General features: G+C 35.3%; 1 protein-coding gene across 1 annotated transcript; it reads right to left on the minus strand.

Annotated features, from left to right (window-relative positions):
* Window positions 1-1,976: 1,976 nt before the first annotated feature.
* Window positions 1,977-50,107, minus strand: LOC128991719 (uncharacterized). Its single transcript, XM_054414886.1, has 5 exons — window positions 49,877-50,107; window positions 24,013-24,049; window positions 16,001-16,087; window positions 2,939-3,097; window positions 1,977-2,096 (listed from the first exon to the last, which is right to left on the minus strand). The coding sequence occupies exons 1-5, from the start codon at window positions 49,882-49,884 to the stop codon at window positions 1,995-1,997; spliced, it is 393 nt and encodes a 130-aa protein (XP_054270861.1). The 5' UTR covers window positions 49,885-50,107; the 3' UTR covers window positions 1,977-1,994.
* Window positions 50,108-61,734: the final 11,627 nt, after the last annotated feature.

Here is a 61,734-nt window from a genome sequence, read left to right on the forward strand (position 1 = left end):
GTAACACTGGGAGGGTTAACTTCTTAATTTTCAAGATTACAGTATCTCGTTTGCATGGCTCAATCACGTCCTGGTTGAAGTTTGTTCGCTACGCTCACTCACCTTTAGGTTGGAGCTCGTTCGCTACGCTCACTCACCTTTAGGTTGGAGCTTGTTCGCTACGCTCATTCACCTTTAGGTTGGAGCTCGTTCGCTGCGCTCACTTGCCTTCAGGTTAGCTCGTTCGCTACGCTAACTCGCCTCCAGGTTGAAGTTCGTTCGCTACGCTCACTCACCTTTTGGTTGCAAATTAGCTGTTGTCATAAATGTAAAATAAATAATAGTGCTGCACCCTGTTGGTAATTTTTGTAACTTTAATGCTATTGAACATCACAGAACAGAACCAACTTGTTTAATTGAAACAGCTGTTAAGATTCAATAATTTCATTTCTCATAAGGTTAACATGGGAAAAATATAGTGCTGCACCCTGTTGGTAAATCTTATAACTTTTTAATGCTTTTCCATATCATAGAACCAACTTTTTTAGTTGAAATAGCTGACTAAATTCTTTAATTCCCTTTAAATATGAATACTCATAAGGTTAACATGGGGAATTACAGAGCCACTGGGGTGGAGCCCGAAAGGATTTTTGAAATAAGAATATGCCTATATGTTAATCGGGAATGTGAGCTATCATCATGCCAAATTTCAGCCCAATCCGACCAGTATTTTTCGCGTTCACTTGTCACAAACATACATCCATACATCCAAACTTTCTCATTTATAATATTATACTGTAGTAGGATAAAAACCATTTAAAACAGAAGAAATCTAAAGTCATCAAAACCTATGAAATCATATGATTTTATTATTATTTAGATAAAATGCTTTCGGGCTCCGCCCCAGTGGCTCTGGAGTTTCCCATGTTAACCTTATGAGTAGGCCTACTCATATTTAAATGGAATTAATGAATCTTAACAGCTGTTTCAATTAAACAAGTTGGTTCTGTTCTATGATGTTCAATAGCATTAAAGTTACAAGGACTACCAAACTATTATTTTTTAAAATTTATGACAGCTAATTTGCAACCAAAAGGTGAGTGAGCGTAGCGAACAAACTTGAACCTGGAGGCGAGTTAGCGTAGCGAACGAGCTAACCTGAAGGCAAGTGAGCGCAGCGAATGAGCTCCAACCTTAAGGTGAGTGAGCGTAGTGAATGAACTTCAACCAGGAGGAGGGGGAATTTGTGGCTAGTGAAGGATGGCTTTTCCATTGGAAAAAGAGACATGGTGTTCATTTTCTTGAAGTGTGCGGCAAAAAGCTATCGGCAGACCCTGCTGGTGCAGCTGAATTTTCAAAAAAATTGAGCAAGTTATTGCTAGCCTAAGCCCAGAACAGGTTTACAATATCGATGAAACGAGACTGTACTATAAACTCTTGCCAAGGAAAACATTTGCTGCAGCAACAGAAATTTCCGCCCTGGGTTTAAGGTCAGTAAATGATCACAGTGGCACTTTGCTCCAATGCCACCCAATGCTCCAATGGTACCCATAAATTGCCGCTTTTTGTAATTGGGAAATCAGCAAAACCGAGAGCATTAAAAATCTTGGACATGTCAAAACTACCAGTGTACTACCGGGCTCAGAAGTCAGCTTGGATGGACTCGTATTTGTTTAAAGAGTGGTTTGTTAGTGGGTTTGTGCCTAAAGTAAAAAGTGGTTTGTTGAGTTTAAAACTCCCTGTAAACGCACTTCTTGTTCTTGACAATGCGCCTACCCATCCGGATGAGTTTAGAATGTGATGGTGAGTCTGGAATAAAACTGTACTATCTGCCCCCCAACTTAACAAGCCTCCAACAGCCAATCAACCAAGGGGTAATAGAGTGCTTTAACAGAAAGTATAGTCAAAAGCTTCTTTCAGAAGTTTTGTACAAACTGGAGAGCGATGGAAACACTGATCTTATCCAATCAGTTTGTTAAATGAAGGATATAACAAAGTTCTGGATGTTGGTATAATTATTTATTCCTATTATTTTCAGACAAAAGATAAATCTGTATGAGGTTTAGTAATTCCTGCATTTGCTCTTCTGTTAATCTATCGTCAACATCTCTGACAATCTGAAAAAAAACACATTTCATTATTCCAATATACCAATATTATACCAATATTACAATAACACAGGGTTGGGCAAAAGTATGGAGACCCCCTATTAACTTTTTAATGGATTACACCAGGAAAACCAAACTCTGCATACCTATGTGGTATATAAGTACAGACTTATGACTTTCAGATCAACACAACAATCTCTACAAAAGTGTGTATGTTTTTCAGAGCAAGCAAATTTTGAGAGTATCTACAACAGAGCTGGTAGATAGTGCATAATGTGAACGTGCTTCTATTTTGTGTAAATATAAATTATGTGTGATAATGAGATAATGATGGTTCTATATTTTTGCTTATGGTCAAATACTAATGCATCCTGTCTTTGACTTGTTAGTTTTATTTTTCTAATCCAATCCCTAAAATTAGTTGTTTGGTTGTTTTTACTATACGGATAATTTCGTTGACCATTCATCAGTAAGGTCATTTTGTGTACTTTAGTGTGAATAAAAGTTTATCATTGCACTTTGTTTCGAACTACGTTGTAGCCTAACTGTAGGAAATGTTGCATCATGTATTTTGTAGTGTTTTGGTATCTTGAAAATAATGATGAAAATTTCTTATTTTAGTAAATAATAAAGTCAAGAAAGGTAAAAAAATTTAATATCTGTATAAAAACTTGTCCAGCCTGTACCACATCAACTCTCGGCTCTTAAATGGACACTACTACAAAACCAGTCGCATTTATCAATCCATGCATCTCACACCGGTGCAGAAAAAGAGTTGATGCAGTCATGAATTTTACACTAGTTGAACTAATGAATAATATTTTATGTTACATGAGATAAGAGTAGCTAACCAGAGAGAGTTGGAGGTTTGTGGTTGGTGGATAGTTCACAATCATGAGTTTCTCCTCCTTTGTCAATGCTACTGGGAACTGTTTCAGAGCCAGCAGAGCATTGGTTATCATTGTACCGTTCTGTTCTGCGTAGCCACTGTCTTGAAGGAAGTGACTCGTCTGGAAAATCAGAGAGAGAATGCAATAACAGAATTATTATTTTTAATTCCATGCCAATTATTTAAACAAAATTTAACATTGAGTGGCAAGATAACAAATCAAACATTCAATTTCAAAGAGTAATACATTTTACTAGCTGGATGTATCCGTCCTAATATATTGAAAAATATAAATCATATACATTACTATATAAAGTATTATATTGCCTAATTAATAGATGGTTTAACTTTTGCAGTTGCAATAGTGGTTTTTGTGAATTTGATGTCTTGCTAACTGAATTTTGGCATATACAGTACGATAAATCCTGATTAATTTTTACAACTAGGATAGACAATTTTGGAGCTAAAAAATCGATCGAAAATCATTGTCACCAAAAAGACCGCTGTGAAATTAAGACATTTCGAAACTAACATGATTTTGTTTATTTTATATTTTTCATCTGCTGTCTGTCATTGGTGAGCTGAGCATGAAAAAGGGTTTCTTTCACTGGAGTTGAGAAAAATGCTGTGCGAGAAGTACTTTGACATTTAAGTAAGATCATCTATGTTTATCACAATTTCAATTTATTACATATTTTTACATTATAGAGTTATTAATTACTAGGTGAAACCCGTCGAAATCAACGTTTGCTTTAAAGGCTTACGACTATTCTTCTAACTGCAACAAAAAGAGTGAAATTAGAAAAAATGTGAACATTTAGCATTGTTTTAATGAGTAATAAATAGGTGAAGAAACAATAATGACTGTTGTGTTAGTTACAAAATATGGTTGATCATTCAATTAATAACAAATTTTTCTTATACCGTCCGTCATATAAGTTATTGTATAAGCTATGTTAACTGGTTTATCTTCTTTTTGATAAATATAATGCGGCTTCATTGGCAACAAATAATGCAAATGACAAAGCAATGCTGCATTTCCAAAAAGCAAATACTGTAAATTGTTAGTGTACTGTAAATAGTGACGTTTAAATGCTTTGTTGTTAATCAACCTATCTCAGAAAGAATGAATATATCTAGTTCAAAAGGAATACGAACTTTCTGTCATGACAGTAACTGCTTAAATGGTAATTATTCTTCTTGAAATTTGTTTTACAGTCGAAGTGTGGTGTTATTTTCACAAATCTCACTTAAGGCCAACCAAGTGGGCCATGGTCCGTATTAGGGCTAGATAAATATAAGCCGAATTTATAAATGTCACAATCCAAGCGCATTAAAATGGCTCTGGCCTGAATATTTTTTTAGTATAGAGTTTGGGCATTTTGTTTTTGTTACTATCTGGGTAAGTTAGCGGTGCACTTTTAGCCCAGTTAAATTAGACTAATCGGGTGAAATAATTCCCGGAGAGTTGGAAGTTTTTTTAAACGTTCCTTTTGATCATTAGATTGAAGAAAATAAAAAGTCCTGATGGGTGGGGGTCGAGCTTGACTAATGGAAGGGCTCTGAATGTGACATTTTTAGTTTTTCACTTATATATCGGAATCTCATATTGAAGTCATCTCATCGGAAGTCATATTGAAAAGTGTTAAATACAAAAGCTATAGCTGACAAAATTCCCTACAAAAATGACCAGATGCATTTTTTCGTAGGACTTAACCGTTTAAAGCTAAAGGGTAAAGAAAATAACAGTATATAAAAATGGTGTTTTATTTGCATGGAAGATGAAACAGGCTCCAAAAGACAAAGTTTTATCATTGGCCTCAATGAGCAGCACTATCAAAATTAATAACGTAGTGCATGTGGTGGGATCCACTACTCGAATTTCAACGACTTGCAATTTCAATGAAAAACAACGATGATCTAGAGGTCCTTCTGTGCTACAAGCTGCGCCTTACCCCTTATAGCTCTGTTTGTCAAGAGAGATGAGAAAGACACAAGTCTTTTTTATATGATTTTTTCCATGTTCACTAGTTAACTCCAGACCTTAAGCTCTAAATTAATGTTATTGATGGTGGATTTTTGCTACGTCGGGTTAAGTGGAGCGTAGGCTCAACTTGTGACCAACCAATATGTGACGTACATAAAGAAACACTATGGTGAATTCTGCACTGTTGTGTTTAATGGTTACTCAGATACTGTCAACGGCACAAAATATGCTGGACAAGAGCCACCACCAAGACCGTATCAGTAGGCATTGATTTCACTGAAGAAATGACAGTGAGAGTACAGGAAGAAAACATTCTTTGTAATAACAAAAAAAAAAAAAAAAAAAAAACAGGTTCATCAATATGCTTTCACAGAAAGTGGTCTCCGAGGCTATAGAGGTCAGACGTTGCAGATACAACAATTGTGCGTTGTGCAGTGAAAAAAGCAGCATTCAGTGGTCATGTTGCTATCGTTGGAGAGGATACAAATTTGCTGGTCCTGCTGATTGCATTAGCTCCACTCGAGCAAGAAGAAACTATCTTTGCCAAACCAGGAAAAATGTAGCCTAAAGTAGAAAGTAGAAGTTATTCCTCTGTTGAATTACAGAAATGTGAGTTTGCCAGAAGTTTATTGTTAATTCACGGGTTTAGTGGGTGTGTTACCACCTCATCATTTATCAGAAAAGGCAAGTCATTAATTGTCAAATTGTCTCGATACCATCACCAACGTATTTTACGGCCCGACTTTGGCGCAAAAGGATGTCTCGATAGACGGTGAGTGGATGATCCTAGTGATGTACAAATCCCGAGCAAAAGATCTGGGCAGACACCGATACATCGCATTCATCAAATCCACCACTAGGCTGAAGGCACCTCCACGCACCACCCATCTCTGCCACCAACAAAAGGCTCTGCCCAGCAGCATTCGTATAGAGTATATTTGCAAGTGCAAGAATGGGTGGGAAATAAACTACCACTAACTGATTGGGGTTAGACAACGGGCACCGAAGGACAATTACAACCCCTTACTACCCTAGATCTTGCTACTCCGGCCGCTATCCTCACAACAATCTTTTGCAATTGTACAAAAGGTTGTGGAACACGTTGTGGGTGCCACTACTGAACAATGTGCAGAACTGCAAGGGAGCGTGCACCAATGGCCCTCCGGTAGACGACGATTCCGTTATCGGAAGTGGTTGATACAGAAGAATCCCTGGATCACCTAGTTTAACCCTTTGTGGTCGGTTTAATTTTAATAGCAATCTTACTCAGATCGTAATTAAATCTGGACAGATTAGCAAACTATGATAAAACAACATTATTTAATATTTTAAACTTTTAATCTGTTAACTTTTTTTTTTTTTTGTTATTTATGTGTATAGTAATGTATTATAAATTAAAAATATATATTTTAGGCATATATGTTTTATGTGTATATATATATATATAAATAATATATCAATATACAAAAATAAAATATAAAAAGCTAAAAAATTCATAAAAACAACAATAAAAAAATTTTAAATTGAAAAATATATATTTTTTAATTGTTTGACATGTATAGATATAAGAAAAAGTCAACCACACCATAATAAAATTGGTTTTACTTACATTTTATTTGTACTTTTTGAGAGTGTGGTACTACCACGACATATAGGTCTACCGCGACATATAGGCCTACCACTTCCCCTAGACTGCTACATGCCCTAATTTCTTCAAAAATTTAGCTTCAAAAATAATACTTTTATTTGCAGTTTGTTGTATATTCAAATCATAACTATTGAAATCAATATTATCATCGAAATCATAAACAAAATCAGAGTCTACACCAACACCAATTGTGTCACCAGCTCCACGTTCGATTTCAACACCATCAATCACTTCTTCATTTTCATCACTTTCACTTGCGTTACTATCATTTTCAATTATAGTTTCATAATTTCCGACACTATAACCACTAACTACACTCAAATTATCATCTTCTAATAGATTTTCAATATCATCATCACCTAGACACTCGCCCGCACGATACATGTTTGTTTACAACCGTCAGCTGTCCAGAGAGCAACAATAAGTCACGGTCATCGTTCGCTAAATTCCTACTCCAAAGGCTTATAAATAATACCAAATATAGAAAAAGCTATATGTAATAAAATGAAAACCCTAAAAACGCCACAGAACAGTATCATTAATTAAATAACAGTATTTACAATTAAAAAACAACCTATTAAAGTGCTGCCGGGTATTTCCCGGGTTACGACCGTTCGGGGCAGACTATAAACCCGGGTCATACCCGGCATACGACCGCAAAGGGTTAAACTAAATGACCCATGTTTGTAATCATTAAAATTATTTTTAGTAATATTACCTTTAAAAACAGAAATGCAAGTAAAAAAAGATTTCAATATAATGTTATTTTTCTTTAACCTTTAGCTTTAAACGGTTAAGTCCTACAAAAAAATGCATAGAGTAATTTTTTTAGAGAATTTTGTCAGCTATAACTTTTGTATTTAAAACTTTTCAATATGACATACAGATTCCGATATATAAGCGAAACACTAAAAAAGTCACATTCAGAGCCTTCCCTTAGTCAAGCTCGACAGAGGGTCTGGGGGGTATGGAATACCCCCCAGCCAAGAGGGGGGTCCGGTTTCAAAATTTCAGTTAAAATGGTGTGATTTAAGCCTATTTGCGCATGCTATTTGTAACATTTTTTTGTTGCCAAAATACCATATAAAAGTTTGAATTTATCAGAAAATAGCCTATTTTTTAGGTTTGGAAAAAAATCACAAATTATAAATTGTGTCATAAAATTTAATTTCACTTAGAAATTATACATAAAGATTACTCACATATGAGTATTCAAACTAAGTGAGAGAAATGACATTTTTTATTCTGGGCCACTTCTTTAAAGTTTGGAATGAGTCCTGTGCAGCTGATTCTCATTAGGTTGTTGAGGTAGCTGTCACTGCTGAGGCGAGATCTGTATTTATTTTCGATAAAGTTCATCCTTAAAAATGCAGACTCACAAGTGTACGTTGATCCAAACATTGTACAAAGTTTGATGGCCAAGTTTTTCAGTTCAGGATATTTTTCACTGCTCACATACTTGATCCAAAATAGCTCACACGAAAGTTCTTTCGGGACTTGTCTAAATTTGTCCTTCAGAGCAATGTCTTCCTGGAAATCTATTATTTCCATTTGCAGGGCTGCTTTATTACAATTCAAAACTACTGCTGTTTCATTGGTCCACTCTCCATTAGGCTTTAGAGAAAAACAGTTATTTAGGACTTGAACCACATTCCCTATTTTGTCAAAGTCACTAAATCGAGCTTCGAACTCAGATTTGAGGTCGTTTAAAAAGTTTACAAACTGTTTCATGTCAATAACGTCGTCGGTTTCACAAACTGAGTTCAGGCTGGGAAAGTGCACACGTTCGTTACTGATATCTTCACACCAAAGAACAACCTTTCTCGTAAAGCTTCTAATTTCTGAGAGAAGTTCACACACAAGAAGTCCTTTCCCTTGAATTTTTAAGTTTAAAAAATTGAAATGTCTGAAGACATCTGTCAGGAAAGCTATTTTTGGAATAGTGTCTTCTGTATCAAGCAGAAAGCCCAAGTGTTCATTTGCAACTTCTTCACTACACTCTGAAAGAAATACTTTTATGTCCTCCATAACAGCAAAAACCGTTGAAGTACAAATCCTTTGCTCAGCCACCTTACGTTGTTGTGAAGTAATAAATCGTCAAACTGTGCTTCAGTTTCCTCAAGAAGTGATTTGAATTGACGGTGCCTAAGTGAAGACTTTGATCGTATGAAGTTAATGATCTTAACTACAGTTTGCATTGTACTTTCAAGAGCAGGATTCAGTTTGCAACACAACACACTTTGATGGATAATAGCATACAGTGGTAGGCTAGCTAACTTTCATTAAATTCAGGGTCTGTTTTCATTCGACTTACCAAGCCTTTGTTTTTTCCTGTCATCGCACGAGCACCATCTGTCGTTACTGATAAATATTTTTTTTTAAATCCAAGTCAGCTTTCTCAAAATAGTCCATTAAAACGTTGTACAAGTCCTCTCCGCGTGTTTGCCCTGCCATTGGCAATATAGTTAACAATTCTTCCACAAACTGTTCTTTTTTACTGTCCAAAAACCTCACAAAAACAATCAATTGAGCTGTATCGGTAATGTCACATGATTCGTCTAATGCTAAAGCGTATCTGTCTGTAGCTGCTAGAATCTGTTTCAAGCTTTTAGAATTTTCTTCTGCTAAAACTTCAGTGTTTCGTGTGCTGGTAGATGCAGAAAGCGGCATGCGTCGAATAGTGTCAACAACGTCTAATACACAATCAAAATCTTTTCCAATAACTGAAAACCTGTATGAACATAACCTCATGAACCTATGATGATCTGTCTTGAATAATATGACAAAATATCGGCAAAAGTGGTCAAAAAGGCAGACACCAACCCGTACAATAGATATAAAATAATTCGATAAGGAATCATTTTTTTTAGATTTTCCAATGATTTCTTAACTGAACGTTATATTCCAAAACACGAGATGATGCAGAACAAAATAAATTTTAAAATCAGAAAATTACATTGCAAATACTTCTTTTTGACAAACTCAGTAACTCCCTATAATATGTGTTGTTTAAAATACAATTTAAATATTAACAGCAGTTTCATTAAAAAGTAGTGAAAAATTATCCATATGACGAAAAGGGAATTTACTTTGTTTTTCTTTTGATGGCTCATCAACAGACCGAGACCTTTCTTTGGACACCTCTACCAAGTTTCTACGCCCAGCCGTTCTCTCAAATTAGTACATAACAGGAAACACATTATCTTAAATGAAACTCTTGCTATGCACAACATCCAGAGACTACAGCTTCCTCCTACAAGAATAACAAATTTAACACAAACCTCCATTGACTGGATATGTACAAATATGGATACAAACAAACTCACTCCAGAAGTCATCAGTGCAGGACTCTCGGATCATACTGCTTAACTCTGTACTGTAAACTTCAACTCACACATCAACTCAAGTTATCCAGCCCAAATTGGACGCTGCCTAAAAAATAAAAACCTGCAAGACCTCAAGTATCTTCTCAGTCAAGAAAACTGGCTTAGTGTTACCTCAACAAACAATGCCGAAGAAGCTTTTAAAACTTTTAGTAACATAGTGAGAGTAGCTATGGATGCAGCCTGCCCCCAAAAGAAGATAAAAACACAAAGAAAACATAAACTCAAATTCTCTATGGACCCAGAAGCACTGAGACTCAAAGCAGAATTTCTTAAAGCTCTAAGAAAGTTTGAGGTGACGGGACATCCAGATGACAGAAGGGTTTCAATTGAAAATACCCCCGCCGCAGCAAACCTGCCGACTAAGCGAATTTCCATTTGTTTGAATTGATTTTCAATTAAATCTATTTAAATAACATATGGTTTAATGAGGACCTACGTTTGCTGCTAAGAGAAAACTAATAAAATGTATTTTTTAGTACCTAAAATATTAATAGCTTAGTATGAAATAAAAAAATTTGCCAAGTTTGATCATAATATATCCATAAACAAGCAAACAACAACATTTTACATTTTCTCCATTAGAATAACATGGGAATTTTTAATTTACAATTTTTTGAATTTTCTCCGTTACCAATAACCGTACAAAAACACTTTGATATACTAAACTATTGGTTTTCTTTTAGTTCTTTAAAAAGGTCTAGAGAGAAATTGGGAGATTTTGTGTTTTAAGGTCAAAAATGAGAAAAACCATTTTTAACCCTATAAAACCCCGTAAACACCCGTTCCCATAGTCTGATCATGCTGGTTCGCGAACTCATTCAAGTTTATCACGCATTACACCTTTAAACAAAATTTCATCAAAATCGGACAAAAATTACTCAAGTTATCGCGTTCACAGACGTATATATATATATATATATAAATATATATGAATCTATATATATATATAAATCTATATATATATATATATACAAATTTTAACGAATGGTGGTTTTGGCCTCTGGGGACATCAAAATGAAAAAGTAAATCCGTCCCGGGCCTAGGTCTTACCGTGCCACCTACGGTAATAGCTACTTCCCTATAGGGAAATTCGCTAGAGTGAAAATTTAAAAACGCACGTTTGCAGGAAAAACACTTTGCAAATTGTTTCCCCCTTTTTTCAAAACTGTTATTATTATTTTTATTTCATTAACATTTGAAGTTTCATAAAATGTCCATGGTAACGCAATATCTTTGGTAGTTTTTTTTTTTAAAGAGCATCTTTAGTGGAAAAACACAAAATCCTGTCACGACCATAACAGACGTTTAAATGAATATTAAAAATAGTTAATATTATTTTTATAACTATGTTTTGCTATAAACTAATTTACTTTTATGACCATTATACAATAAAAAGGTCACTGAGCTTTTGGCATATTTGGTCTTTCTAAAAGAAAAGAAAAAAACAAAAAAAAATTGAAAAAACCAATAAAATCTTTTAAGTTTGTATAACTCCGAAAAAAACTTACCTGAGACCCGAAAAATCGTTATGTTTGTATAGAGGTGTGCTTCATTTGTGTATAAAACATTGAAATATCACGATATTTTAATTTTTGAAATATTTATGATGGAAATCATAAACGAGATGGTCAGGGAGAAGCGGTACGGTCGTGAATTTTCTGAAATAATCTAAATATTTCTAAACAACCCTTCAATTATACTGTTAGTTATAATAAAAATATGTGTTTAAATTGAACTAAGCTGTTCAAATTACAATTATATTAAAGTTATTGTCACGACCAAACACACTATAATCCATACGGCTGGATTGGTCGTGAAAAAACCCACGATGGTCGTGAAACTTTGGTCGTGAAATTACGTGTTATTTGGCTCTGTTCTGGCGGTAGCCCTGCACCTCATGTTCGAGGATACAAAGTGGAGTTCTAGGTTAATCTAGCAATTGAAATATCTTATAAACAAAAATTAACACCATGTCTACTTCATCGAATGACTACGTACGGTCATGGACACACCAAAATTACAAAAAACACAATCTTTCCTTTATTAATCTTGTAATTCCTCCTTTCAACTCGAAACGACCGGCACTACAATCCTGACGTACACCCCGAACTAGTCTCTAAAACCAACTGACTCCATCGACGCCAGGCTTGCCACTGTCGTGCTCCAAAGTTGAAAATTTTTCCCAAATGGTCGTGACGCCAAATCGAGGGACAGACTTATTTTGTCATGGTAGTCAGTTTGCAATGACAATAAAATTATAATATGCACCTTTTTTGTAAGTTTAATAACCATTGATGACATAAAAATATGGCTTTATATATTTCGGCATGAATAATTAGTCTAAAAACAGCGTGAAAGTTGGAAAATGTACCCTAGGGACACGTCATGGTCGTGAATTTCGAGACTTTAAAAATACGAAAAAAATACCTAGAACCTATTTAAAACCAAATAAATGTGTGTAACATGTTGCCCCCGTCCCAAAAAATATTAAAACACATAATAATAAACTACAAATCCAGTATCTACGAAGTAAAAGGTCAGGGACATGAAAACGTACGTTTTTAAATTTTCACTCGCTAATAAAAAGAACTATGACCTGTACAGTTGGATTTTTTGAGCTAGAAGCAGTTAAGGTGTGGTGGAATATCTTTGAGGATAACCCTATTTTGCTGTAGCGCGATCATGTGTTCTTACGTGTCAAATTTTGAGGTTAAATCAAAACAAACAAACTGGCATGTTATCAATTAGGCATAGGGGCCGTGTTGTATTACTTTTGAAAGAAATGCCCAATTAATATAAAATGAATTAATTTAGGATATTTCATTGTCTAATTTATTAGAAATCTTTCAGTATTTAGACTACTGCATATTATAAACCAAACTCGAATATTGCTTCCTTGGCCTATCGTATAGTGTTATCCTGTTTAAGTAGCCTACGTGGTGAACTTTTCTGATTGCATTAATGCATTATCATCAATACTGCAATTAGCTGTTATTTATAATTTAAATGTGTCAAAACGTTAGTCTTTAAAGGTTTATCTCGTCATCTCAAGAGTATTTCATTCTTGTCACGAACTTGAAACCCAAAAGGCGGGAAGTTTTAAAAATCAAAACGAAACGTAAATCATCATTACTCTACGTCCAAACAGTTATTTTAGGTGTACCTCAGTCACAGCAACCACATTATTCTATCAATATAATGATCAAAATTAATTATGCAAGACGATTCAATATTTGCTCATATAATTAACTATTTTCAAAGCAACCATCGCTTGTAATTTGGAGACAATAATTAAATAACAACTTATTCATTAGTTGATTTGGAATTAGGAATCACGTCTCTATTTCACAGTAAATATTCTCTAAATTGCCAAATACTTTTATAAAAGTAGGCTAGAGTAAGTTTAAAGTATATTTAAGTATTGTCAATTCCAATATAGGCTATGCTAGTTTGTTTTGATTTAACCTCAACATTTGACATATATGAACACATCATCGCACTACAGCAAAGTAGGTTCATCTTCAAAAATATTCCACCACACCTTAACTGCTTCTAGCTAAAAAAATCCAACTGTACTTGAAAACGATGCGGAAAAAGGTTAACTCTGACCAGTTGATGAAAGCTGAAAATAAATCTAAAGCTATCTGGGAAACAATACACACAGTGTGGTCTAAAAAGGAAACACCCCTAAATGAAATAACCCTTCAAGTAGATGGCAAACTTATAAGTAATGTGACCCATGTTGCAGAGCATTTGAATACATTTTTTACACAGGTAGCAGAAAAAACAGTAGAGAAACATAAACACCTAAAGAACACAGCTCAAACCCCACAAGTAACTCAAACAGGTCCACCGTTTTCCTCCTTTCAAAGCACGGACGAGAGGGAAGTTAAAATGATTATAAACAAACTTAAAGCAAAAAACTTGTCTGGAATCAATGAAGTCTCATAAAAAATACTTAAGCATTAAGCAAATAAGTCCCTAAAACAAGGCATCTTTCCTTCACTACTTAAAATAACCAAGTAACATAACAAGTATATCCGAAATTTTAAAAAGGCAGCCCATTAGAAGCAAGCAACTACAGACCAATTTCCCTCGTTTCCACCTTCTCCAAATTATACGAAAAAGTTGTTTTAAAAAGACTTTTAGACCACTACACAAATCACAACCTGTTGAACAACCTCCAACATGGATTTACAAAAGGGAAATCCACAACAACAGCAATAATTTAGATGGTTGAGTCCCTGATTGACAGCCTAGATGAAGGAAATCTAACAACAGGAATCTTTCTTGATTTCAGTAAGGCATTTGACTGCCTTGACCATCAGCTAATCATTAAAAAGCTGTATTTCCTAGGGGGAACAGGGATAGTAAGAGAATAGTTTCAAAACTACCTTACAGGCAGGAGTCAGTTTGTAGAACTAAGGCACAGAGATAACAGCCAAATAAGAAAAGCAAGATCAAGTTTTCAACCAATAAATCGAGGAGTTCCCCAAGGGTCTGTTATGGGTCCGATACTATTTATTCTTTTTACCAACGATTTGCCGCAACAAATAGGAGACGCCTGCCTTACTCTTATGTATGCTGATGACACAACCTTAGTGTTTAATGAACCACTAACTGAAAATCTAGAAGTAAAATCCTATGTGTCACTCAGTATGGCCTACCAATACTGCTACAACAATGATCTAGCAGTAAACATGTCTAAAACAACTCAAATAGCTTTTAACCGTAAATCTCATGAAGTGCCACGACTTCCAGATGTAGAAGTGGAAGATGAAGCTAAGTTTTTGGGCATCACACTCGACAAGAATTTAACCTGGACCCCTCATGTGGACAATATATGTAAAAAATTAAGTTCAAGCATCTATGCTCTTAAACATTTACAAAATGCAACAGATGACATCATAACAAAAGTAGCATACTTTGCACTTTTCGAGTCGCACATGAGATATGGACTTGTAGCATGGGGGTAGAACCTCTGCCACTAACATGCAAAGAGTTCTCACAAAACAAAAAAAGGCAGTAAGAATAACTGCAGGACTCCACAGACTCGACAGCTGCAGGGAAGCATTCAGGTCACTCAAAGTACTTACCCTTATAGCACTCTACATCCAGGAAGTTGTGTTATTTGCAGTAAGAAATAACCTTACAAGGCGTGGCAAAATGCACCAACACAACCTGAGAAACACCATGCAGTACAACCTTCCACAACCTCGCACGGCACAGTTTGAAAAGAAATCTTCATACGCAGGAATTAAAATCTACAACAGGCTACCTCCAGATATAAGAAGCAAGACAGAAGATGACCTCAAACCAGCTTTGCATCAATGGCTCATTAATCAACCTTTTTACTCTTTAAAAGAATACTATCAACAGATCTTTGACTAAAAAACACCTCAACCACATATTTAGAAAAAATTGTAAATTGACGCTACTACTATTCTTAATAAATGTGTAAATAAAGATTAATTGTGTATTGCCTAATGTCTATTGTGGAGACATATTTAGATTTAGTTAGAAAATATTTAGATTCCCCCATGATAATCTTATGGGAGAAAACCCAACTTTAATGGAAGATCCTGCCCAAACTAATAAAGATTTCAAAAAATTAAAAACACTTTGCAAAACTACAGATCAGGGCCATTTTTTTGATACTTTAATCATCCAAATCGGTCCAAAAATGAGGGAGGAGTTCTGTTTACAAAAATGGGCTTAGCGTATTATATATATAGAAGATTTCAGCAATTAAATGTTTATGGTTTGTAATATATTTTTTTTATAAATTATAAAAAGGTTCTGTTTATGATATTTTTTAAACTATTAATCCTGCAATTAATCACACCGCTAGGCTTGGTACAAACTATTGAAGTACTTTAAACTGTGCCATAAACTGTGTAGTCCCTATCCAAGCAGGTGAAAGAGAATTTATTTAACTGCTATCAAATTAGGCTAAGTAAAATTTATTTCGTCTTGATTAATGAGGGCTTCTTGAAAATTTACCTCATAAAATATAGTGGCCAGATGACTGTTTGTTGGAGCATTCTGTTCCTGTGGTTCTTCTTTAAGAACATTCAGTAAATGAAGAACCTGTGAAACATACAGAGTAAATATGACAGGAAATCATAAAAGGTTTCAGAAGAATATCTATTTGAAAATTATTGGTATTAATGAATACCTTAAGGGCTCTGCCCCACAGGACGATTCCCAGGCTCTCTCTTACATGCTTTGTAAGTTTAATTCAATTAATTACCGTAAATGAAACAGCTGGTTGATGCAATAAACGGTTGTTTGTTTAATGTAAGACTAAATTACTTACGTAATCCCGTCACAGCTCAATAAAATATGTCAATTCAGGACGTGTTTTGGTGTTAAAACGCCATCGTCAGCTTCAGGTACATATGTTAATTGTGGATATTTATAGAGATGCTCTGTGGATGCGATACTCCCTGGTATGGATTAACGTCTGCACTAGTGAGTGAGTACTACGACTATCCGCAGTACTATCCTGATAATTAAACCAATTCGTTAATACCAAGGCAAGAATGTGGTTCGGATGATTCCACTATAAACTGTAGGTACCATTAGCTGTTTGGGCAATTAATTAACAGCTGTGTCTAAGGAATATGTCGACCTTAGTCACTAACAAGACTACAAGATCGCGCCACTCATCCTACACTCATCCTTCACTCATATTTGGGTTAAAATACGCACCTAGTGGCGTCCCCATCTTAAATAATTGATATAATTGATCAGTAGTTAACATCGTCAGAAGATAAACACAGTACAAAAACGAATAAATACATAAAACAATTAAACATTTAAGAAACAGGCCTGTTCTAACAAAAGATGACCGGCCTAACAGGTAGCAAGGGACAGACTAGCTGTAAGATATTTTATTGAGCTGTGACAGGATAACGTAAGTAATTTAGTTTAACATTATGACCAACAGCTCAGGGGCTACACACTTAGATTTTAGTTATTTGTTTATTTACTTGAAAAGGTTTTTAGCAAATTTCCAATATAGAAAACAAGCTATTATCGCAGGTCTCATGGTAAGACTTAAGATAGATTTACTTATTCGTTTTGATGGAACAAGAGGCCATAGACAACCTTTCAAATCCATATGTATGTGTCCGTCAGCTCGATAACTCAAGCAAAGTTTATCCGATTTTGATGACATTTGGTACAAACTTGTAAAACTATATTTATTTGAACGAGTTTGCGAGCCAGCTGTGCAACTTACGTTACAACGACGTTTTAATGCGAGTGCTGGGGCTTGTATTTCCTTTGTATGTATTTCATGAATTTTAGAATGACTTATCAACATTTGTACACTGTAAATAAAAAAGACGGCTGATGAAAATTCTGTGTGGTAGGCCTTTATGTTTCACTTAAAAAGACAGCTAAATTGTTCATTAACACTGTTTAGTGTAAGGCCAGTTTAAAACAACAGAGGAAAAAAAACACCATGCTAATTTAAAATGGCTAAAAACTTTAAATGATAAAACATTATAATTCCGGGCATAGGCAAATCTCAAAATCCCAGGATTGATTTAAATCTCCAAGATTGAGACCTTTAGTACCACTGGTGCTGAAAATGAGCAGTTGTTCTGGGAGATTTTTTTGTACATTTTTGACAACTAACTGTCAACACACTGTATCAATGACAAATAAACAGTCTTGATTCTTCATTCTTTTGGTAGCCAAGTCTTAATTTTGAATCCTCTAGACAGGGCTGAACTTACCTATGGGCGGGCGGGGGCCCCCCTCGCACAATGGTTTTTCTTAATTAGTTCAAAAACTAATTAGGCACTTATCAAATGTCCTCTCTTGTTTTTCGTAGTTGAAAATTACGATCGTGGGAAACTATTACGAATACCAAAAATTGCTGCGATCGCAAGAAATCATGACAGCCGTTGCCGGGATCACGGGAAATCATCACAAAGTTTTCTGCCTTGAAATATGATTGCAGATAATAACCGCGATCGCAAAAAATTTCACGAGTATTGAGATAATGATAATGGTGGATTTTGCCGTAATTGTTTAAGACACTTACGACGTTACTGCAATTCTGTGAGCACGGGGAATCGTCACGAATTACACCGATATCCCAGAAAATAGTCACAGAATTTGAAAAAAAAAAACGCTGGAGACGATCGTGGGTTTTGCTGTGAACAGGGAAAGTGTGATTGTTTTGATTTTATCTCATAAAGTAACAAAAGTTGGATTTTAGGTAAAAGTTCGGTTTTGATTAAAATTAATGTGTTATGGTCTTTGATCTAAACAAAATAGTGCAATTTGCTGTAACAATTACGGCTCAAAAGTTATTGCATTTTTTGTGATTTTCATTTATAAAACATCATAGTACTCCATGATTAAGGTTGTTGACAAGCTTATGGGAGAAATAATTCGTCAGATTTGCTGATACCATATTATACATGTGTTTTAGTTCAAGCCCTAAATAAAGTACGGTATGTGTTGTCACAGATTTAAGAAGTTCTTTAAACTACGGTATTACCGTGAAAAATAAATTTTAAATCATCCATTTAAACCTGCTTTGTGCTATTATATTTTTATTTTGACATGATTTTTTTAATTATTTGAGGATCGAGACCTTTAATTTGAGCACTCTCCCGTCGTTCTACGACTTCCCAGTCACCCACAATTTTGACGCAAGGCTTACATAATTAATATATAGATACAGTAGAACCTCTTTAATCCGAACTAATTGGGACCAGGGGTAGTTCGGACTATTGAATAGTTCGGATTACAGAACATATTGTTGTTTTTACATAACAATAGCTAAAACATGGCTAAAATTGATCAACATTAATTTGGGAAAAGTGAAAAAATGTTTTATAAAGTAAAATACAGTGTTTATTTAATACAGTAGTAAACATAGTGAATAAACAGTACTGTAAATTAAATCAAGTATACAATAAAGAACTGCTGTACTGTGTATAGAGTACAGCAATGAGGAGTTCGGATTAGTGGACGTTCGGATTACAGGGGTTCGGATTAAAGAGGTTCTACTGTATTAACTTTAAATTGAAGGCATAACCTAACAAATTCTATGAGTTTTGTAATGAAGGAAATAATTATTCTTTGTAGTGTAGTGAAAAGCAAAGTTCAAAACACAATTGAAAGTGGGTCTTTATATATTCTTGACCATTTAAAGTGCCCGATAAATCTCGCACTTCAAACATGGTCTCAAATATGTAATGACTCACTTTCTACTCTTGTTATGAAATATACTATTACCTAGAACAGTGGTGCTAGCATGGATATTGTTTTAAACCTGAAACTAAGATATTCCTAAAAATTTTGAGGAAATCATAGGAGCCGTTATTTAAATCATTGTGCACAAACGTTGCTTGTATTATAGTACAGTATAGATAAATATACATAAATATGAATTTGAACGGATGGTATTTTTGGCCTCTAGGGACTTCAAAACGAAAAAGCAATTGGGTCCCCGGGTCCTGGTCTTACCATGAGTACTACCATGAGTAGCATCCAAACAAATCTCAAATTTTCTCGAGAATAACAATATTTTGGCTAATGAACAATTTGGTTTTAGAAAGCGCTTAAGCACAATGAAAGCTTTATCAGATTTTATTAGTGAGGTTTCATGGGCTTTGGATGGGTCACAGAGCACAATGGGAGTGTTTTGTGACCTATCCAAGGCATTTGACTGTGTCAACCATGATATACTTTTAAAAAAGCTAAAAATTTATAACTTTTCAAAAGAGTCTGTTTTATGGTTGACTTCATACTTGACAAATCGATTTCAAAGAACAGTAATTTTTAAAAATAATGAAAAATCAATATCAGAATGGGAAAAAATTACAGTTGGTGTTCCCCAAGGGTCAATTCTCGGACTTTTACTCTTTATTTTATATATAAATGACTTGCCTAAAAATGTTTCCAACAACCTTGTTTTATATGCTGACGATACAACTGCAGGGGCCTGTTTCATAAAACTACTAGTCTAGTATTTACTAGTCCATGGACTAGTAATACTAGTGTATTTTACAAGTCTACGTTTCAAAAACCTACTAGTGTAAAATACTAGTTACTAGTGTAGGGACTAGTATTACTAGTGGTTTTTACTAGTGTAGACAGCAATGTGTTTCATAAAGTTTTACTCTTGTAAATTACACTGGTAAATACCTGCCATTTTCTAACAACCTCTCTACACCCGTATTATTTTAAGTAGACTAGTATTTTTGGAAAGAGAGTTATTTCATTACTCACATCATTAAAAAAAATGAATTATTAAGTTCTTTTTGCAAGTGCAAATTGGCTCATGTTAGCAAATTTAAGATAAAAATAGATCTGTGAGTGCTAAAATGATAATTATTTGATATAAATTACAATCAATAAATGTGGCGTAGTACAAAATGAGAGAAATAGAATTTTATAATGTATGTACAATCGCCCTATTAGAATTAATTATAATTATACGATTATACGTTATCAATTTCTGTGAAATTTTAGTCTAATTTTACTTGAGTTAAATTTCATGGTTATATCAACTATTAGCTATCACAGAGAAACGATTTTTAAGCTTTGGGAGAAACCAAATTAAAACCGCATACCGTATTGCATACAAAGATGTACAAAAATGTATCCAACATTGCATCATTAATTAGATTATTTTACACCCAAGGCTCTCGGTTTTATTTAATAGGACATTTTAATAGGAAATAATTGTAAGACAATTATAAAGAGGAGTTGCATTGTATTTTTTTGAGGTGCTTATTATTTTTTCCCCTAAATAGCTAAAACCCTGTGATGTACTAACAATTTTGTAGGCCTATATTTGATTTCTGGGCGTTGAACTGAACTGCTTATCATAAAAACATTTTTTTCCATTTTGGTATTCTGAATTTGCTATTCAAAGTAATAAAAAAATTAGATGTTGATTAGAGCTGTTATTTAAATGTAAAACATGTAAAAGTTTGGAACTAAAGTATAGTGAGTGGTGCGGATTTGAACCAGGGACCCACCACATGAGAAGCGAAAACTCTACCTCTGAGCTACGCCCTGCAATAGCGCATATGCCATGTTTTACTATACTTGAAAACCTACTTCTCCATTGCTTAACACGGCGTTGCAATTATTTGTTACATCAATAAACGTTTAGGCTTATTATTCATGGTTTGTAGACTCAAAATTAGAATATCACAGAATGGTTTTTAACCCAAATATTCTTATGCATTCGAATACTTGAAAACATAGGTAAGGGTACTTGAAACCGTTCCAATAAACAAAATGTCCTTAGACGATTTAATTACATTCAAAATTTGAGCCTTCTTTTCTTTACTTATAGCAAGCTTAATTTTATATGTCAGAATAAAACAAAAACTATACAAATCACAGCGAATGCGGCAGCAACAGATCAACTTCCACCCAATTGTTTCGCCTACAACCGGCTACTACAGTCACCGTGTTGATTGCAGTGACGCGACGCCGCGCCGCGCCGCGCGTCGGCAGGCTCATTGATGAACATAAATAATAGCGGTTTGATAAATAATGTGTGATTGTTTTACTTATGTGTCTATATAGTTATTAATTAAAAGAAAACACTGCGTTTCTACAACTATTTACTTTTTGTATAAAATGAAAACAAAATTAAAACCCTTTATAAAGGGTTTGAAAACCCGTGATTGAGGTTAGAAATTTGTTTTGAAAGTTTACCTTGTAAAGTTGGTCACGTGACTAGTAGTTTTGGTCACGTGACTAGTAAAATACACTAGTATTTACTAGCGGTATAAAAACGTTTATGAAACACAAATTAGTAGGACAGGTAAATACGGGACTAGTATTTACTAGACTAGTAATTACTAGACTAGTATCTTTATGAAACAGGGCCCAGTTGTCAAATCTAAAAATGATTCAGAACTATCTCTCAAAGTTAAACAAGCCCTATCGGAATTGGAACGGTGGTTCAATATTAACGGTTTAAAAATGAATCAAGATAAAACCCAATTGGTAAAGTTTTGTATTGCTCAGGCAAGAGAGTTTAGAGACCAAAATTTATGTGTTCAAGATGATGCAAAATTTCTCGGATTGTACGTAGACTCAAATTTAAATTGGAACAAAAGCATTGAAAATTTGATTAGTAGACTGAATTCGGCATGTTATCAAATGATATGTTTAAGAAACACAATTGACTTGAAAACTCGTTTGATGTTATATTATGCTATTCAATTCTTCAGTATGGAATTGAATTCTGGGGCTTTGCATCAAACATTGATTTAATTTTTAAGATACAGAAAAGGTTTTTAAGAATAATGATATTTGCTCCTTGGAGAACATCATGTAAACCTATTTTTAAAGAATTAGGGATAATGACTGTTCCGAGTTTAACCATTTTTAAAACACTTTTGATGGTGGAGGGAAATTTTATCTAGTGAAAATGTCAATCATAAGTACGATACTAGGTTTAAATATAATTTTCAATATCCGCGGCACCGTCTTTCATTAGTAGAAAAAACTCCGACATACATGGGCAAAAAGTTTTTTAATAAATTGTCTCAAGAGCTCAAAAACAGCATACAATCTAAGCATTTCAAGAGCAGCCTTACTAATTTTCTTTTAAGGAAAACATATTATAGTATACATGAGTTTTTATGTGATCAAGATGTGTAATTATTTGGTATTTTAAATGAAATGTTTAAGTTTATCTATTTTGTCTACAACAATTATTTCTATTTTCATAGCGTTAGTTTATTTTATTCTTTTATAACTCCTTAGTTTTAAGGTATTTGTATACTGTATTGACAATGTCACCTGTTTTATAGCATTGCTATATTTTGTAAACGTTATGTGACAATAAAGATTTATTTATTTATTTTATTTATATATTTATTTATTTATTTATTTACTACGGTAATAGCTTATATCCTATATGGGAAATTCGCTAAAAAGAGTCTAGAAAACAGAGTAATTTTCATTTATGTGTGGCAGCACAGAATTGTACAAAAATTGTATAACATATTATCGTATTTTATGGAGTTGTGTTTATTTTGGGAAGGGGGAAAGCGATTTTGGAAAGCGAATAGGGACTTCATGTCGGGAATTTTTGATTTTGAGTTATATATATATATATATATATATTTGAATTCCTTATTAAATTCCGAATCACTTGGTGCAATTCCCATGCATCTACGACCTTTTTTTGTTAAAGTTATAGGACTTTGAAATTTTGCTATGAAAAAGGTTTATTTTGAGAAAAACTAATTTGAAAATTTCAATGGGCATAAAAACAGTTTTTTCATATCTAAGAAACAATTTTGGTATCAAACGACAGCTTATATTGTACTCTTTGGAGGCAATACCAATTTTTTTCTTAAATCACAGTAGACTTCATTTAAATAATTGTTTTATAGAAGCATGTCGTAAAACTCACATTTCAGAAAAGGGACCTCTTGTCGGCCCTATGTTATTTCCCCATAAGATAAGAAAAGGTACCTCTAGTTGTGACCGCAAAATTTGTGAGATATTTTGTTCTCTGTAAACTGAACTTTGTTGTAGTTCTCTAAATTTCCTCTACAATGCATTAGAATTCATTTTTTGGACTAAAATCTGTTTATAAAGTAAATATTAAAAAATGGGACCTCTTGTCGTTATGGCGAAATAACATTGAGCGACAAGAGGTACCTTTTCTCAGACCCTGCAGAGGCTAGCAAAATGATTTATTTTGACCTTTTACATCTTCAATTCAATATTTTAACCAATACTGTCCTGTTCTATGTTTAATGAGGTTTAACAATTGATAAAAAACCGAATCCCCATATTTTTGACCCATATTACTTATATCGGCCATACTGAAAATTTTGCATCGCAGACAAGAGGTCCCTTTTCGCTTTCCACATCACATATGAAAAAGCTGAATTGTGTTCACACACATTTATGTCCAAAAATTAATTCCATACACATATTTATGGCATCCAAGCAATTAATGAATCTCTATAATAATTAACCTCAAAAAGTTTGTACCTTACCTCATGATTGCAAAGTGAAGCAGCTTTATTAATTTTCCTGAAAAAAGTAGGCATTATGTAAAAACCTTTGTTGGGAAAATTAACATATTACTACAATTTTTGTACAAAAAATATGAATTATAAGACATAGGAATTATAATGAGATTTCAATTTAACAAGCTAAGCGTTTCACGAGCTTCAAAATTCACCAACTCAAAAAGTATTGTCCCGGCCAGAAGTTGCCACATTCATATTGCAGTCACTGTACGTTCTTGCGTTGTAGCCACGCACCAAGAAACAACATTGTGGGTCCGTTAATGCATTGTAAGGAATATATATTGATAACTATATTGATAACATAATCAAATCTATCTAACAAATTTATTATTTTGACTCATTGGGAGAAACAAGTTTACAGCATGCTAAGGAATTGTATCAAAGACTCGCTAAGTGCACTGGTTCTCAGAAAACTCCAGATTTTAAAGTTGTCAAGAGCCCTCAGCAACCAAATGGTGATGATTGTGGGGTGTATGTATTATTAATGGTGGATTGCCTCATTACTGCTATTGAACAGGGTGAATTGGAGCCACTCATTGAGAAGAGCATAGTAAACCTAGAGTTCAACGAAATGGACAGCATAGTCAAACGCTCACTGTTGGCATATCTCTGCTACAACCAACAGCATAGGTACAAAAATCAAACGTGATGTTTTGAGGTCAATGCTTAAACGGTTTCCTGGGATTGACACAGAATCTCAGCATGGGAAGAATAATTATAGAGCATTAACTAAAAATGTAGGTGATAATCACAAATCATCAGCACAGATGAGCAATGGAACATCCACAGTTGGAAATTTGTCAAAAACTTCACCTAGCTTGACTTGTGATGAATGGTCATCGGTTCGGCGAAGGAAAAACAATAAACCAAACAGTGGCCAAAAAAGTGAAAAAAGAACTCACACATTACCAAACATCAACGTTACTTATGTTAACAAATATTCAGTTTTGGACAACTTGCCAGGAAGCAAAGATACATTTTCGCCACCTGGCTGTATAAATGAGAATAAATTAAATAATGCCCCTAAAAATGTTCACAAAAAAGAAAAAACCGCTGGTTTGAGATTCAACTCTAATAGACCAAACAAGAATGTTCTTTCAGACTTAAAGGTTACATTCTGCTCAGACAGTCAAGGAGCAAACTTACCAATCAAGCTAGAAACTTTAAGTAATCAGAAAGTTCAGGTTTTTGGATATATCAGAGCGAACACCACTCTGACTCAGGTTGTTGATTCAGCATCAATAACACATGATTCTAGTCCCGTTATAATCCTCGGAGGCAGCAACGATAGTCTAAATCGTAACTTCAAGGACATCTATCAGAACTTAGAAAAGAAACTTACCATTTTAAGTGCTACAAGACCCACATTTATGACCACTATACCTATCAGATATGACATAGCACTAAAAGATACAGTTAATCAAGAATTAAAACTTGCCAACAGTTATATAATCGAAACCGTACAAAGAATGAGTAATGTCAACTATGTATTTTGTATTTTATAATGTATTTTGACTCTTTTATTTTCTGCTTGTGCACGTATTGCGTCATGAAGGTTCATATAGCTCTGCTCGAAGTTTTGACTGTTCCCTAAACCGAGACGTTCACCTACAATTCTCGTAAAAATGTCAACTATATATTGAAGTGTAACCTTACCACAACAGCATAATACTGAAGTCTAACAGATAGCCGCGAACTACAAATGTGTATTGTGTAACAGTGTTCCAGTGTGTAGTTGCCCGATCAATCAGTGTGTGGGCTATTGGATCAAGACCTGAACAGTGTACAGCCAAATCTTCTAAGGTCCCATTTTTAGGATACACAACAAATACAAAAAAAAATATTTTTGTATAGAAACAAACTTGAAGTAGAGGATTTGTTTTGTTTTGATTTATAAATAAATTTTCTGGTAGATCAGCTGTTTCATGACAAATTAATGAATGTCAAAGATTTGTGATTTTAAATATTACAGTACAGTTTTGTAAATCATGGTAACTTATTCTCAATAAAATTTTACTATTCTTTACATTAAAATTAGGTAGCATGATCCATTATGAGTACACTTTAAGGTACCCAAAACATGATTAAACTTAATATACATTTACAGGCATGATACACACCAATTTCTTCTGTAGTGGACTTTGACTATTTTCAACTAAAAACATATGTTTTTATAAATCAAAATTATCTCCCATGTTATCCTTATGGAGAAAAAACTGACTTTAAGGGCCTCTGATGCCCTTACCAACAACTTTATAAAAAATCTAATACCGTTGGGCACAACTACACGTTTAAACCTTTATTTTGAGACCTCAAACGTCAAAATCGGGTGAATAATAACGGAGGAGTTTGATTAACAAAAAACGGCTTAGCCTATTATATATATATATACAGGGTGTCCGGTCATAAGTGTTAAATAAAATTTTGCATTAAACTACATGGTAATGGTGACAGAATGTCGCAAATTTGAGGTTCCCAACTTCAACAGTTAGAGAATAACAAATAAATTAAGATTTTTCAAAAATTATTGTAGTTGTTATGAAAAAGGTTATTTTACTCTGTTAAAAATGCACTTACTGTCAGTTTCAATGTCATTTTCAGAATCCTCACAAAATTTTAAATAAATATAACACATAATCGTTGGGGTACGTAAAAATATTCTATTTAAAATTCTTCGTTAAACAAATTATTTTTATATCGACGAAAATGTAAATAACATTCAGCAATGTATTTCTCGGTTGTTGAGTTCTGGCGAGGTTATCAAATATGACTAAAAACTTCCTTATTTAAAGGGCTTTACAATGATGTATAACAACATTTACCTACTGTCAAATCCATGGTGAATTTTACGCACTATTGTGAAAAATCACGGTCAAGCCAAAACAGGTATTGTAAAAAATAATAAAATTTTACTTACTATTTTATGAGCTGACCTCTGATGATGAGGGTATGTATAATTTATGATTGACCAGACTACACTTCCATCAAACTAAAGAGTTTTTTTTTTTAAGACTTTGGAAAATTTGTAATTAAAAAACACAACACATTAGTAAAAAACATAATACACACTACAATTTAAATATGAAATGATAGTTAACCCATTAAACAAATCAATGACACACTTTGTCTGAAGCACAAATCACAGTTTGGGTGTAAAGTGCCCACCGTTTTCCCGCAAGCAGGCCCTAGCTCTTTTGCGGATTGCGCCAACTGTGACCTCATACGTCAATTTTTCCCTTACTTTCCCAGCAGCCTCAAAGATTCTCTCCCGTAACTCAACTTCAGAGTTTACAACAGTTGAGTAAACTAGACTTTTCATGTAACCCCAAACAAAAAAAATCTAACGGGCTCAAGTCTGGAGATCGAGGAGGCCATGTCACACTTCCTCCACGTCCAATCCATGTCGGGTAGTTTTGGGATAGCCACAACCGAACGCTTTCAGTAAAATGTGGTGGAGCACCATCACCATCCTGCTGAAATATGATTTCAGCTCTTTGTTGAGGATCAATTTCATCCAACAACTGAGTGCTGAAGAAAATCTAGATATAAATCACCGTTCAGATTTCCTTCGAAGATATTAGGACCAATTAACCGATCTCCAATCACACCTGCCCACACGTTGATCCCAAACCTTTTTTGAAAAGAAGCTTCTCTGGAGGCTTTTGGATTTTCATTATTCCAAAGATGCATATTGTGGATATTTATCACACCTTCTCTGGTAAAACGGGATTCGTCAGTCCATAGTATTTTTTTAAGGAAGTGATATTCAACAATATCACGTTGAAGAAGCCAGCGGCAGAACTCCTTTCTGGATTCGAAGTCACGAGGCTCCAATCCTTGGACCTTTGTAAAATGATACGGATGGAAGTTATTGTCCTTCAACACTTTATGTACTTTCCACCGGGACATACTAGTTTCAAGGGCAAGCTGCCTAACACTAGTAGTAGGATTATCCATAACTCTCTGAATTACACCCTCTTCAGCTGCAACATCATGCACAGGTCCTACTTCTTTCTTCTTCTTCTCAACCGATCCTGTTTCCAGCAAACGTTGATGCACTCTAGTAAACACCTGAGTACTGGGGGTGGTGCGATCAGGATACCGATTCTGGTACTCTCTCTGAGCAGCCGACGCATTACCGTTACACAAACCATAAATAAAATGCATTTCAACATACTCCCGAATCGAAAAAGACATAGTTGACCGATCACTGTCCACATGTGACTGATAGATCGTTTTAAAATATGACTACTGGTTCGCTTTGTTTTCTTATCGCTTGGATAAAGTATTGTTATCAGTAAAATACCTGAATCTATTGACTAAATCCATTCAACAAAATAGAAATTCCGGGAGATAATTTAAATCTTATATGAAAATTATACGATAACCGTAACTTTATCACAAACACATTTTACTACTATGTTTCTTTTCTTAGCTGGGTAGTTATAAACAAAGCGTTGCATGCGAGAAAGAAATACAAATTATTTGTTGCCTGCACTTAAATGTATTATTCTTCACAATAGATTTTCTTTGCCCTACCATGTTTTTTTCACAATATTGATCGAATTACATTAGGAAATTTGAAATTCGGTAAAAACTATTATACACCATTGTAAAGCCCTTTAAATAAGGAAGTTTTTAGTCATATTTGATCAACTCAGCGGAACTCAACAACCGAGAAATAAATTGCTGAATGTTATTTACATTTTCGTCGATATAAAAATAATTTGTTTAACGAAGAATTTTAAATAGAATATTTTTACGTACCCCAACGATTATGTGTTATATTTATTTAAAATTTTGTGAGGATTCTGAAAATGTCATTGAAGTTGACGGTAAGTGCATTTTAAACAGAGTAAAATAACCTTTTTCATAACAACTACAATAATTTTTGAAAAATCTTAATTTATTTGTTATTCTCTAACTGTCGAGGTTGGGAACCTCAAATTTGCGACATTCTGTCACCATTACCATGTAGTTTAATGCAAAATTTTATTTAACACTTATGACCGGACACCCTGTATATAGATAATATTAGTAAGATATACTATAGGGTAGACTTTCATAACACCAAAAACAACCGAATGAATATATCGATCGATATATCGATTATTTAATACGATATATCAAGTCTTGTTAGTTAGGTTAACCCAACCTAACTAACCGAATGAAATAATCGATACGATATTTTCATTCGGTTGTTTTTGGCCCCACTTATGAAAGTCTACCCACTATATACTATACCGTAGAGGCAGTAGACATGATTCACACGGGATTGTTGCAATTCAAATGTTTGTTTGTTGACCTCATTGCCCGTGGGAGCCGTGGTCTGGAGCAACTACCTTTGCATGCAAAAATTCCCGTTACTCGATGGTGTTTGTAGGTGTGATCAGCTGATTGACATGACTGAGCAGCTGATTGGGATTTGGACCAATAAATCATTGAAGTCAGCCATCAAATATAATCCAACTACTTGAAGGTCACGAATTGTGGATATTTATAGGCAGTGTATGTGGATGCAATGCTCCCTGGTGTGGATTAGCGTCTGCACTAGTGAGTACTATGACTATCGGCAGTACTATCCTGATAATTACACCAATTCATTAAGAGGGGGCCAGACATGGCTCAGCGGCTCCCGGCTGTGAGCGTCAATTTAACATGGAGCGCAACTTAAAATTCCCTGTTTTCAGGACTATGAGGGTTTCTAAACAATTTTTAAGAAACACATAGCATAGAAAATATGAATGGGAATCAAGCTATTAACTAGGAAAGTTACAATTCTGCTGCATAACTTTAATATCAGAAAAAGTAACTATTTCATTTCCCATAAGGATTTGGTATTATTTTGTACTTTGTTATAAAATCACTGATAAGGTAAAAAATTATAAATCAAACGCCGTATTGAAGAGCATATTTTCCTTGATGATTGTACTTTGCCAAAAAACAGTACCGTATTTCTATCTTTAACATTTTATTTTATGTTTGTTTTTAAATGCTTGCAAATTAGTCTTGATTGCCAACCGAGTTCAGTTCGACGATGTCCCGACTGATGGCAGCAACGTCGTTCAGTATATCCCTTTCCGTTTTCTAGCAGACCCGCGTACGATTCAATTCAAACAGGCCATGTTTCTCCAACATGTGGTTATATCCTCGAACTATTGAAACGATTAGCAAGAATTATTTTGTTTGTGATATTTATCTAGGGCATCTATATCTAAAATGTTCCTGAGCAATGTATCTGTACATTAGAGTAAAGTAGATATTTTGATAAAACTATGTAAGTAAAACAAAGTTCAGTGCGACTAGAGTCTGCATATACAAAGGCCTCGCTCGGTTTAATGCGATTAAACCTTCCTGGAACCATGTCCACCCTCTCGACCAGGGCTGCAATGTTGCCGTGCAAGCTAGTGACTCACGCATTATCCTGGAACTTTGTTGTCCCGATAATTTCTTTCTAATCTGTATAGACCAAGTCCCAAATAGCCAGTTGCATTGTGATGTTTGCGCTTGTTTATCAACTGACTATTGGACCGGCTATTTTCTGTTAGTCTTTCCGTGTGACATGTGTGTTTGGAGTCTCTAATAGAGTACTTTGTACAGTAATAATTACGTATTTTACAAACCAAGTTAGCTCGGTGAAAAGGTGGATAAATGTGGCCTTTTCATAGACAAAGACCACTGCTACCTTGGAGGATGTTCTGACGGCTTGGTCAAAGATAATGCAATAGTTGAGATCAAATGTCCGTTATCAGCTCAAGAAATTACTCCAGATAAAGGCATAAAAAACAAGAAGTTTACTTTTTGGACAGTGTCTAAGGATGGTGAAGTCAGTGAACACTTCTTTAGAGGCTACCTAGGATAAAAATCAATGATAGATTTTAAGGTATAATCAAATAAAATGTTGAATGGTTTGTATTGTAAACAAAAAGCTATCCCAATATTTACAAACCTGTCAATAGTGTAATTTTCTACAACATTTTAGTGAAATTATAATCAGGCAAATGGAAATTCGCTTATTTAGCAGGTTAGCTGCGGCAGGGGTACTTTATTACGGATAACACAAACAAAATTCTCATAAGACTCAGGATAAGAACCTAGGCTGATATGGGGTATTTACTCAGGGGAGGTACAGAAGAGGCTACGATGACAGCTGTGGACTTCTTATTAGCTGAAGGAACGCCATTACCGAAACAATACGGTCAGTGGCCATCGGCCTCGGTGGTCTAGTGGTCAGCGTGCCGGTCTGATGTGCTGAAGGTCCCGGGTTCGAATCCCGCTGGTAGCACTAACTTTTTGTCCAAGATATTTTCATTATCAGCAAGTTTGGTTGGTTTGGTTCGGTTATGACAGTTTAATTTTATTATAAGTCATTATAAAATTTTAATTTAGCAATTTCTAGTTTTATTTAATAAACAGAATTATTTATTATATACTAAACATTTGTTATATTATTTAATTATCAGCAAGTTTGGTTAGTTCGGTTAGGTTATGATAGTTTAATTTTATATTTTAAAAATTATAAAATTGAATTTGAGGCATTTATAATTTTATTTTATGAACAGCACGATTTTTGCGATTAGTATTAGTAAACCTTCATTGCCAAAGTGCTCTCTACTACAGCGCTGTTCACGGAGGAATTTTGAACTAATGCCTCATTCGTACCTCCCCTAAGTCAGACCCCTGATATGGCAATGATTACAGAATCTTATAGTCCAGGAGCTGAGGGGGTTTGAGCATGCATGAAAGTACAGTAGAGTCCCGCAAACTCGGCGTAATGTGGACTGGAAGGGTGCCGAGTTTGTGAAATGTCGGGTTATCGGGAACTAGGTTTAAAAATCAGAACAATTTAGCTTTTTAACCACCTTTTTTATTTATATTTATATTACAAGTCAGTATTAAGTACGAGAAGTACAAGTCGAGAACTGTACGAGATGGGACATCGGTCAAAACGTTGTTTTAATCAAAACATTATGGCCAATAGAAAAGGTTATTAGGTACAAAGTTGAATCTTAAGTACAGTAGACTCCCTCTAGTTCGGCCACCTCGGGACCGGACCACTGGCCGAACTACAAAACGGCCGGACTAACCGGTTGTAGTGCATTTTACATAATCAAAATACAAATAATAGTATTGCGCAATTGTGATATGTTGTCAATAACCTTGGTTCAGTAATAAAAACTGTAACGTTAAAATCACGCTTACTCAAGCAAAACAAAAATTACACAACACTGAACGTACAGCAATAAATCACGTAAAGAACAGAAAAATAGAAAGTCTAGTACTGCAAGCTACTGCTACCGTAGTCAGCATAGGCTACTACTACATGTTGTTTCAGAACATAAGAAAGTCGATGAAAACATTAGACAACTAGTCTTAAAGATAATAACGACAGTCGTCAAATAAGATAAAGATAGCAATAGATGACGTAAAACACTGCTTATCCTTTCTTCTTTGTTCTTCTATTCTTTCTTTGGTTTCTCTTCATCCACACATTCAACAAGTTGCCATGGTTACAAATCACCCAATCACAAACTGTTTTGTGAGATAGCAAACAAGTGCACAGCAGACATCAGTTGTGTAAAGAACAGATGATTGTCAGTGCAAGCGGATAGCTTGACCTTTTGAAGCTAACGATGGCTATTTCTTTGTTTTGCTTTAATTTATTTTTGTCAAAAAACTGTGGTGTTTTAAAAATAATAATGGGGGAACCTACCGCATAAAAAAATGATCCGAAATATATAATTATACACTGCATTTCAACTTATTAGACCTAAGAAAAACTATTTATAAAATGTTCTCGGTATTTTTGAGGTTATGTAACATAGTTTTAGTTTTACATAGGTAATATGCAACAATTCACCCATAGAAGCACCCGTCAACTAAACTGACATGAATTGTTTACTTCTTTGGCCGGAAACTAAACATTCAAGTTAAATCCTGTCGAAGGCAATTCACCCGTGACGATGTGACTTGTCCCCCTGAGACCGGGCCGGACCATCCGGCGGCCGATCCAACCGAAGCCGAACTAGAGGGAGTCTACTGTAATAAAAAAGTTATAACAAAAATATGTTTCACAAAATCTACATTATACAGCATTTTTTTCAAAAATCATAGGAATTGTTGATAAATAATTTATAAATAAAAACCCTTTTTTTAAATAAAACTTTTTAAACGCACTAAAAAGTAGAAAATAATTTATAAATATGTGGAGGGTATAAATACTTGTAAGACTTAAAACGAAAAACCTGGGGTTCATGCAATAGATAATTTACAATTACCTTCACATAATTGAACAAATGTATTATTATCAATTGCATGAACCCCACGTTTTTCGTTTTAAATCTTACAAACAAGTATTTATACCCTCCACATATTTATAAATTATTTTCTACTTTTTAGTGCGTTTAAAAACGTTTTATTTTAAAAAAGGGTTTTTATTTATAAATTATTTTCTACTTTTTAGTTATAGTGTATAAAGAATCTCTTGTGAGCATAACCTGTACCTCTTAACCTCTGCTCTTCGAACTGTCAAATTTAAGCATTTGCAGCTGACTTAAATTAATTGAATATTTACATTCTTTCAAAATGTAAACATGGAAAATTTATGGGCCGTAGCCCAAAGGAAATATGAAAATTAAATTATATAATATTGCATTGTCATCTATTTGTGAGCTATGTTTCAAATTTCAAGTCTCTAGCTCATCGGAAACTTCGTTTAAAATTGATATCAAAATTTGTAGGAAAGCGAGCCAATAAAAACAAGCCCATGGGGCGTAGCCCAAGGGAAATATGAAAATTAAATGATATAATATTGCATTGTCATCCATTTGTGAGCTATGTTTCAAGTTTCAAGTCTCTAGCTCATCGGAAAGTATCAAAATTTGCAAGAAAGCGAGTTAATAAAAACAGGCCACTGGGGCGTAGCCCAAGGGAAATATGAAAATTAAATTATATAATATTGCATTGTCTTCCATTTGTGAGCTAAGTTACAAGTTTCAAGTCTCTAGCTCATCGGGAAGTTAGTATAAAATTCATTGCAAAATTTGTACCGGACATGAAAGCGAGCTAATAAAAACGTTTTAATAATAGTGTAATATAGTTATTTGTGTAACTAGTGGTGAAAGTGACACTTTGCTGCACACGAGAGCAATGTTTACGCACAAGCCGCAGGCGAGTGCGGAATGATCTCGAGTGCAGCAAAGGCCTTTTTCACTCGTGTTACACATTATATTTTTCCTACAGTCACTATAAATCATATAAATAATAAGTCTTTCAAACACTATACAAGACGTTTTTAGATTCAGCTGGCAACACAAATGGTGTCCTTAGAGAAAGTAGTACCCGCGGTCCGTATCACTCCGCTATTTTTCCTCGGCAAGAAATGTGCTCCGCGTTTTGAGAATATAGTTCCGTATGTTTTTGTAATTTGAAGTGGTTTCCGCGCCTAAAAAAATGCTTTAAATTCATTTTTTTTTGTTTATTAAGATCGTAGGAATGTTTTAAAAACATTTAAAAGAAAAGTCCAGGAAGTTCAGAAATACCGAAACTATAAACACGAAATGACAGGTTAAATCGAAGTTATAATAGTCAATCAGCTGCTCATAGTATTATTATCTTTAAGTGTTGCCAACCTATTTCCAAGCGTACACGGATTACGTGCATAATAGAACCACGCTGTTTTGTGTTGTTTCGTTGGAATCCTGATGTGCGGCAAAGTATAAACCGTACGGCAAAGAATAAATATGCAGCAATTAGCAGCTTTCTGTACTATAAACAGTACAAGGAAGCCAACTTTGTCGGGTGACTGTAGGAAAAGTAAATTACTCGACTAAATATTAACTAGATGCATTTTCTTATAAGGAAAAATCTATTATTACGAATACATATGGTTAAAAATGAAAAAAAAAACATGTCCTTCCTAGAACTCAGTATAATACTAGTGGTTTCACTGTAATTAAATGAATAATACCTTTGACTATTAACACAATACCTAGACTACCACTACAAATGCAATTTTAATTATAATGTTATAGGTTATTATAATATGATTATGTAACAAGTTCTTATTAAATACAGCTATATGAAATAAAAAACATAACATATAAGAAATTTAAAGTTCATAGTGTTTCTATTTTAAATTGAAATAAACTACCAGATCTATTATATTTCATATTTACTTATTATCTTATTTGTTTCATTATTTATTCATTATTATTTTATTTATATAGCAAGTGTATAATGAAATACAAAATACAAGTGTAAACATTATTTAAAAAACATTAAAATACTAGCAAATTTATTAGAGAACTAAAATTTTCATTTGAATGAATGATAATTAGTAAAAATATGTAATTTGTATTAGTCAGTGTGGGTTTCATTAATTCTTATCCATACTCTTACTTACTATCCATACAGTTAATAGAACCTAAAGTGTTTTTAAAAGTGTTTTCTCCTTATTTACTAAGAACTTCTTCGTAAACAATATTCTTTGTCCTTTCTTCTGGTTGGAGGATGACCAGTGAAGAACAGTCTGAAGAACCGACTCGTGAGCACACAACATACAGCTGTCCATGGGAGAAGCAGTCATTCCTTAGATCCACGCCTGCCATCTTTAAACTCTGCCCCTGTGCCTTATTGATGGTCATCGCGTAACACACCTTTACAGGGAACTGCAGTCGCTTGAATTGAAAGGGGTGGTCTGACGGCATCATCGGTATTCGTGGGATGAAAACAGTCTCTCCCTGGCCAACGCCTGTGAATATCGTTGCTTCTATCACACGTTTGTGTAAAACATTCACCTGTAGCCTGGTTTCATTGCAGTTTAGGTGTTTGTTTTCAAGTTTAGTTTGCAAGTTTAGGTGGATTCAAATTCCGGAGAAGCATAATGGGGGAACCAATCTTTAGAAAAAGAAGATGAGGGGGTATCCCTGGCGGATTAAGGGAATGTAGAAATTCCACTGGATAGTGAACAGCATCTTCTGCCTCGACAACTGAGTCCACTGACTCGTATCTTGACATTTCTCCAGGTAGTTGCTCTAACAATGAAAGATTTATACCATTTGCAGATTCATTTGTTGGTGTTAGAATTGCTCTCTCCTGTAACCATGCCAGGCTGTGACTCTCTTCATCATTTATACCTGGATATGTCTTACTGATCAGTGATTTTAAATCATGAACAACAGAACAGAGGCTTTGAGGGATAAACAATTTTCCATCACTATCCTCCGACACCTTCCCATCTCCTATCTGTAAGATTAGGGCTGAAAACTCTTCACTATCTAAATCACCTTTCAGGTAAACCCTCATGTTAACCCTCAATGTTAGCATTTTTATTTTAGGCCATAAATAAGATGACTTGAGACAAGCTTTGACCTCATCAGCGCGGGTTCCACAGGACACTACAGGCAGAGTTAGCCTAAAATCGCCAGCCAGGAGAACCGTGATACCGCCCATCAGATGGTTACAATGTCTTAAGTCACGGAGTGTTCTGTCCAATGCTTCGATAGCTCCTTTATGGGGGGGGGGGGGGATTAATTGAGTTTCTCTCAATACTTGTGCTAGGCTGCATTGCTTTGATATGTTACACATTGGTGTTTCTGTGTGGTTAAAATTAAGAGGTATCTTGAAAGCGGAGTGTGCGGTTTTTCCCCCATCAAGCAATGTTGCTGCAATGCCTGAGGAAGCAACTGCGATAGCGATTTTCCTTTCACTTCTCACTTTGGCCAGTAATAAATTGATTACAAATGTTTTACCTGTTCCACCAGGAGCATCCAGGAAAAAGAGGTGCCCTAATTCTGATGTAATACTACTTGTGATTTCCTTGTAAACTTTATGTTGATCCTGATTTAACTTTGCGGCATTTACAGCAACTGTATCAGATAGTTGGGCTACATCATAATTGAGTTCCTTAGAAGTTCTCGGTTGGTTGTCACACTATGCTCACGTGATGGGGTAGGAAGGCCGTAATGTTTGAGTGAGTTTCCAGAAATCGAATAAACCAACTCTTCAAGCAAAACCAAACACCTGTTGTAAACAATGTCCATAACTTGCTCAACATCATCAAAATCTTTACCTACTGACCTCCTTATATCATCCGCCAATCTCTTTATGATTTTCCCATAGTTCCATGGGGTTCCCTACTTAACAAAACACCAGCATGGTAGCTAACAGCTCACATATCTTATAAGGGGAATCTGAAAGGGAAGCTTCCTCTAGTGTGTGATTCCAGTAAGTCGTCCTCGAGTAACCCAAGCGTGCTGAAAGCTGCCTTAAAGGTTGGATGAACAACCCAACAACAGTCTTGAGCCATTCGAATGACGTGGGCCCTCTGACTTCGTGTAGTAAAATCCGGAGGTAGTAGCATTCAAAATTGTTGGGGTGTATAGTGTATTAAGACATGGTCCTTTTTATTCCAATGTGGCTCTGCACAGGAAGTCCTTGCTTCCTTCTTACAAAATCGTTGGATTTCCATACATAGTATGCTGGATCCACACAGTAAAGAAGACCTTTAGCGAAGTCATCATGCTGGCACAATTCAAAAAACCCAATAAGAGTGGTTTTAGCTGGGTTATTGACTCCATCAGTGACATTAGTTGATGTAAAGTACACTCTTTGTCCATTTTCGAGATGTACAGCAAGGTGAAATACTGGAGGAAAGCGTTTATGTATAGGGAAACAAATTATTCTCCAAGATGCTTCGGAGCTGCTTATGTAACACCCTCATTCATACCGAGTCACTTTGACAAGTTGGTCACTTAAAGAGAACACTGCCTGATCACTTCCTTTATTTACATACTTACAAACATATTTTATTGATTTAACAGAATAATTACAATATTCTACATTGATATGTGCGTTGAATGTACGGGAAAGTACAGGATTGTAGGGCACTACCCACCTATCAGTCGTGGTTAGGCGTTCGACCCGCGTGCGGGATGGAAATAGTATTTTTCCACCCTGAGTAAGCGGAAGGTTTTTTTTTGAGTTCCGCGAAACGTCGGACTTTTGATGCCGTGGACGATTTTGTGTTGTATATATGTGTGTTTTGACGAGTCCCGGACATCACAGACAAAAATAAAGGTGAGTGAAGCCTACAATAATCTTTGTGAATAAATAACACCTCGCCTAAAAGCATGTCGTTCAGAAACAGTACCCACCTGTTGTCAGCAGTCATATTGCTAATTTTGACTGTAGTGTATGTCCACCGTCATTTGAGGCTCGTCTGCGGTACTTGGGGTAACCATCATCCCCAGTCTGAGTTTCTTTAAGAAGAGGTCAAGGGTATTGTTTGCTACACGACCCTTTCACCATGCACGGTGATTTCTTGTTTAAGTCAACACAAGGGCCATGAGTTATTGTGGATTTAACAATGTTTTGGAGTTTTGTATCTGCTTCAGGGTCTGGTATCTCAGCGCAAATGACTTGAACGATTTTTTCAGGCTTGATTTTGGTTTTCAGCCATAGAAGGATATGGGCATGGGGTAGTCCCCTCTTTTGCCACTCAAAGGTGTACATTAAACATAAACTCGGCCCAAAAATGCCAACCTTTGTTAGTAAATTGATCATGGATTTGGATTTTACTCTAAGGTGAAATACTGTTGAAGAATAAAGATTGTTTGCCTTGAATGAGTAGGCTTTATTTAACACAATTCAAGTAATGGAATTCATAAGTAAGAGTTAAATCTAGAGAATGAAATAATGATTACAAACATTCAACATAAACAAATAAAATAACCATGTCCAACAACAGCTGGGAATACTTTCTATCACAAATACACGACTGATTAAATCATGGCGGTCCTGAGGCTTTTGTCCATCAAACAGATTTTCAGTTATTTCATCCCACTTAGGGTTACATGTAAATGTGATGAACAGATCTGGCCTTGGAATTGCCTGCTATCTTCTCCTTCTGACATATTTTCAATAGCGCATTTAAAGTCCATAACAAAAGTATTAAAATTATGAAGCATTTTTTGTATCATGTGGACTAATGCTGGTTTGATTCCTGGGACCTTGTCACAGCGTGCAATTGTTCCTTATTGTCATCGCCAATAAAATATAGCTGTAAAAACTGATGATCATCGTTGTTTGATGAAGGTAGCAGGCTACCAATTAAAATGATATACCGTACTTGTCCTTGTACCTTAAATGTAGGCATTAAGCCGCTTTCAACAATTTGTTTAGCTCCAAAGGACGTCATTTGGAAAGAACTATTATACTTTCTGGAGTTGCTGAGGAAGTGTTCACTTTTGGGATGACCACCAACAATGAGGCTGTGAAGAGGTCCAGGTTGTTTTTCAAGGCCGTTAATACAAACTTTTCCGTTGTCACAACACAATCCGTTGGATTTGTTTTTTCCATTTTAGAGCTTTACAATGATTGCATAAAACTTCCATGGGTCCTAACGAAATGATTTTATACGATTCATAACGAATATTAGGGTCATATTGGAATCCAGAGTTTGCGTTTGCAGACCACGTCTTGTTTTTACGCTGCTGGCGATTTTCATGATTTTTATCATATTTTGAAACAGCAGCCCGGTTCACTTCAGGCTTATTTTTTGTATACTTTGCGACAGCTACTCGGTGTGCTTCTGGATTTTGCTGAGTATACTTGGCAACAGCCGCACGATTAACTTCCGGGTTTTGCTGAGTATACTTTGCGTTAGCTACTCGGTGTGCTTCTGGATTTTGCTGAGTATACTTGGCAACAGCCGCACGATTGACTTCCGGGTTTTGCTGTGTATATTTCGCCACAGCAGCTTTGTTGACTTCTGGGTGTGTTATTTTATATTTAGCTGCAGCATCACGCAGTTGTTTTAAACGTGGCGCATTTGAAAAATGCCCTTTCCGCTTGGTTTGTTTCTTTTTAGCGAATTTCCCATATAGGGAATAAGCTATTACCGTTGTACTCACGGTAAGACCTGGACCCGGGACCGATTTTTTTTTTTCGTTTTGAGGTCCCTAGAGGTCAAAAACACCATCCGTTCAAATTCATATATATATATAAATATGTGTCCGTTAGCGCGATAACTCGAGCAAAAATGATCCGATTTTGATGAAATTTGGTACAAACGTGTAAACCTACGTTTATTCGAACGAGTTCGCGAACCAGCATGATCGGACCATGGGAACGGGGGTTTATGGGGGCTTTTATGGGGTAAAAATGGGTTTTTCCCATTTTTTACCCAAAAAACATAAAGTTTTGCAATTTCTTTCGAAACTATTTTGTAGAGCTTAAAAAAACAAATAATTTAGTATATTGAAGCGTTATAATGCGCCTAATTGTTACGGAGGAAATTCCAAAAAATTGTAAATTTAAAATTCCCATGTTATTCTTATGGAGAATAAGTAAACTGTTGTAGTTTGCTTGTTTATAAACATATTTTGCCCAAATTTGGAAAATGTTTTTATTTCTTACTAACTATTAACATCTTACATAAAAAACACTTTTACCCTCCCTGTTGCAGCAAACCTAAGTATGTTTTAAACTGATTCTATTTAAATAGGGAATAAATGTGATATTTTTAAGGAGACATTTTAGTTTAAATCCATTTAGGGAAATGGAAATTCGCTTAGTCTGCAGGTTTGCTGCGGCGGGGGTTTTATTTTACTTTGTTTTGTTTAGCTGTATTTTCGGGTTGTTCAATATTTTCCGAGTAACTGTCACAAGATTGAAAATTATTTGTTTTTTGATTTACATGCTCAAGTAGGCCTAGTTCTTTTTCAATCATAAAAAATGTCTCTAATGTGACTTAGACTATCAAGATGCTTCGGAGCTGCTTATGTAACACCCTCATTCATACCGAGTCACTTTGACAAGTTGGTCACTTAAAGAGAACACTGCCTGATCACTTCCTTTATTTACATACTTACAAACATATTTTATTGATTTAACAGAATAATTACAATATTCTACATTGATATGTGCGTTGAATGTACGGGAAAGTACAGGATTGTAGGGCACTACCCACCTATCAGTCGTGGTTAGGCGTTCGACCCGCGTGCGGGATGGAAATAGTATTTTTCCACCCTGAGTAAGCGGAAGGTTTTTTTTTGAGTTCCGCGAAACGTCGGACTTTTGATGCCGTGGACGATTTTGTGTTGTATATATGTGTGTTTTGACGAGTCCCGGACATCACAGACAAAAATAAAGGTGAGTGAAGCCTACAATAATCTTTGTGAATAAATAACACCTCGCCTAAAAGCATGTCGTTCAGAAACAGTACCCACCTGTTGTCAGCAGTCATATTGCTAATTTTGACTGTAGTGTATGTCCACCGTCATTTGAGGCTCGTCTGCGGTACTTGGGGTAACCATCATCCCCAGTCTGAGTTTCTTTAAGAAGAGGTCAAGGGTATTGTTTGCTACACGACCCTTTCACCATGCACGGTGATTTCTTGTTTAAGTCAACACAAGGGCCATGAGTTATTGTGGATTTAACAATGTTGTGGAGTTTTGTATCTGCTTCAGGGTCTGGTATCTCAGCGCAAATGACTTGAACGATTTTTTCAGGCTTGATTTTGGTTTTCAGCCATAGAAGGATATGGGCATGGGGTAGTCCCCTCTTTTGCCACTCAAAGGTGTACATTAAACATAAACTCGGCCCAAAAATGCCAACCTTTGTTAGTAAATTGATCATGGATTTGGATTTTACTCTAAGGTGAAATACTGTTGAAGAATAAAGATTGTTTGCCTTGAATGAGTAGGCTTTATTTAACACAATTCAAGTAATGGAATTCATAAGTAAGAGTTAAATCTAGAGAATGAAATAATGATTACAAACATTCAACATAAACAAATAAAATAACCATGTCCAACAACAGCTGGGAATACTTTCTATCACAAATACACAACTGATTAAATCATGGCGGTCCTGAGGCTTTTGTCCATCAAACAGATTTTCAGTTATTTCATCCCACTTAGGGTTACATGTAAATGTGATGAACAGATCTGGCCTTGGAATTGCCTGCTATCTTCTCCTTCTGACATATTTTCAATAGCGCATTTAAAGTCCATAACAAAAGTATTAAAATTATGAAGCATTTTTTGTATCATGTGGACTAATGCTGGTTTGATTCCTGGGACCTTGTCACAGCGTGCAATTGTTCCTTATTGTCATCGCCAATAAAATATAGCTGTAAAAACTGATGATCATCGTTGTTTGATGAAGGTAGCAGGCTACCAATTAAAATGATATACCGTACTTGTCCTTGTACCTTAAATGTAGGCATTAAGCCGCTTTCAACAATTTGTTTAGCTCCAAAGGACGTCATTTGGAAAGAACTATTATACTTTCTGGAGTTGCTGAGGAAGTGTTCACTTTTGGGATGACCACCAACAATGAGGCTGTGAAGAGGTCCAGGTTGTTTTTCAAGGCCGTTAATACAAACTTTTCCGTTGTCACAACACAATCCGTTGGATTTGTTTTTTCCATTTTAGAGCTTTACAATGATTGCATAAAACTTCCATGGGTCCTAACGAAATGATTTTATCCGATTCATAACGAATATTAGGGTCATATTGGAATCCAGAGTTTGCGTTTGCAGACCACGTCTTGTTTTTACGCTGCTGGCGATTTTCATGATTTTTATCATATTTTGAAACAGCAGCCCGGTTCACTTCAGGCTTATTTTTTGTATACTTTGCGACAGCTACTCGGTGTGCTTCTGGATTTTGCTGAGTATACTTGGCAACAGCCGCACGATTAACTTCCGGGTTTTGCTGAGTATACTTTGCGTTAGCTACTCGGTGTGCTTCTGGATTTTGCTGAGTATACTTGGCAACAGCCGCACGATTGACTTCCGGGTTTTGCTGTGTATATTTCGCCACAGCAGCTTTGTTGACTTCTGGGTGTGTTATTTTATATTTAGCTGCAGCATCACGCAGTTGTTTTAAACGTGGCGCATTTGAAAAATGCCCTTTCCGCTTGGTTTGTTTCTTTTTAGCGAATTTCCCATATAGGGAATAAGCTATTACCGTTGTACTCACGGTAAGACCTGGACCCGGGACCGATTTTTTTTTTTCGTTTTGAGGTCCCTAGAGGTCAAAAACACCATCCGTTCAAATTCATATATATATATAAATATGTGTCCGTTAGCGCGATAACTCGAGCAAAAATGATCCGATTTTGATGAAATTTGGTACAAACGTGTAAACCTACGTTTATTCGAACGAGTTCGCGAACCAGCATGATCGGACCATGGGAACAGGGGTTTATGGGGGCTTTTATGGGGTAAAAATGGGTTTTTCCCATTTTTTACCCAAAAAACATAAAGTTTTGCAATTTCTTTCGAAACTATTTTGTAGAGCTTAAAAAAACAAATAATTTAGTATATTGAAGCGTTATAATGCGCCTAATGGTTACGGAGGAAATTCCAAAAAATTGTAAATTTAAAATTCCCATGTTATTCTTATGGAGAATAAGTAAACTGTTGTAGTTTGCTTGTTTATAAACATATTTTGCCCAAATTTGGAAAATGTTTTTATTTCTTACTAACTATTAACATCTTACATAAAAAACACTTTTACCCTCCCTGTTGCAGCAAACCTAAGTATGTTTTAAACTGATTCTATTTAAATAGGGAATAAATGTGATATTTTTAAGGAGACATTTTAGTTTAAATCCATTTAGGGAAATGGAAATTCGCTTAGTCTGCAGGTTTGCTGCGGCGGGGGTTTTATTTTACTTTGTTTTGTTTAGCTGTATTTTCGGGTTGTTCAATATTTTCCGAGTAACTGTCACAAGATTGAAAATTATTTGTTTTTTGATTTACATGCTCAAGTAGGCCTAGTTCTTTTTCAATCATAAAAAATGTCTCTAATGTGACTTAGGCTATCCTGATGGAAGTTTCAACAGGTTGTGAAGTTGCAATTTGCTTTAACTGTTTAGCTTTAGGTTGTTCTATGCAGTATTCAAAGTTCACCCCATAATTTTCAGTGCATTGAAACTGTTTTCTGGTACGGTTTGGGTGGAATTTTTGGTGCCTTTTGATGGTTAATTTCAAGGACAATATTGAACTTCGTCGATGAGTCATGATCATTTTCAGTGTTATGAGTTGCCTCAAGAACATCAAAGTGTCCACTACTGAGATTACTAGAGAACAGTATATGATACTCAGATGCTGTTCCCTCAACACCAAAGCTCTGCAGTAAATGACCATCATGGTATAGGCTACTCTGAATACGCAGTGGAAGAATTCAGATGCGGCAATAAACTCACATGCTGATCCGTAAGTCGATGGTTTCAGCATCTCATGGCGGTAGTTTTCAGGGGAGATATAATTATCCCCTTTAATATCATGTGTTAAAATTTGGAATTTTGCCCAATTGGTAGAGACATAGTTAACTATTTTCTCTCTTACTTGATCGCTGTATAAATTATTTCCATAAACTGAGTAGCATATATAATGAAAGAGGCAGGAACCATCTGGAGGCATGTGAATAACTTTAAACTGCAAGTCTTTTTTTCCAAATATTGTCAATTTTGTATCCATGTAAAAAAAAAAACAAAAAAAAATTAAAAGAAACCAATAGAAATAAAATTATTAACAAATAAGAAATTAATAAAACACTGAAATTGTGTGAAGTTAATTTTTAACCTGTCACACCACTGCACAAAATAAAGATCATAAATATAAACAAAACAAAGATTAATTCCTTACTAGATAACCTGTTGCTCGAAATCGAGCAAAACTGAAACTTGTATACAAAAATAAACAAAAAACATAAACAGCAAGGCCTTAAAAAAAGAGTCACTCTAAAATAATTTATATGGCTGATTATAGAAATATAAAAATATTATGATGTAAACAAATATAAAAGAAATCTACAATATGTATTTAAATTTACATTCATTCTCATACTGCTTTGGTTATCTCTTATGTATAGTAGGCGGGTGCACTCTATGAGCACGTAGATGTCAACCACACACTGTAAAGTGAGCTTTTGACATAATGTAGCTCAATTCCTCTCTTGACGCTAACCATCGCTACTCTTATTCTAGCATTGTTAAATTATTTCTTTGATGTGTTCTGTTTAAGGCGTATTTAAATTAGGGGCCCTAACCCAAGTCTCCGGTTGGGAACATAAGAGGGTAAGCAAGTGGATCTAACGACAGATCTATAATGGATACGCGTTTAACATTATTAGTGTTGGAAAAAACTATACGATTTATTTGGCCAGGTGGTGCTTTGTTTTCAGCTTTAAAAATTGCTGCGGAATCTTCACAGGTAGCACCATTGTAGCGAAGGAAGACACTTCTGTTATTATGTACATAAGAATCTCACTTGACTCCTCGGAGCTCTCTTCCCTACATAATGTCTGCCACAGTCTTCAAAGATTTGCAAATGGGTTGGCATTGTGACCCTATTTCCCGCATATTTTTATTGCACTTTTGTTAATTGTACTTAGTTCTCCTTTGGGTTCTAGTGACATTGCCGTGCTTACTTATATATCTGTGCGTATTTAGTATCATCACCTTCTTGAGGAATTAGAGGACCCACTCGGTGGTAAAACGTGTCACGGATCTTAAAATTGCAGATCCCCTGTGGAACTTTCTCATCTTAATGAGCTTTGTAGCTGACCATGGTAAAGGCAGAACTGAATTGACAAACTTTATCCAAATAATTTCTGGATATAAGTCTCACAGTCCTTTTTTCAGATTGGGAGTTTCCAATAAGATCCTGAAGGTATGGTGAATTGCACAAATGAGGTAAACGAGCCTTTCATTTATTGCAACAAAGAGTAAAAACTTTACTGTCTCGGCCAGTCTTTTCTTGATTAAAATATAAGCCACTACAATGTAAACCTTTAACATTCATTTGTCCGAGATTGGACTATCACAACAGTGGTACTACCACTATGTACCCATCAAATGTTCAATTGAGAGGTTGATGCAAGCGGTCATGTTCGCGTTCCCTCCAGCCACTCACAGTTCTTCGTCGTACTGGCGGCATTTGATTTTACATTGAAATGAAATAAGAAAGTTAACCAAACAACAGAAAACACTATAAAGTAATTGGAAGTTGGATACACATTGTAGGCCTAAATTACGTGATAATATGGTAATGTAATGGATAACTGCCCAGTGAAGAATCACTTTTAAACATTCACTTCATCACATCGAACTGTAACTACATGATAATCAGTAAAATATGATTTAAGGTAAATCAATTTAACCGTAGACAAAAAGAATTAAATACTTATTAAATATTTGTTATTCTTAAACACTTTGTTGTCTTGTATTGATAGGAAACTCTTTATTATGAACCAGACTTAGTTAACAGATTGAAACAAAATAATAAATTCCAGCTTTGCTCTGGAAGTTTTAAAAGTCCTGCAGTCTGTGGTTAACCTTAAAAACTATTTCAAACTACGTCCATATGTTATTTGTAAACAAAGGGAAATGAGTTTGATCAAATGTCAACAGATAGCGCCGCCTTCCAAACTTTAGCCCTTAAGTGTACTTAAGCGGTGCCCTTTCTAAATATTCTGAGACGTATTTGCACATCTACGCGAAAATACCTTTAATTTGACACCTCAAACTTTAAAATCCGTCAAACCGTTATCGAGTTATGACTGTGAAAAGAAAACTGCTTGCGTATTAATATATAGATTTGTTTACAATTTTATTTTAACAGATGTTTACATTAAGGACAGTTTCTTCTTCTGTGTTTATGAAAAAGGTCTCCAGTTTCTATAGTCAATGATCTTGACAGCTGGGTTCCTACTGTACTGTATCAAGATCACTGACTAAGTTATAGAAACTGTAGACCTTTTACTTTAACATGATGATGTTTAAAAAATAATAGTGCTGCACCCTGCTGGTAATCCTTGTCATTTTAATGCTATTGAACATCATAGAACAGAACCAACTTGTTTAATTGAAACAGCTGTTAAGAAATTCGTTTTAAATATGAAAAATCATAAGGTTAACATGGGAAACTCCAGAGCCACTGGGGGGGGAGCCCAAAAGCCCGATCAGAATAAAAACTACTTAGTACTAAGAGTCGGTGTACCGAATTTCAGCCTCCTAGGTAAATGGGAAGTGGGAGAATTAGTGATGAGTGAGTGAGTCAGTGAGGGCTTTGCCTTTTATAAGTATAGATTTGTGCATACACAATGTGAACCTTTATCACACGTTAAATAATATAGTAATAGGCAAGTACGAGAACTGCCTTGACGACGATACCGTGAGCGACGGTAGCACCACAGCTGTGAGTGAATAGCTAGAGAATTATGATTGAATTTTGTATTTCTACCTGTAGCCTAATTTCAATTTATTGTGATCGCCCATGACAACAGTGACGTTTCTGTAACCGCTCAAGACGATAATATGTAATAATTAACATTTTGCCGCAATGGCGGGAGACGGTTACGAAGTTTATACGGCCACGTGAGACGTCAACGATGTCAAATCTACTAAGGGAGTATGTTTTATCAACAGCTGTGTCTAAGGAACATGCCAGCCTTAGCAAAGATAAAACATACTCCCTTAGTAGATTTGACATCCTTATGGAACAGCTGAAGCCAATTTTATTGTTAGTTCTGTACGTCCAACTGTAGAGGTCGTGTTTTGTTTACAATTTGTTTCTTGTTATTTTAGTCATTTAAAAACTCAATAATTTTTGTAAACCAAATAAAACAAAAAAAAATATGTGCGAAATTCTGAATATTTAATTTCCCACAGTCCTGTAGACATTATCAGCGTCTTCCATGATCGCGGCAATATAAGAACATATCCCGCTTTCGTGAGATTATTTTCCCTCGGTAATGTGGACATTATCATTGTCTTGCCCGATCGTGGTAAAATTCTGATAATCCCCCGCGGCTCTGAAGATATCATTATTGTATCTCCCTCGGTCCTGTAGAGATCGTAATCGCCTCCCGCGTTCGCGTCAAAATGTTAATCATATTCCGCAGTCTTGTGAAAATCATCATCGTTTTCCGCAGTCGCAGAAAAATTCTGACTTTTTCCCACGGTCGTGTGAAAATTATCAGTCGTCTTCTGCAATCGCGGCAAAATTCTGATCATACCTCGTCAGTGTGTAGACATAGGCCTATTATCGTCTTTCGGGGTTACAGAAACGTCACTGTTGTCATGGGCGATCACAATAAATTGAAATTAGGCTACAGGTAGAAATACAAAATTCACTCATAATTCCCGATTCAAAAAAACTCTAGCATTATTTCCGGATTTCCTGGTCGGTGGACACACACATATATATTGCAAAGGGCAAAGGGGCGCTACTAAGTATTAATTGTGCCTAGAGTCAGCGCCCTAGGTGAAAAACGGGCCTGAAGTTATCAAAATAGTAAGCTACCTACTGTAAAGAACAAAATGACTGATAAACTTATGTCTGGACCCCAGCGTCTCCAGCCATTTGTGAGGACGTACATGAACTAGACACAAAAACAATGGGATGGGGAGTCTACTTGTGTTGCTTAGTCTATGGCCTTAGTCACTAACAAGCACAGCCATTTAACTCCAGGCCGCGGCCTCGTAGAATTGGCAATGTTGCAAGTGGTGTTGTCTAGTGCTAGACGTCCCATAAGATAACATGGAAGACAGGTGACACCAGGTCATTAATTCGCATATTATTCATTTAAATTTACGAACATAAATTTATTAAAGGATTAAAAATAAAATAATATACAATTGAAAACCAAAGCAATGTTTAAAACTTATTGAAAATCTATTTTTGTACGTTAAATTGGAGTCAATATTTTCATAGCCAAGTATAAACAAGCTTTTGTATGTTTAAAAATACACAAATTACCATTAGCCGCCTCCAAACAAAACAGCTGTTAACTTACAACCCTACTTGCGATGTTGCCACTTCGAAGGCCGCGGCCTGGAGTCAAAGGTGGCCGTGCTAACAAGACTACAAGATCGCACCACTCATCCTTCCCTCATATTCGGGTTAAAATACGCACATAGTGGCGTCCCCATCTTAAATAATTGATACTGATATTGGTTTGTTGTAGGTAAGTGACAGTAAAAAAGTGCAAATATTGACCTGACAAAAAGGGCTTAGAGGCAAGTCCAGGCCAAAACACAAATGGCAAAACAAATACAATGTTCTGCTAATAGCCCCTGGTGTGATAAGCCTGGGACGGGTGGCGTCGTCCTGTAATCCAGCTACTAGGAGGTCAGGAATTGTGGATATTTATAGGGATACACTGTGGATGCGATGCTCCCTGGTGTGGATTAACGTCGGCACTAGTGAGTACTACGACTCTCCGCAGTACTATCCCGATAACTAGACCAATTCGTAAATTACAAGGAACAAATGTGGTTCGGATTCCACTATAAACTGTAGGTCCCTTAGTTGCCATTGGCTGTATGGGCTATTAATTAACAGCTGTGTCTAAGGAACATGTCGGCCTTAGTCACTAACAAGACTACAAGATCGTGCCACTCATCCTACACTCATCTTTCACTCATATTTGGGTTAAAATACGCACATAGTGGCGTCCCCATCTTAAATAATTGATAATTGATTGCCAGCTGATAGGCCTACCTAACAACAATACTCACATAATTTAGGCCTGACACAGTTTTTCGAGACATTAGAAAAAGCTGTCTTTAAACCGTTTATTTTTTATTTGGTGAAAAAGGCGAAATAATCAACTAGGCCTAAAAACTACATGGGCTTATCATATAGAAGTTTTAAAAACTCACACAAAACATTTAGTCTAACACTAACTTAGCCTATATGACCTGGAACTATGAAGGTGGTAAACTGAAGAAGGTAAAAAAGTTTCGGTTATTAAAATAACTATTAAATTAACCTTACTTTAAAATATAATTTAGATACCAAACTTACACTTCCATTTCGTCGACGTCTCGTCAATGCTAAAATCTTAACCTCATTGACAATTAATTAATTATTAACAACTTTTGATGAGTTGACATAGGCTCTAATGGTTTGTTTTTGTTTTGAAGTGACTATTCCCACCTCGCACGTCAAAATGACGTCACAATCACAATCCAATCTATTCCCGTTCCAGTATTGCAAAATAATGCAAAGGGAACTAGTTAGTTACACTCGACGTTCTGTCTGTACTCTGTCACAGACAATGGAATAAACCCGATCAGTATTATCATTGATTATCATCACTGATTATCATTGATTTGTTAATATAATACATTAAAGTATTATATTGTCTGTGACTCTGTACCCACGAGAACCTCGACTCGACCTCAGCTTCCACATGCACAGCAGAACAGAAGGCATTGGAACAGTTCCTGGGATAACAGCTATTTGTGTAATAGCTTCACTGTATATCTTTATTGGACCTGTTTAGATATATGTTTTAACAGTTGCAGTTCCGAACTGTGCATTGTGATTTTAACCCACTTTTAACGCGAGCCTTTCAAGACCGGAAAATGCCGCGCGTCTGCGCATGCGCAAGTAAGCGTTATTCGTAACACTTGTAACAGCTGCAGCTGTTTCAGAAAATCACACTAGTATCTCCACTGCAACTCTTGCAACAATCTACTTGAAACTGGAACGGTTCTCCCGCGCTAAACTCCAAACCATTTAATTACTGTAACTGAATGAAGAATTTTACAGATTATGTTTATGTATGTGTTACTTTACTTACTGTAACCTCTGGCACCTCCTTTATTTTATAAAATAAATTTTAAGTAACTTCTGTGGGCTACGTTACCGTTATCATCTATTTATCTATCTTCAATTGTATCCAAACATGTTTTCCAAAAGAGAAGATCCCAATTCTCATTTATTTTTTAATGGTATAAGCTTTTTGAGGATTATTGGCATCTTGCTTATAATGGAATGTATAACTAAATGTAAATGTTCAACAAGGCTAATACTTAATAATTTATTTTATTCACTAGCGCTTTCATTCAGAAACTAGGTTTCCATTCAAAAGCGCTAGTGAATAAAACAAATTATTTTATTGGCCTTGCCTTGTTGAACATAGCTGGCTCATTAATTGGAATCCTTCTGTACTTCTCGTCCATAGACTAAAAATAAACTTTTCCACATAAACTACAAAGTACTCCAGTGTTATTGATGTCTTCCATTACTCGTTTTTCTCAGAATTTTCGCATTGAAGAAGGAGCACATCATCGATGATAAATGAGTAAATGACCTCCGCAACACAGCAGCAATCAAAATCTATCAATAACTAACCCCAACTTCAACTCAGACATAACTCGATCATAACATAAAGAATAACAAACGATATGAATAATAATTATGAGGAACTAGTTGCAGTTGCAGTGCAGTCAAGATAAATACTACGACAACGACGCTAGTTAGTGGTTAGGTGGTTAGTGACCGTGACTTTCTGAAATAGCTGCTGCTACGGCTCCGTGTTTAGCCCGGACGTGTTTGACGCGGACACCCTCAAAATGGTGTTTCACCCGGACGGACGCTTCAGAAATCCCCGCGCCACGGCTGGGTGGGTAATTCGTCGCTTTTCGCCCCCATTATATCGAGTAAGGACGCTCGGTGGCGTTTCCCTCCCAACACAGGGAATTATTACTATCGTAACCAGAACTGGTGGCCCGTAGCTACAAGTGGTAGAAAATACTGTTTTTTTATTTATTATTAATTCTATTCGGATTTCAAAAACTAAACGTTATTACTACCTGTATTGCAAGCACGGAATCTATAATATTATAAATTACAATTACAAATATTACTTTTAGCAATAACTTTTAAATATAACAATAAAATAAAGGACATTGAAAGTAAAGCCTTCAAATTTTAGTATTATATTAAATATTGCACATACTTATTAACAATGAACCTGAGCATATTCCATAACAATTAGAGAATGATTACTTAGGTGGCTATTTTAAAATCAAAATTTAAACTTCAATTTTAGTCCTGCCCCATGGATGGTAACAAGACTGTTTCATGATTCTTAGCCTGAATTTTTTTATACTGCTTTACTGCTGTACCGGATTTTTTTAAATTATGACACAACTATGTATTAATGACGTAAGCCGATTCTTTGCGTCAAAATTGTGGGCAACTGGGAAGTTGTAGAACGACCGGAGAGGGCTCAAATTAAAGGTCTCGATCCCGTAACGGCGGGAAAAATACCGGTAGTGAAATTCCAAAACTTTTTTGATCGTGATTTATCTTTATGCCAGTATGCAAAATTACATCTGGATTACTCCATTTGCTAGTCAATTCTGCAACATACTGTATACTATAAAACCAGGGTTAAGGGTACCTATATTAATTAAGACTTTTTAGGGTTATAGAATGTTGAAGTAAATTATTTTACTGTGAAACTTTTCAAATTTGTGTATTTTTAACGTTTAACATGAAATAACCACGTTGACTAAATAATTAACGATTCAAGATGGAAAACTTCTGCTTTGTTTATATTTCAAAACACATGTTCTAGATTTATTCTACACCTTCTTTGTAAATTAACTAACATTTTAAATTTTGAGATTTATTGTATATCAATTTTGTATATAATTGTATATAATAGGGCCTATAATTTTTATTGTATATAATCAATATTTGGTATGAAGTGAAATAACCTCAACGGCTACTCTTACAAAATAACCTGGGAATAAAGATGAAATAGGTTTGATCAGGAAATAAATTTCTTAACTAAGTGAGTACTATGACAAGTTCCAATGGGCGGAAAACAATATTGTTTGGAGGAGATTTGAAACAGGTACTGTCTTTACGTTCCAAGCAAAAAAGGTTAAAATAATATAGCCTAGCAAGTATGGTATGGTAGTAAATGGAGCATCCATATATAACAGTAAAACCTAGATGTAGTTTCTGTTTCTTTACGTTTTTTAAACAAACCAAAACAGGGGTGCCCATCCCCCCTAGACTCATGACGCACCCCCCCCCCCCCCCCAATTGAGCAACAGCCCCCCCCAATAAATGAGGTACACAACAAATGAGAAACATTATTCCCCGCCAAGCACTATTTGTAAAACTAAAATAAGTTTTATACATTTTTTTATATTAAAAATTCAAACCTAGTTCAGGGTGTCCACAGAAATTTTTTCATTAATTTCCCTGACTTTCCATGACTAGGCCTATCCATGACCATTAACCATTGATTTCGATGACTCACAAACTTTACTCGAAAATTATAATATACCGTAAACACACGAATAATACTGCCTAGACAGAAAATACTGAAATATGTATTAACAGATAACAATGGCGTACAACAGGTACAACAATGAACAAAATACAAACTCAAAACCCATCAACTAAACCAACTGAATAAATTGAATTGTCTTATATTTGTGAAAAATTCGGAAAAATGCTACAATAGTCGGGGTTACGGCCGACTAGATCGTTGAAAGGACCCCTGAAATCCATCCATCATTGGGGATTTCCATATGTCTTTCCATGACTTTTTGCCTATTTCCATGACTTTCAATGACCAGAATTTTTTTCCATGACTTTCCATGACTATCCCTGACTTTCCAGAATGTGGACACCCTGTAGTTAATCTATATAAATAGTTTTGTCTATACATTGCTCAGAATTATACATGTTTTGGTTTATTTTTACGTTTTATAAATTGAAGAAGTTGAAACATGTCTTATCTCAATTTATGTCCGTCTGTCACGGCCCAGAATGCGTTTTACGCAGCCTACTCTAAAGAAAACTAGAGTACCGATTATGATTCTAATGGTTTAATTGTATTCACAGGAGTGTCATCCTTAGCCATTAAAACATGGCCTCACTATTTTGGAAATCAAATAACGGATGATTAAAAACCCAATTTTGTGTCATTTTCTAGGTTTTTTCTCCATGTTAGTAAACATACGTTAACACACGTCATTTATGAAATATTAATAATCTGTTAAGAGAACACGTCATATATGAAATTACGAACAGCTATTTTGATAACGATTCATTTTTCTAGCTGTCACTGATATGTTTACAAAAATAAACGTTGTTTACGAATTTACGAATAATACTGTTTAGGCCCTAGCCATTTCCGATCACGTTTGTAACCATTTCCGATCACGTTTGTAAGCAAATCCAAAACCAAGTGAGATAATTAACCGTGTGGCTTTAGTTTAAATAACGGGTTTGATTTATCACGGGTACTAATATGTAACTGTAAATTAAAAAAATAAATAACTAGCCATCATCCAGGTCGGGAACCGGAGATTCTGTGTATATCAAGTTGTACTTGAATTTTGATTAGGTACCGGGAAAAGACCGTACGTGAATCAGTGTTGTACAGGACTGGAAAACTTATCTTTCTATATAAATATAATTAGAGTATTATAAATCACCTCAATTTAAGGAATTTTTTATTGCCAGAATAGCTATATAGCGTTCGTAACCTCTGCTTAACGATTTGTCAGCGTCTTTTTCTTGATATAACGAAACCCTCTCCCTTTCTTTGGAAACATCACAGCTCCTTCGATGAAAATTAAATGGAAACAACGCTTGCGCCAACAGTCGTCTGCTCCGTTATACCACAGACAAGGGAAACAAAGCAGACAGCCAACGGTCATTCTCCAATAGCTCACCAGAGTGCAGGCGCGTGTCGTCTGCCACGCTCCGCTATTGACTCCTCTCTACGTTACCGACCTTCGTAGGCCCCAAGATATCCTGCCAAGTGGACGCTTGATGAAAGGAGCATTGCCTCTCCCATTCATTTCACCTGACTACGAAGCCGGCCCATCTACCAGTCAACAATTCGTCGATAGTCCATCCCCTCGTGTTCAGAGAAGTGGAATATCTCCGAAGCGTTACTGCATCACGAAGCCATCGCCGCAGCCTTCCCCATCAGTCAGCACTTCATCTTCACATTTTGTAATAGAAGAAATGTCACCTTCGGTCCGGAGCTGGATTGAGAAAGCTTCCCCAATGATGAAATCAAAAACTGCAAAGCGAGCTCTGTTTAAAACATCAAACAAGGTCGAGATAAAAAATCAAAACCAGAGCAGGCTTTTAGCTTTAAAACGAGCAGAGATTTCACGACTAAAAAGAAAATTACTGAAAGTAAACAATTCCAAAAAAACAGCTTTAGAAGACATGCGTTTCAAAAGCCAAGAAGCAGCGGTGTTATTTGGCATGCAGAGCCACAAAATTAGACAACCGTGGAAAAAAAACGAAAAAACTCTGGCTACCACCTTATACTTAAGATCCCCATCCATGTATAGATATCTCCGTAAACTATTTGTATTGCCAGGTCTGTCTACTGTCAAGCTTTGGATCTCTTCAAAAGAATGCTACACTCCAGGTTTTAACAAACAACTTATGAATCAAATTAAAATAAAGGTAGAAAGCATGACACAGATGGAGAAAGCTTGCGTCGTTCTATTTGATGACATGTCAATCAAGCAATGTTTGGAATATTCTCCAAAATATGACTTGATTGAGGGGTTTGAAGACATGGGGAGTCTTGGAAGAAGTAGTAGGATTGCGAAATATGCTACTGTCTTCATGGTCCGTGGGCTCTTCTACCAATGGAAACTTCCGGTTGGCTACTTTGTTACGGAGAAAGGGATGAGTGGTCAAAAAATAAAGTTGACATTACAGTCCTGCATAGAGAACCTGAACGACGTAGGTCTTACGGTAAAGGCTGTAGTTTGTGACCAATCAACTACAAACTCCAAAGGATTGAGGGAACTAGGTGTGACCGTTGAAACCCCGTATTTCTTTTCAGAGAGAGGAGAACAGATATTTGCTTTGTTCGATCCTCCCCACTTGCTGAAATCATTGAGGAACAATTTGTTGACACATGATTTCTTATGTAATGATAAAATAGTTTCGTTTTCTGACATCAGGAAGTTATATGAAATAGAGATAAAAAGTGAAACAACCAGAGCAGCTCATCAATTGACACCATCACATATTTGGCCAAATAGTTTTCAAAAGATGTCAGTTTCTCTAGCTGCACAAGTATTTAGCCACACTACATCTGCAGCTTTGAAAACCGCCGTATCAACTGGACAGCTACAAACGGAAACCGCTACAAACACTGCAAATTTTGTGAGCAAAATAAATTCAATTTTTGATAGTATGAACAGTCGAACACGTTTTTCAAAAAATCCAGACAAGTGTGCACTAAGCAAAACCAACAATCACATTTTAAACCTTTTTCATGACTCTCTAGACATATTTTCAACACTCAAGAAATTAAATGCCAAATACCCTAGACCACCATGCTTTGACGGATTCATCATCACCATTCGGGCATTCCTTGGACTTATTCAGAATGAGCAATGCAAATATATTATGACATCTAGGCTCAATCAGGACCCTCTAGAAAATCTTTTTTCATCAGTCAGGCAGCGAGGAGGTTTTAATAGGAACCCAACAGTGAGAGTTTTGAGGGCCACACTGAAGATACTAACGGTTCAACAGCTGATTGAACCTCCAACCACGACGTCCTACGATCCAGACGTAGATGAACTTCTGGAAGTAACAGAAATGCCTAACCAGAATATTCATCCAAACCCCTTGGAGGAAGCAGAATCTTCTTCACAAACATCGACAATTTCATCTAATGACGAAGGCTTGCAAGCGACGGTGTCAACGTGCAGCATTACACTGGAGGACTGTTCTCAAGTTTATTTCTCTGGATACTTGGCACATAGTTATCTAAAGAAATTTAAGTGTAAAGACTGTTGTAAATTAATGTGTGATCCCCAGTCTTCTCTTACGGATCGAAAAGAACTGCTAATACTAAATAGAGCATATTCAAACGTCAAAATCGACCCAGCAAGTGGACTTAACTTTCCTTCGGAAGCGTTATTGTATGTTACTTCTGCTGCTTTCAAGGTTTACAAAAAACTGTATCCAAAGATTGCTCACAAAAAGAAAATACTACGCAGACTCATGCGAGTAACTGAGAGGGTTGTAAGTTGTGATTCTATAGTATGTATAAAATGTTGTAAACAATCAAAATATGTGTTAAATTTGTTATTCAAAGTTTTGATTCACAAGCAGTGTAAGTGGACATCCAGTAATCTGAAAGAAGTGTCTACAGGAAAACTTAAAATATTGAAACATCAATAGGTCTAAAAACATAAAGCATTCGGCTTTTTGGGTTTTTTTCCATGCTCAACTTGTACTAGTTTGATTGAATATCTTTAATTTTCATTGTTTATTGCCTAAATACATATCATTAACAACTTCCAACTGTCACGGCATTTTAATTTTGTTTATCTGTGTTTTCTATTGTACATATGGACATCTAGCAAACAAACGTGCAGACAAGGTTTAAACATGGAATAAGTTTTGTATATTGTATTTTATTGTAAATTAAGTCACCACCGTTAATGTGTAAAGTAAGTTAAGTTGTAAAGTTACCTTTTTAACGTATTTTATTCCCTTGTCTGTGGTCACGTTCACGTAAATCTACGTATATGTAATATTTGTCACATCCAGATGAATCCACATGAATTAAAACTAGAAGTGCAATAAAATTTTTAGGTGACCTTAAATCGTTTCTGGCTCCTGTAGAATGCTAAAAAGCTCATTTAGAAACTTTTCTGTAATGTAGCCCATGTATAATTATTTTAATATTTAATAAATAGGTAAAAAAGATTTCATTTCATAAAAATACTTACTGTGTTGATGCAGTTTTCATTATACTGAATTTTTTGTTTTTATGTCATAAAATGTAGCATAAAAACCGTATGTTATTTATATGTAGCCTACAACATAATTATTTCATCATGTTTGATTTAAGGGTACACATTTTCATGCAAATAATTTTCAACCGTATGTTATTTATATGTAGCCTACAACATAATTATTTCATCATGTTTGATTTAAGGGTACACATTTTCATGCAAATAATTTTCAACCGTATGTTATTTATATGTAGCCTACAACATAATTACTTCATCATGTTTGATTTAAGGGTACCGGTACACATTTTCATGCAAATAATTTTCGGTCCTTTTTTACACAGATAAATCCATGATTTGCAAAATGATAGTTAATTATATGTGTCATGTATATAAACTGTACGATGGTTTACCGGTTTTAAATTAAAAGCATCTGAAAAGTAGCCTGCCACAGTTGTAAAAAGTATTTTGTTGTAAGTACTTTGTTTATTTAGTACGCTTTACATCTAATAATGGTGTATTACTTATTTGCTTTCAAATAGGATTGATAATGGAAATCTTATTTATACTATCCTTTGAAATTAAGTTGGCGTTCTTAAATGTCTCATTATACATTGAGTATATTAATATTAATTGCAATAGTAAAACTAATCATGTATAATCGTATAAATTAATTTTATTGGAAATTCATTACATTTATTGGCCTACTAATTCACAAGGATAAAAGTACTTAATAAAAATGTTTAAAGGCAATTTGGTTTATCATTTTCTTGAACGACCCTGTTTTATACTTTATTAATTTAGAAAAATAAGTGTTCAGTTAAGCAGCGCAATAAGTGCACAGGTAAGATAAAACGTGTTTTATCATAAATAATTTTTTCAAACTTTTGTATTATTGGTCAACATTCTTTTAAGAGGTATAACTGTGACATTTTTTTGTTATTTTGTCAAATATTATTAGATATATATCTTTCCCATATTCAGAGTAATTTATCTACAAACATATTGATTTAAAATTATTAAAATAAACTCAACAGTATTCTACAACAGAGTTCTTGTATTTTGTGTTCAAAGGAATACCTAACATATATTTTCGTAAGTAACATGTGTTTATTGAGAAAATAAATAAAAACTCACGAGTAAATTAAAATGTACCGTGTTGAATTTTTAAACAAAGCTTTAGGCCTAATTACCAACACAACAACAGGCACAATTGCAAACTTTAATGATTAAAACCGTAATTTTACATTGCTAGGACTGCATGCTTGCTTTGTACTAAATGGATTAGACATTTTATCCCAGTAAATAGAAAATATTTTTTGTTTTAGGGTATTAAAGTAGCTTTTATCTACATTTTATTGAAATAATAATTTTGTTCTATCCTTAATATAAAATTGAATTATACGCTTGCAGCGTCATTTACGTCTATGTACTCATGAATTCACTAGAATTAATTTGAATGATTTTTAGACTGTCGTGTTTTGTAGCGTTTGCAGATTATAAATATGTATATTTCATTCTAAAAACGTAAGTAATTTAGTAGTAGAACACTGTTCCTCGTACTCGCGTCGGTAAAGAAGATCGTTCGCATCATCGACAGTGGCGCTGCCTGATATCCGCATCATGAACTAACTCACGGCGCAACGACCGCTGGCTGTCTGCTTTTGTTTCCTTAGTCAATGGTTATACACTTCTGTCTGCTGTGCGCTATGTACAACAGATTTCAGATACAACAGCTGGGGAATGATGACGATATAATGCTTAGTAAACTGTGATTAGTAACCATGGTAACTTTAGTTAGGCTGTGATTGGGCAATGAGTAGGCCTAAATATGGAGACTTGTTGAATTTGTGTATGAATTGAAGAAAAAAACTTATAAAGAACAGAAGAACAAAGAAAAAGAATAACAAGATTGTTCTCGTTACATTCTTTTTTAAGAGTGTTTTTATTATCTCTAAATATAATTTTACACCTTTTTATTACTTATCTATCAACTCCTATGCTGTGATACAGCACCTACCGGTAGGCTATCTGTCTATCATGAGCAGTAGCTTTTATAACACTTTCTAAAGGTTCCTTTAATATTTACGTTATTTATAGCAATGCAGTGTTTGGCTAGTTATTAGTTGTGTTTGAGCACAGAAAACGTTTGAGTTAGCTATAATTTTAAACGATGCCGTTTGTACAACCGAACCAAGATAAATGATTTGAAATGTAAGTTACAATAATAATCATTGTGCAATATTGAATTTCGTTTATAAAAATGCAAATCGTGACGTTAATGGCTGCTTACCGCGTTTTAATGGGTTTGTCATCTATTTTTATATTATATTGGATTAACCGTATTTTTCATTACCCACTACCCCCCTCCCTATTAACTCAGGTAATCGAGTACTGTATCTAAACAATAGTGTAAAGTATTGTAGCCTATGCTACTTGATTGTATTTTAACTAGCTTTATGTCAACAAAGCGTTCTGGGCTAAGTCGCGGTGTAGCTGGACGTGGGTGTGCCAATCTTTTATCTATCACAGCAGTTGAGCCATTCCGTGCCTTCCCTCATAGATCTCACGTCTTACTAATCTTGAATAATAACTTCCTACAAATCCTAAACTATCAGTAAATCCTATTTTTCCTACAGTTACCTAACAATGTACATGTTTCTCACTGATTTAAGAAAGCAAAGTGGCCAATTCGCTTATCAGTGAGACAATGTTAACATTGTCTCACTCTAATTACTTTGTCTCACTCCAGATTTGCAACGTGAAGGCACGGAATAGTGAGCGCGTAACATGCAGGCAACGTCGTATGCGCGCGAAATACGTTGGCAGCACTGGCTGTAAATCAGCTGGTCAGCTGTTGTACTGTTGTATTTGTCACTTCACATTAAATGTTATGTTAAAAGTTCACTTCTGTGTAAAAATAGGTTATGTTTCTTCACCAATTTATTTGTTTTATGGTATCTGTAGGAAAAGTATAATGTGCAACTCGAGTTCAAAGTACAATTGCCTCACTCGAGAAACCATTCCTCACTCGCCTACGGCTCGTGAGTAAGGATTTCTCTCGAGTGAGTCAATTGCTCACTTTTCTCACTAGTTGCACAAATAACTATTTACTAATTGAATGAAATAATATAACTATTGTCATTAATTAATCGACTTTCTATCTGGCGACTTCGTAATGTATTTTTTATTTTCGTCACGTTGAACACTGTTGCAATTAACTATAGCCCCCCATTTTAGTTTTTTGAACCCCCCCCCCCCCCCAAGAACTTCAATGACGCAGTCTGCGTCACAGCCCCCCCCCTTGTGGGCACCCCTGCCAAAAATATGCATAAATGCTGATGAAAAGTATTTTCGTAATTGGTTTCGATAACTGGGTAATGGAACCAGTCCAATCGCAAATGAGTTAGGAATCAGCTGATGATTAGACTTATTTTATGGTGGTTGTGACGTCGCCGGTGTGACGACGTCTTAACTTGACAGGAGACGGGACTAGTGAGAAATAAAAACTACATAATTAGTTAATACCACGGGCTGCACGGACCGGGATAAAAGTGTACGGTTGCAGGACTAGGACGGACTGACGTAGTGGTTAGATGCACGGGTATAGGTGGTCGCGGCAGCCAATGGGAATTTATTAAAAATCACCTGATATGACGTCACAGACGTGGCGTGATGTACACACACACTAACACACACTAACATTTTATACAAATCTGGTTTCCTACAAGAAACGCTGTTTTACAAATATAATATTGAATACATAAAATCATTAAATATACTACAGTGGTGTCAAACTTTATTTGGTGGTGTCAAGTCAATCGCACCTTTACGAGGAATACCACCTAATAATCTTACACTAGGCTAATTATTGTAGTTTTTTATGTTAATCAGGTTAGGTTCGGCCAATGGGATACCTTTACTTCACACTAATTTTGTTAAACCTTTTACAAAAGTAGTATAAACTATTATTTTGATTTAGCTGTTTTGGCCAAGAACTAAGCATACCTCAACACACCTTCTTTGCCTTTATTTGCCTTTTTATATTTCACGAAGGCAATGTCTAACATTCAAATCAGGGAATCCTTTTTTATGCAAGTTAATCACGAAACTAAA

The sequence above is a fragment of the Macrosteles quadrilineatus genome, unplaced genomic scaffold (assembly GCF_028750875.1).
Source record: "Macrosteles quadrilineatus isolate MER2022 unplaced genomic scaffold, UCM_ALF_1.0 Scaffold_1__1_contigs__length_201487025, whole genome shotgun sequence".
In the NCBI taxonomy this organism is placed as follows: domain Eukaryota; kingdom Metazoa; phylum Arthropoda; class Insecta; order Hemiptera; family Cicadellidae; genus Macrosteles; species Macrosteles quadrilineatus.

Coding starts and splice junctions, on each gene's coding strand:
- LOC128991719 (XM_054414886.1), bottom strand. Junction 16,088..24,012: donor CTTCACTTTGCAATCATGAG/GTAAGGTACAAA, acceptor TATGTTTCACAG/GTTCTTCATTTACTGAATGT. Junction 3,098..16,000: donor TGGCCACTATATTTTATGAG/GTAAATTTTCAA, acceptor CTGATTTTCCAG/ACGAGTCACTTCCTTCAAGA.